The sequence below is a fragment of the Mus caroli genome, unplaced genomic scaffold (assembly GCF_978045245.1).
Source record: "Mus caroli unplaced genomic scaffold, Mus_caroli_1 scaffold_3, whole genome shotgun sequence".
In the NCBI taxonomy this organism is placed as follows: domain Eukaryota; kingdom Metazoa; phylum Chordata; class Mammalia; order Rodentia; family Muridae; genus Mus; species Mus caroli.
In genome coordinates this window covers 129,723,203-129,778,168 of record NW_028227258.1, presented here as the reverse complement: position 1 = coordinate 129,778,168, position 54,966 = coordinate 129,723,203, and the positions used below count along the sequence as shown (strand labels likewise).

General features: G+C 44.9%; 2 protein-coding genes across 4 annotated transcripts; one reads left to right on the top strand and one right to left on the bottom strand.

The window, feature by feature from the left end:
• Nucleotides 1-1,241: 1,241 nt before the first annotated feature.
• Kcnmb3 (potassium calcium-activated channel subfamily M regulatory beta subunit 3) lies at nucleotides 1,242-23,917 on the bottom strand. The gene is made up of 4 exons (XM_021159165.2): nucleotides 23,573-23,917; nucleotides 14,021-14,194; nucleotides 5,335-5,533; nucleotides 1,242-4,276 (listed from the first exon to the last, which is right to left on the bottom strand). Exons 1-4 carry the CDS (start codon nucleotides 23,632-23,634, stop codon nucleotides 3,992-3,994), a joined length of 720 nt encoding a protein of 239 aa, XP_021014824.1. The 5' UTR covers nucleotides 23,635-23,917; the 3' UTR covers nucleotides 1,242-3,991.
• Nucleotides 23,918-41,187: 17,270 nt separating this feature from the next.
• Nucleotides 41,188-54,549, top strand: Znf639 (zinc finger protein 639). Of its 3 annotated transcripts, none has more exons than XM_021158104.3 (7): nucleotides 41,188-41,229; nucleotides 43,667-43,857; nucleotides 45,086-45,156; nucleotides 46,013-46,081; nucleotides 47,842-47,952; nucleotides 49,905-50,039; nucleotides 50,355-54,549. In XM_021158104.3, exons 4-7 carry the CDS (start codon nucleotides 46,024-46,026, stop codon nucleotides 51,506-51,508), a joined length of 1,458 nt encoding a protein of 485 aa, XP_021013763.1. In that variant the 5' UTR covers nucleotides 41,188-41,229; nucleotides 43,667-43,857; nucleotides 45,086-45,156; nucleotides 46,013-46,023; the 3' UTR covers nucleotides 51,509-54,549. The 3 variants fall into 3 exon arrangements, with proteins under 3 accessions (XP_021013763.1, XP_021013765.1, XP_029331321.1); XM_021158106.2 differs by lacking the exon at nucleotides 41,188-41,229 and adding an exon at nucleotides 41,248-41,372; XM_029475461.2 differs by lacking the exon at nucleotides 41,188-41,229 and adding an exon at nucleotides 41,253-41,372 and having other exon boundaries at nucleotides 43,675-43,857.
• The last annotated feature ends 417 nt before the right edge of the window (nucleotides 54,550-54,966 follow it).

The following is a 54,966-nucleotide window of genomic DNA, read 5'->3' as shown; positions in this document are numbered from 1 at the left end:
CCAAACAAATTTGTTGTGGTGATGATGGTGGATTTCTTAGGGTTTTGTCATTTTATTGTTGGTACAAGGTCTCAGTGTAGCCCAGGCTGGCCTCAAATTCAAGATCCTCTGGACTTAGCTTCGTGGTGCTGAGTTTACAATACCCTCACTCCAGGCTCTAAGAATCCGTGCTTCAAATGCAGCTGATGGTTCTATTGTCATTTGGTCTTAGCTGAATAAAATCTAAAAAAAGTACATTGCTTTTGAACACGACACTTTAATATGTTGGCAAATGCAGAACTCTGAAAAGACAGTGAGCTCACCCCTCCTTTCAGCCAGACTGCTGCTCTCCGTTCGTTTACTCAGCAGGGTGAGGGGCTGTGTCAGAGGCTTTAGTTAGAACCATTCTTAGTGTTCTGTTCACCCTGGTCCCAGAAGTACTCAGCCCAGCACTTCATGTGCAGTTTTCAGCCTGGGAGTCAAATGACCCTTTCACAGGGATTTCAGCCCATTGGGAAACACAAATATTTACATGAGGGTTCATAACAGTAGCAAAGTTATAAACTAGTTTTATGGTTACTATAACCTGAGGAACTGTGCTGAAGGGTGGCATCATTAGGAAGGTTGAGAACCGCTGACTTAGAAATATAGATAACTATAGCCCACAACGTTGGGATACCTCTTCTGTCATACTGTTCCCAGCAAGGAGTTCAGCCAGAGACTACTCTGCTCACTGTCAGTGTCTGCTGTCCCCAACTGCACAGCCTCTGCCATTGTCTGTTCATTACAAAAGAAAGAAAACTTACCTTGTGTCTAAACCGTCCTTACTGTGTGGTATAAGCCAAGAGCTCTGAGAATCCCTTTTGCTGTTTCTCTTGAAAAGCAAACTCTAGATTGTTTTGTAATTACTGAGAATACTTAATTGAGGGGATGGAGAGATGGCTCAGTGGTTAAGAGCACTGACTGTTCTTCCACAGGTCCTGAGTTCAATTCCAAGCAACCACGTGGTGGCTCACAACCATCTGTAATGGAATCTGACGCCCTCTTCTGGTGTGCCTGATCACAGCTACAGTGTGCTCATATACACAAAATAAATAATCCGTTAAAAATAAAAAGAATACTTGATTGAAAAACTGAATCAAGCCAGGTGTGGTCACACACAGCTTAAGTCAGAGCATGCAGGAGGCAGAGGCAGATGGACCTCTGAGTTCCAGGAGAGCCAGGCCTACACAGATAAGCCTTGTCTCAAAAAACCAAAAAAAGAAAGACAAGAAAAACTAAACCATTTTTTTTCCTGCCCTGGAAGTGAGTAATAGAGAGATGCATGCTAATTTCTCTAAAGCATAAGGAATTATTAGTGCATTCCTTGGCTAGTATGTTTGCATTCACAGTATCCATCAGTGGTAGTGTGCCTACCACAATACATAAGACTTTAGGATCAATTTCCAGTAGTAAAAACAAAAGAAAAATTAGAGGCCTGAATACTATAAACAGATTTAGACACTTGTCTTCTAAGCACACATGCATACATACCTGTGGTGTGAGTGTGTGCGTAAAAGTGGATAGGAAATGGGCTGTTTTGTGTATTGAAAACTAGAATGTACATGGCACCAGTTTGGAAGCAAGCTGCTTTCCCTCCATTGTAAGCAGTGCAGGTGAGTCTGGGATGTGTTTGCTTTAAGATCTGAATGAGTATCAGTGCTGCTTCCTACTTTCACAACTCAGCCTGCTGCACTTACATTTTACTGGACTGCCAAGTGCTTTGAGCTTCAAATTGTCTTTGTTCTCCAACTTGATGTCTGTCTCCCCTGGTGTGAACCACTAGTCTCCTGTCTGCTTGGAAACCCTTTGTGATGTGGACCCCACCTGGGGCGTCAGTGCTGAGGATGTTAAGTTGGAACTCGGATTCACTAGGAAACGATTCAACACTTATCTTTCATTTGAGAAAATGACAGAATCTCTGTTTGCAGGATTTTGGTGGGCTTTTTTTTTTTTTTTGAGTACATTTTGGCACATGTGTATTTTATTACATTTATTTTAGGATTTTATTATTTTATTACAGGAAGGTCTGTACAAAGCAATGTTCACAACCTTTACAGAGCAGATCAGTTGGCCCGGGGACTAGATAGAAGGAGGGTGGGGTAGCAGAGAGACACCGTCAGAGCTTACCTGCGCCCTACTGCCACCGAAGATGACCAAGTGGGCTGCTGCAGCTCACTGTTAAGGGCTTCACGGCCACTGTCTGCATCACTAATTCAAGTTATCAAAAACTAAACTCACTGTTCCACACGTCACATTTTTATGCCGAAAGATCATCAAAGGAGACATTCCCAAGGACTGACACTGGGAAATTGTGAATGGATCTAAAGCCTGCTCGTCCCACCCACAGAAGGTGATATGCCAAGACCCCATTGCCTAGAGTTGCTACCCTGCTGAGCCACTCACTTTACAAATTCGTGACTTGAACTTAATTGCTCACAGTCTTAGAATGTTAAATGGCTGAGACTTGAGTGTGGCTTGATTACAACAGCATGTCAAAAGTTGTTTCAAAAGTCTCATCCCATTGTCTCCAGTGAAGGGTCTTCATTTTTGTGTATGGAACTGTAAATGTACATTGAGGTACTTTGGGAAAACAGCAAGCCCCTCCGCTCATACATTCATCTTGATCTGGAAGGCTGTGTTGGCAGTCTTGTGACAACTAGTAGTCACCTTTGTTGACTTTATTTAAAAAAAAAAAAACATGAGCACTGCATGCATGTAGTGGCTGCAAGGCCAGAGAGGGGCTTGGATGTCCTGGAACTGGAGTTACAAATGATTGTGAACTGACATGCGGGTGCCAGAAACCAAACTCAAACCCTTGGCAAGAGAAACGAGTACTCTTAAGTACTGAGCCATCTCCAGGCCCTGGCAGGCTGTTAGCAGGAAGATGACTGCATCCTGGGACCAACCAATCTAGAGCGTGGGTTATCTGAGGAGAGTGTTAGATCCTGGTGCAGCTTGCTTCACACTTCATCTCTCGTGTTCCCACACACAGCAGAGACTGGAAGGAGCCCAGGGAAAGGAGCATTAACTAGGAAATGCCACAAAATAAAAAGAACTGGTACAGGACAAGGTCATATAGGAGTGACTATAAACAGTGGGCCCTGGAATGAAGCCTGGAGAACAAGCAACAGTACCTGTGGCAGACCTCATTATTTTTTTATGGCTTTTATCTACTTATAAACGAATTACTAGATGTGTGTGTGTGTATCCATGTGTAGGTCTTTGTTGTTCATTTGTTTTGTCAAACTCAGGTGCCCATGCTTGCACAGCAAACATTTTACCAACTGAGCCTTCTCCCAGCTCCTAATATTTTTTTTGTATGAAAAATGCTTTCATATGAACTGCATAAGCTGGCTGCTGAGTGTTGGACAGACAGACCCAGCAGTGGCATGTTACATGCCAGCAAGTCTACCAGAGAGCTGTAGTTACATTAAGGACTGACTGCCTTGAGTTCCTTTTGCCTGTGAGGAGAAGACTGTTCCCATGGCTTGTGTGAAGGAGACTGGGGAAAGCAAAACTGTTGAAATGGTACACGTTGTTTAGACTTAATAGAAAGTAGTCAACATTTAAAGATGTTCTCTTATGGAAAGCTGTGCCTTTGCCCCTCACACAGCAGGACTGTAAGCAGATAGGATTGTTTCTAGTACTGGGCTCAAGCCCAGGGCCTTGTGCAGGTGAGGCAGGTACTCTACAATAAGCTATGGTTTTTGGTGTTTGGGTTTTTTAAGACAAGATCTGTATATAGCCCAAGCTGCCTTTGAACCTGATCCTCCTGCCTCTGCCTCCCAAGGGCTGGCTGGGGTCACAAGTCTTCTCCACTATGTCGGGCAGTGGTCAAGTCTTCATCTGGAGCATCTTGGGGCTGGAGAGCTGGGGCCCCCCTCTTCAGCTCTCTCTGTTCCTTCCCTGACTCTGCCACACTGTACAGTGTAGACCTGCACTGGCCCACAGAATGTGTTCTGCCTCCTGCTTAGGCTCTTACCACTGTGCTGTACTGTTCACACTGAAAGGACAGATGTTGTGTTAGCCTAACCAAGCCAACAATCAGGGCGCCTCCCAGCAAAGTCAATAAAGGCCAAAATAAGCAGTGAAAGACAACCTTGTGGCCAGACTTCCTCAGAACAACTCCCAAGGGGCCATTGGGACTGTAGAAGCAGGGGAAAGTTCCATTGTTGTGATCGAAGAATCCCTTGATGTCCAGGACGCTGTTGAGCAGATCATCCCGGTCTCCGTGACACTTGGGTGTGTAAAAGCACTAGGAATGTGGAGGAGGGAAAAGCTCTGTTAATAGTGGCCAGCATTAAGGCTCCAGGCTAAAGCTGCGGTGGGGAGGCCGGATAGAGACACGCTCACTCTGTAGCATGGGGGAAGGGAAGAGTCGGCAGAATGAAATGACCGTGTCTGATAGCCTCTCGTGTGAGACATGGAGGCAGGGAGATGGCTCAGCAGGCGAAGGTGCTTCCTGCTAACTAAGCCTTACCACCTCAGTTCTAGCCCCAGGACCACGTGGTGGAAGAGAACGAAATGCCTCTGATCTCCACACACTATGGCCAGCATGCTCACATACACACAAAGAGGTACCACGACATGCTTACCTGCACACAGAGACACACCATGATGTGTGTGCCTGCAAACACACATTTTTCTAATGTGTGATGAAATGGCCGCATCCAGAATTGAAAACCAGAAACCATTAGATTAAGTAATGACCAGCAACACTAAGTTAGAGCATGTCCTCTAATGAAAACCTTTAGAGTTAAGTTTAACCATGAGCTGTAAGTCACATGTACTAGTGGTGTAAGTTATTTATAAGTACTTTAAATGTCTTAAGAATTACCAGTGTGGCTGAATGGAGACTGAATTCATTCTAACCAGTGCTACCGTATGAAGACATTGTCCCCTTAGGACTTCACACCAAGCGAGGAAACTAGAATGTGCCTCTCCCTTCTTCATGCCCCATGTCTTCTCCCAGACGGCTCTCGGCTTCATCTGCCCTGATGGGAATACTGTGAACATATTCAGAGGCATTTAATAGAGCTGAACACACACAAGTCCCTGGTTCAGGCCTCATTCGGCTCCTCATAACAAAGCATGGAAATTCCCAGCACTTGGGAGGTAGAGAGAGATGATCCCACAGTTCGAGGCCATCCCTGCCTACATGGTAAGTTTGGAAGCATTCACGGTTACATGATACCCTCCAAAAAAGGAAATGTTCACTGGAAGAAAACTAACTTCACAGATGGCATGTGCCCTGCTCAGGCCAGCACTATGGATGGGGCAGCAGAGAACTTTTACTTGTCAAAGTCACATTACCTTGGGGTTGGTCCTGATGGCCTCGTCGTCGTAGTGGAGAAGCACTTTCTGTCCCGAGTGGCTCAGGTTTACGAACACCTGCAGGCATGGGTATCTCCCATGGTCCTGGCAGCTACCCTCACAGGTGAAGGAAAAGTCCAGCCCATCATCCACAATGTGTGTGTGGACAGTGGTGCAGTTTGATTCTTCTCTGGGAGATCTTTGAAATTAAAAAAAAAAGAAAGAAAGAAAAAGAAAAATGTTTTTCCTAAGTAGGGATGGGAGGTACTGAAGGCAGCTACTGGAAAACCAGTTTCTGCATTCTGAGGCATGCTAAGCCACTGACCTGTCACATACACTAGCACAAACATCACATCCTGATCAGGGAAAGTGGGGGACACAGATGGGAAAAGAGCTGGGTGGTAACTGCCTCAGTTCTAATCCTAGGGATGTATTTCCTCTCAGCCAGCCCTGACACAAAACTGTCAGAACCTAGAGTTGTGTGTTCGCATCAAGACTGGCTACTGTGGATTCCAGGTGTTCCAGAGATTCTAGCTCAGGAGGTCTGAGCTGAGGCCTGAGAGTCTCTAAGTAATAGTTAAGATGCACGTATTAGGAGAAGTGAACTAAGTATCATTGCCCTAAATACTGAGCCACCAAGAGTCACATTGGTTAACCCACCATCTCTCATGCGGTCACTTTTAGCTTCCTGGTGAAGGTAGGCCTTTGGAAGGAGTACTTGGCTAGGAGTGCTGTTTAGGGGAGATTTCATAGGTGTGGCCTTGCTGGAAAAAAGTATGTCACTGGAGTGAGCTTTGAGAATTTAAGAATCAAAACTTCCAGTCTGATCTCTGCTCTGTCCTTGCAGTTTAGGCTGTGATCTCTCATTCCTAGTCTTGCCACAACACCAAATTACCACCATGCCTACCTGCTACGATAGATTTATCCTCGTGAAACCATAAGCCAAAATCTTCCACACATTGCTTTTGGTCATGGTGTTTTATCATAGCAATAGGAAAGTAACTACAGTACCCAAGCTATTATCTGTACATGACACAGGGCAAGCTCTTAAGTCCACCATGATAGTGTTTCTGGCACGTGTGATCTGGCTGCACTCCTTGGAGCATAGAGATGAACAGGATATAGCTTGGCACCCTGAGGAATTCACAGACAAAATCATGCCTCATCACCATGTGCCTCCCAACATGCTTGCCTCTGATGCTGGAAGCAGGGCGGGGATGTTGAATCACAGCAACAGGAAGAAAACTAGAACATACATTATGGACACCTTGGAAACAGACACCAGACATGTCTGTAGGGAAGATTCTAGACTGGATTGAGAGGGAAGACACGCTGAGTGGTGCCATCCCATGGAATGAAATCGTAGACTGAATAAAAAGAGAAAGGCACTGAATCAAATCCAGGCCATGCAGCACAGCTCCAGGGGAGGAACACAGAGACCTGCTGACCACCATGCCACCCACAGATCTGCACCCTCCAGCTGGATGGCCAGGGCCAGCATGCAGCAGGAGCCACCACAATATGTGAATATATGGTGGTCAAATGGGAGAGAAGAAAAGTGGAGCAGTTTGAACATTAAGAAGATGGATGGAAGGCAATAGTGTGGCTTGTGCCATTAATCCCAGCACTTGGGAGGCAGAGGCAGGTAGATATCCGAGTTCAAGGTCAGCCTGGTCTACAGCACAAGTTCCAGGACAACCAGGGCTACATAGAGAAACTCTGTCTTGAAAAACAAACAAAACAGATGGCTGGAACTGCAGAGAATAGTAATCTGTTGTTCTGTTGTGAGTAGACAGCCTAGCCATCTAGGGCCATGGTGAGGGCCCAGCCCAAGCTGCCACTGAGGGCATGTCTGAGTCCATGGCTATGCAGTGGCAGGGGTCTATAGCTCATATTACCATTAGAGAGCATGGAGATCCTTCCAGTCTGGGCCAGAGTCCCGAGCAGACCTTGGGTGAGAACTCTGCAGCCAGTCCCACAACACCCTGAGGAAGCTCCACTCCCAGGCTCTCTAATGTACCCAGAATCACAGGTGAGGAGGGCACAATATCTCTCCCAACACCACTGGGAGTAACTGGGACAAGTGGGATCCAGGGACACAGGAACCCCATCTGACCAGTGGCATGGGTTCCTTCCATTCTGAGCTGGTGCCTTGAGCAGACCTTGGGCCTGAACTCTGCAGCCAGTCCTACAACACCCAGAGGAAACTCCACTCCCAGGTGCTCTAACATGCCCAGGATCACAGAATTCCAGGAGTTTGGTTACACAAGAATCTCAGGGTGCCAGAGGCAGCTTTACTCCCAGGATCTCAGGATCACAGGATCCCAGAGCCACAGGATCACAGAGACAGCTAGACTCTGAGGAGTTTTGACAAAACCAGGATCACAGGAAGGACGGCCTCCAGTCAGATATATCAAGGACAGGTAGCACTAGCAATAACCAGATGACGGGAGGCAAGCATAAGAACATAAGCAACAGAAACCAAGGCTACTTGACATCTTCAGAACCCAATTCTCCCAACATAGAAAGTCCTAGATAAACCATCACACCTGAAAAGCCAGATTCAGATCTAAAATCACTTCTCATGATTATGATTATGAGGACTTTAAGAAGGACATAAATAACTCCCTTAAAGAAATACAGGAGAACACAGGTAAACAGATAGAAGCCCTTAAAGACAAAACACAAAAATCCCTTAAAGAATTATAGGAAAACACAATCAAACAGGCGAAGGAAATGAACAAAACCATCCAAGATCTAAAAATAGAAGAGAAACAATAAGGAAATCACAAAGAGAGACATCCCTGGAGTTAGAAAACCTAGGAAAGAGATCAGGAGTCATAGATGCAAGCATCACCAACAGAATACAAGAGATACAAGAGAGAATCTCAGATGCAGAAGATACTATAGAAACCATTGACACAAAAGTCAAAAAAAAAAGTGCAAAATGCAAAAAGTTTCTAACACAAAACATCCAGGAAATCCAGAACACAATGAGAAGACCAACCTAAGGATAATAGGTATAGAAGAGAGCTAAGATTTCCAACTTGAAAGAGCCAGTAAATATCTTCAACAAAGTATAGAAAAAAACTTTACTAACCTAAAGAAAGAGATGCCCATGAACATACAAGAAGCCTACAGAACTCCAAATAGACTGGACCAGAAAAGAAATTCCTCCCATCACATAATAATTAAAACACCAAATACACTAAACAAAGGAAGAATATTAAAAGCAGTAAGGGAAAAAGGTCAAGTAACATATAAAGGCAGACCTATCAGAATTACACCAGACTTCTCACCAGAGACTATGAAAGCCAGAAGATCCTGGGAAGATGTCCATACAGACCCTAAGAGAACACAAATGCCAGCCCAGGCTACTATACCCAGCGAAACTCTCAATTACCATAGATGGAGACACCAAGATATTTCATAACAAAACCAAATTTACACAATATATTTCCACAAATCCAGTCCTACAAAGGATAATAGATGGAAAACACCAACCCAAGGAGAGAAACTACACCCTAGAAAAAGCAAGAAAGTAATCTTTCAACAAACCCAAAAGAAGATAGCCACACAAACATAATTCCACCTCTAACAACAAAAATAACAGGAAGTAACAATCACTTTTCCTTAACAGCTCTTAAAATCAATGGACTCAACTCCCCAATAAAAAGACATAGACTAAGAGACTGGATTTGTAATCAGGATCCAGCATTTTGTTGCATACAGGAAACGCACCTCAGTGACAAAGGCAGACACTACCTCAGAGTGAAAGGTTGGAAAACTATTCTCCAAGCAAATCGTCCCAAGAAACAAGCTGGAGTAGCCATTCTAATATCAAACAAAATTGACTTAATAAAAACAGATGTATAAAAGTTGGGGGTCTTAGACAGATGCACTTAGCAGAATGCATAGAAACAAACACTTATCTAGGACTAACTGGCTATTCTATGTTTTTTGTTGTTCCATATCAAATAGAGGATTTTCTTTCTATTTATGTGAAGAATGAGATGAGGATATTTATTGTGAGTTCACTGAATCAGTAAATTGTTTTGGTAGGAAGGCCTTTTTTCACAATGTTAATTCTACCAAGATATATGCTTGGGAGTTCTTCAAATTCTGGTATGTTTCTTAGTCTCTTTCTTCACACATTTAAAGTTTTCATTGTAGAGGATTTTTACCCCTTTTGTTATCTATATCCTAAATATTTTATTTTATTTGAGAAACTGGGAAGAGGAGCGTGTCCATGATTTCTCTCTCTCAGCATGCTTGTTACTCATACATATTAAGACTGGTAAATTTTATAAGTCAATTATGCATAATAACACTTTGCTGAAATTATTGATAATTTCTACAAATTTTCTAGTCAAATTTTGGGAACATTGGGTATAGGATAATATAATCTTCAATTGAAAATAATTTGACTTAATATTCTCCTGTTTGTATCCCTTCTCTTGCCTTACTGTTCCAGCTAATGCTTCAATCACATTATAGATGAGCAGTAGGGAGAGTGGGCACTCTTCTCCCATTCCTGACTTTAGTGGGGCTTATTAATGGTTTTATTCATTTAGGATGATATTGGCCATGGGTTTGTCATACATAACCTTTATTATGCAGGAAGATGTTTCCTACAGTCCTACTTGTTCTAGGGCTTTTTTCCCCAATTTTTATTAGATATTTTCTTCATTTACATTTCAAATGCTATACTGAAAGTCCCCTATACCCTCCCCCCACCCTGGTCCCCTACCCACTCTCACTTCTTGGCCCTGGCATTCCCCTGTATTGGGGCATATAAAGTTTGCAAGACCAAGGGGCCTCTCTTCCCAATGATGGCCAACTAGGCCATCTTCTGCTGCATATGCAGCTAGAGACACGAGCTTTGGGGGTACTGGTTAGTTCATATTGTTGTTCCTCCTATAGGGTTGCAGACCCCTTCAGCTCCTTGGGTGCTTTCTCTAGCTCCTCCATTGGGGGTCCTGTGTTCCATCCAATAAATGACTGTGAGCATCCACCTTCTGTATTTGCCAGGCACTGGCATGCCCTCAGGCGAGACAGCTATATCAGGGTCCTTTCAGCAAAATCTTGCTGGCATATGCAATAGTGTCTGGGTTTGGTGGCTGATTATGGGATAGATCCCCAGGTGGAGTAGTCTCTGGATGGTCCATCCTTTTGTCTTAGCTTCAAACTTTGTCTCTGTAATTCCTTCCATGGGTATTTTGTTCCATATTCTAAGGAGGAATGAAGTATCCACATATTGGTCTTCCTTCTTCTTGATTTTCTTGTGTTTTGCAAATTTTATCTTGGGTATTCTAAGTTTCTGGGCTAATATCCACTTATCAATGAGTGCATATCAAATGACTTCTTTTGTGATTGGGTTACCTCACTCAGGATGATCCAAATACATCCATTTGCCCAAAAAATTTCATAAATTCATTGTTTTTAATAGCTGAGTAGTACTCCATTGTGTAAATGTACCACATTTTCTGTATCCATTCCTCTGTTGAGAGACATCTGGGTTTTTCCCAGCTTCTGGCTATTATAAATAAGGCTGCTATGAACATAGTGGAGCATGTGTCCTTATTACCAGTTGGAACATCTTCTGGGTATATGCCCAGGAGAGGTATTGCTGGATCTTCCGGTAATATTATGTCCAATTTTCTGAGGAACCGCCAGACTGATTTCCAGAGTGGTTGTACAAGCTTGCAATCCCACCAGCAATGGCAGAGTGTTTCTCTTTCTCCACATCCTCACCAGCATCTGCTGTCACCTGAATTTTTGATCTTAGCCATTCTGACTGGTGTGAGGTGGAATCTCAGGGTTGTTTTGATTTGCATTTCCCTGATGATTAAGAATGTTGAACATTTTTTCAGGTGCTTCTCAGCCCTTCGGTATTCCTCAGTTGAGAATTCTTTGTTTAGCTCTGTACCTCATTTTTTAATGGGGTTATTTGAATTTCTGGAGTCCAGCTTCTTGAGCTCTTTGTATATATTGGATATTAGTCTCTGGGGCTTTTATTAAGAAGGCACATTGAATCTTATCAAAGACTTTTTCTTTTTTTTCTTTTTTCTTTCTTTCTTTTTTTTTTTCTTTCATTGAGATGATCATATGATTCTTGTATTTTTCTTGTCCATGTATTTGGTTTATTACATTTATTTCTTATATGTGTAAAAAACAAAAACAGTGAAAAGAAGAGAGAGAGCGCACATGGCACATGGGGCTACCTCTGGCCAGGGACACTGCCAGGGTCCACGTGGATGTCCTGGAGCTGTACATAACTGCCCCTGTCCCTCACTGGATGCTGTGCTCTGGAGAGCTGGCCCCATCTTTTACCAGTGGGAACACTAGGGAGAACATATCCAGTGCCTTACCCAGGTGGCACAGTGGAGCTGGTCCTGGCAGCTGAGGATGCGGGTGAGCCAGCGCCTAGGGAGTAACTATGGGAGAGCCAACCCTGCCACTCATCTGCCATGGGATAGCAGAGATGCAGAGGTGATCCCCACCACCACTGCCACTTGCTTCTTGCCACTTCCAGCAGTCAGGAAAGCTGTCTACAGGGTTATGAGCCAAAGAGCTACTGGGCAGCACAGCAAAGCTGGCCCTGGTGAGCCGACCCTGAGGGCGAGAGTACAGAACTACCCCTCTACTGGAGTGGAGCGAAGTGGTTTTGTTGCAGGGTTGATGCCCTCCTCCTGCCGCCCTTGCTACCTGAGGTAGCCAGCAGAGCGACCCTGAGTTCATGAGAGCTGGGGATAGCTAGTCCTGTCCCTGCCCTCACCGGCTACAGCACTTGTGAGGCAGGGCACTGAGCAATACAGTGGCACTTGCCCTGATGGCAAAGGCATGGGTGAGCCAGCCAGAGGATGTGAGAGCCAGAGTGTTGACTCTCACAGGCTGCAGCACTTGGGAGAGTGGGCCCCCAAACCTTGACTGAGCAGCACAGTGGAAATGGCTCTGGAGGTGTGGGTGTGGATGAGCCAAACCTGTAGGCGATGAGCAGAAGAGCTGACCCTGCCACCTGCCAATGTTGCCATTTGGTGGCCTAGCCAGAGCAGTACTGGAGAGCTTACCCTGAAGGAGTGGATAAGGGAGAGCCGGTGGGCCAATCAGCTCAGCTACCACCCAGGCCCAGATCTAAGACTCTGAATTGGCCCACCCCAAAATATGTATCATCTGTAAACTTTTGAGATGCGTGAAATGACAGGTCCTGCTGATCCAAAGCAGCAGGCTCTCCATGACACAGGGTGACAACAGAAAAACCAGGAGTCCTGATGAGGATCCAGTATTGATGGTGTCACAGAAGCCAGAGATCTCAAACCAGACCGTGACTCATCGACATGAACATTTGCAAGTGAAGATGTGCGGAGAGGGGGACATACAGTGGAACACACTGACACACTACAGCTTCCATGATGAGACGTCTATGCTTTGATTTTTGTTTGGTGTGTGTGTGTGTGCGTGTGTGTGTGCGCGCGCACGCACGTGCGTGTTATCTTGAGTGTAGGTTGCAAAGATGAAGGATGGATATAAGGGGATTTGGAGATGAATGCAACTGAGGTGCATGATGTGAAACTCAGAATCAAAAGTTTTAAAAATAAAAGTTTGAAAAAAATAAAGTGAAACTCCTCACTGTCTCCCTGTTCATGCTGGGGTTTTGCTGGCTTGATCTCCAGCAATTCTCTGTCCCCTTGACTGAAAGATGAGATGAAGGGTGGAAAGAAAGGCTGTGTCCCCTTGAAACCTTAACTGCTCCCTGAGATTGCAAAGAATGCTGAGGCAGAAATGAGCACTCACCACTCACATTAAGCAATTTCCAGAAATATGTAGAAAGTTAAAAAGAAAAAAAAAAATAGAGGGTCAGAGATTGATCAGCTTACAACAGAGATCCTGCACCCATATCCCTGACACATCACATGTTTAAGCAGGCAGTCTGGGTGCTGGAGAGATGGCTCAGCAGTTCAGATCACACACTGCTTTGTGCAGAAGATCCATGTTTGAATCCCAGTACTCATTAGTCAGCCCCAAACCTCCTGTAACTCCAGCTACTGGGGAGCTGAAACCTCTGGCCTCCAATAGTAAGCATGTGCGCACCCCCCCCCCACACACACACACACATACACACAGGATTCAAAACAAAAGTCTAACATCATTTTTAAGAATCTCAAAATGAGTGGGGCATGGTGGTGCACGCCTTTAATCCCAGCACTCGGGAGGCAAAGGCAGGCAGATTTCTGAGTTCAAGGCCAGCCTGGTCTACAAAGTGAGTTCCAGGACAGCCAGGGCTACACAGAGAAACCCTGTCTTGAAAAACCAAAAAAAGAGTGACCCACCCATCCACCAAATGACAAATTTTGTCAAAGCCAAACAAAATAACCATAGTCGGAGTCTCTTTTATTTGTAAACTGGTCAGGGATAAGCATAAATTGGTTGTACTACAAAAGCCAGCTGGCATTTCCTAGCAGCAGTGCTTTTCTGCTACCAACCATGCCCATCTCAACTGGCACGGCAGCCGTGTGCAGAAGCACGTGTGGAGTGTGACCATCTGGGAGCAGAGGGACTATTTCACACCTCCTCTGTCACTGTCTCCAGCACCAACAGGCAAGCTCTCCAGGGTGTGCTCAGGGGAATGGACTTCAGTGCAGGGCTGAGCTCGTCTGGGAGCTCTGGGTCTTAGCCCGTGTCTCACCTGAGCATGAAGGGCTTCAACACAGTGGTCCCCAACAGGAAGAACATCAGCACGGAGGAGGCCATCATGGCCACGCCCAGCAGCATGGCCCGGTCCTCACCAGCGCTTGATGGAAGCTTTGGGTGCACCTTCAGGGGATCTCCATTGCTTTTGCCCGAGGCCGGAAGTGCTGTCCTTTGGGGGAAGCCAGAAAGGATGTTGTGTGAGCTCAAGAGAGCTCTAGTATTTAGCTCGTGGCAAACCTGAGTCTGGTTCACTGAGAGACATACACAGGTTCCCAGAAGTGCCCCAAATACCACGCTCAGAGCCAAGAATGGACGCTACTAAAATAAACTAAAATGATACGTTGTCGAATATTTTTTAAGATATAAAAAGCTGTGTAGCATAATTTATATTATATTGTCTAATCATCGTGTGTTTTTTTAAGATATGAAAATGGACTCTGAGAGCAAGGACCATTCCCTTCTCCCAGACTCCAGGTTTTTGTTGTTGTTTTGGTTTGGTTTGGTTTTTTATCAAATACACTCCAAGACTCCGTATTCTGGGTCAGGCTGGTCCCTAAGTCTGTGCCAGAGAGAAAGGCGAGTGGTAGACAGCTAAGACTATAAAAACCAGCCGAGCAGTGGTGGCGCACACCTTTGATCCCAGCACTCGGGAGGCAGAGGTAGGCGAATTTCTGAGTTCGAAGCCAGCCTGGTCTACAAAGTGAGTTCCAGGACAGTCAGGGCTATACAGAGAAACCCTGTCTCTAACTGCCTCCCTCCAAAAAAAAATGTCTATAAAAAACAGAGCACAGCTTGGGTCTGGGGAAATGTAGTAAATAAAGAGTTAAAGAACTCAAGTTCCCATCATGGCAGTTGCCTATAATTTCAGGCTGGGACAGGTGTGGTGGTGGTGGTGGTGGTGGTGGTGGTGGTGGTGGTGGTGGTGGTGGACTATGCGCTGTCCATAGGAGTAGCCGTATTAGTAAGCTCGGGGTTTGGTTGAGTGACCCTGCCTCAATGAATACTATGGAAGAACACACGCAGAATGATTCAGAACATCCCTCTAGTGCCTCTACATACATATGCACCCATATATGTGCAAACACACACACACTTATACCACACATACACAGGAAGATAAAAACAAACAAAAAGCCCATTGTATCCCTGAGCAGTTGAAAGGTAAAATCTTCCCAAGGTTACTGTCGTTTGTCCATGACATTAAAATGCTTGATGGGAACCAGACGCTGGAAGGCTCGTCCATGGGGAGAATACTGCTCTACCTGGAACCTCTCAGGCTCAACGTCCAGCATGAGCAGGCTTCCTCTGTCCCCTCTCCTGGATACCACAAGAGGATGGTGTTTTCAGTCTACCTGTTGCTTAGTGTCGTTCTTTTACCTTTGCCTACTTCATGCGTATTAAACTCACTTGTTTAAAACGGAAAGAGTAGCTAGCTTATTCTCCTTTCAGAACACATGATGGTGTGTGTCTGTGATCCCAGCACTCAAGAAATAGAGGCAGGGGGATTAGAAGTTCAAGGCCAGCCTGGGCTTCAGAGTGAGTTTTGAGGCCAACCTGGGCTACATGAGACGCTGTAACAAAAAAAAAGGAGGGATGGGGGACTGGTCAGCTGTTAAGAGATCTCATTGAGCCGGGCGGTGGTGGCGCACGCCTTTAATCCCAGCACTTGGGAGGCAGAGGCAGGCGGATTTCTGAGTTTGAGGCCAGCCTGGTCTACAAAGTGAGTTCCAGGACAGCCAGGGCTATACAGAGAAACCCTGTCTCGAAAAACCAAAAAAAAAAAAAAAAAAAAAAAAAAAGAGATCTCATTGCTCTTGTAGGAGGCAGTGTCAGCTCCTGGCACTCCTATCAGGAGGCTCACAACTGCCTAAAACTCTAGAGTCAGAGAACCCAACACCCTCTTCTAGACTCCACAGACAACTGCATGCATAGGTGCACATACAGACAAACCAGACAAACAGGTACTCATACACACAAACATTCTTCTTTTTTTTTTTTTTTTTTTTTTTTTTTTGGTTTTTCGAGACAGGGTTTCTCTGTGTAGCCCTGGCTGTCCTGGAACTCACTTTGTAGACCAGGCTGGCCTCAAATTCAGAAATCTGCCTGCCTCTGCCTCCCGAGTGCTGGGATTAAAGGTGACACACAAACATTCTTAATTTCTCTTTTAAAAGAAGAAACGTGGGCAGTGGCAGCGCATGCCTTTAACCCCATCACTTAGGAGACAGAGGTAGGGAAATCGCTGAGTTCGTGGCTAGCCTGGTCTAGAGAAAGAGTTTCAGGGTGGCCCTGAACCTACGCAGAGAAATCCTGTCTCAAAAAACCAAAACCAACAAGAAAAGAAAGGGAGGGAGAAAGGGAGAGACTGTACCAAGTCAGGACTGCTGTTCCTGGTGACATCTCAGGATGCCTGTCCATGGCTAGGACAGATTGCCTGGGTATGGCTCTCATTTGTCAGATGTAGTTCGTATTCTGGGCCTGTTCACCTTTCAGTGGTTCCTACGGCCTTTCTGAACGTGATTTCTCCATATGCTCATGAATTGTGTATGGAAAGCACAACTGGAGAAGCCACAATTAGAATGAGTGGTGACGTCCTGGGACAGGAGGTTGCTCCTTGTTGTCATCCCCTCCCCCACCTCCCTATCACCTGAGTAGACCCTTGGCCTGGCCTACTGCTCATAGGTTTAAGGTCCCTCTCCTTCCTCCCACATCCGTCCATCTGCAAACAAACCAGTGTCTCCCATCTAGCTACCCTGCTTCCTGTCATCTCTCTTCTCCCAGGAGCTCTGAGGAGTTCATTCACTGGGGTGTCTATCTACTCAGTGGTGAAGGCCGTCACGGCCACACACCATGGCAGCGGTGGGCAGCATCCAGCCACACAGCTCTCCGTGGTTTTTCTAAGGTGGTATCCTTTGCTAGCACTTTAAAATCATGACAGTTTTCATTTAAATGCTCATTTCTGCCCTTTGAAACCATCACAAGACCCACGTTCCCGCTTGTGTACAAGCTGCCCAAGTCATGCTGGCTTCCCATTGGTCAGGTCTGTGTTCTCCGATTGCCTCCGTTCCTCTGCCTCCCGAGGTCGGCAGCTATTTATTTCCAGCAACCCTTTCATTTTAAGAGGCTTAGAAACTCAGGTCCAGGTGTGGAAACTCAGGTCAATCTGCTGAGCACGCTTATGAAATTCTGAGCCGAGCGGAGCACAAGCCCAGACACAGAAATGGCCAGTTGCATTTTGTTTTGCTTTGCTTTCCAAAAGCATCCACCATACTTGATCTCATCTTCTGCCTTCTGTCCTCTGGCATCTCAGGCTGTGGTGGTGGAGGATCTTCCCTGTCCATGAAGGCAATACTGAGAAGGGAAACTACATCTCTATGGCTGATGGGAACCCAGCAAGACTTGCTTGAAAAGAATACTTGGGGGCGGGGCCATGCATTTATTTATTCTGGGTAATGAGGATCGGTTTGCATACACATTATGGCTCCTGTATGGAAGTCAGAAGACACCTTGCAAGAATCAGTTCTTTCCTTCCCCCATGTGGCTTCTGGGAACTGAACTCAAGTTATTGGATGTGGTGCTAAGCTTCCTTTCCCATTGAGCAATTTTGCCAGTCCTTCACAGGAGTTTTTCTTTTTTTTTCCTTTTTTGGGGGGTGGTGGTGTTCAAGACAGGGTTTCTCTGTGTAGCCCTGGCGGTCCTGGAACTCACTCTGTAGGCCAGGCTGGCCTCAAACTCAGAAATCTGCCTGCCTCTGCCTCCCAAGTGCTAGGATTAAAGGCATGCACCACCACTGCCCAGTGAATTTTTAATTTCTTGAACTGGGGTGTGTGTGTATGTGTGTGTCTGTGTGTCTGTGTGTGTCTCTGTGTGTGTCTGCATGTGTCTGTGTGTATACAAGCATGTGCGTATGTGTGTGCACACACCATTTTCGTGCACACTTCCATATGGAATCAGAAGATCAGAAGACAGTGTCTCTCTTTTTTGACCACTCCATATGCCAGACTAGGAGACTCTGGAGACTCACCCGGCTCTGCACCCATTTCACTATTAAAGCATTAGGGTAACAGGCACTGACCACTGAACCTAGCTTTGTTTTTTTTGTTTTTTGTTTTTTTTCCTGTGGGTTCTTAGGGGTTGACCTCCTGTCCTCACAGTTACACAGCAAGTTCTTCATCCACTGAACTCTCTCTTCAGCCCGCTCCACTTTATGCTTTGACACATGGCCTCTCAATGGGCTATGCTGGGGATTCTCAGTTAAGCTAGGCCAGCTAACTAGCAAGCCCAGAGAGAGAGACCTTCCTAGCTCAGCCTCCTCCAGCGTCTGGCTTTGTGTATGTGTTCTGAAGGATCAAGCATGCTTCAGCTGTGTGGCACACTACCTACTACTCATTCCAACTGAGCACATTGTCCATGCTGACTAGAGCTTAAAAATAAGAGGGGGAGGAAAAAGCCGCAAAGGACTAAAGGAACCCGAACTCTAGCCTGGGCATGGGGCCAGAAGCAAAGACAGAAACACAATGAGTTTGAGGCTGGGTAAAACTGTGGTTTATTAAAAGAAAAAAGAAAAAAAAAAGCGCAAAGAGCAAAAGGCAAAGTTTCACCTTCTGGGTCTCAAGTTTGTACAGTGACAGGAATAGAGGTCACACCAAGGTCTAGCAAAGTATAGAGCTTTGGGGTTTTTTGTTTGTTTGTTTGTTTGTTTGTGTTTTTTTGGTTTTGTTGTTGTTGTTGTTGTTTTTCGAGACAGGGTCTCTCTGTGAAGCCCTGGCTGTCCTGGAACTCACTCTGTAGACCAGGCTGGCCTCGAACTCAGAAATCTGCCTGCCTCTGCCTCCCAAGCACTGGGATTAAAGGCGTGCACCACCATGCCCGGCCCAAGTATAGAGTTTAATATGCCATTCAGGGGGAGCCTAGACCCCAAAGGACATGCGATTCAGGGTCAGGGAAATGTAGACATGCTGCACACACCCTTCTTTGGTGCGTAACCACAAGAAGAATCCTTTCTGTACCAGGAAGCTGGGAAGAGGAAGGAAATTCCAACTGTCCCTGGAATTGTATAACCTTGTGGCCGTCCTCAGGGAGTTGGCACTTGGTGTTCTGGTTCTATGTGGTTGTGTGGTTGAGACAGCATCTTCCTCTGTAGCAGGGTTGGCCTTGAACTTATGATCCTACTGCCTCAGCCTCCTAAGTGCTGGGGCCATAAATACGAGCCAGCACATTGCTGGAGTTCATACGTAGCTGGATGCCACACTCCCCCAAATCCAAGGACCTCAAACTAAGAAGTCAGTTTAACACTGTCTCCTCTGACACCCAGAAAAGTCACCTCCTCAGCAGAGGAGTCTGCTCAAGCCTTGTTCTGGAAAACACCGCAGAGTTCTGAGGAGTGCGTGTACACACCAAGACATCACAGAACACAGTACAAAGAAATAAGGACCTCTTGTTGTAAACACAAACAAGCAAAATAACAGAATCAGATCCACACCAAATTTTTTTATGTTTCTTAAAAAAGCATAAAATACTACATTTACACTATTTAAGGAAATAGAGGATTCATATGTCACAAAGAGTAAGACCATCTAAGATATGACCAAACTGATATGGTTTTAAAAAAATCCAGATAGTGTGCTCGAGAGATGGCTCAGAGGTCAGTAGCAAGGACTGCTCTTCCAGGGCCTATGTTCAGCCCCCAGCACATACACTAGTCACTCACAAAGACCTCCAGCACTAGGGGGTCTGATATCCTTTTCTGGCTTCTGCTGAGCACTTTTACACACGCACACACACACACACACACACACACACACATATACATACACACATAAACTCACACACACAAACATAAACATACAGAGAGAGAGAGAGAGCACAATAAAATAAAATGAGCCTTTACAAAAAGATTCAGGGAGGATTTCTAGTCTAGCAACAAGAAAGTTACAGAAAGCAAAAGCTGCCAGGTATGGTGTCCTGTGGTGCCTGTGCACCAACTCTCAAGAGGCAGGAGGGTTGCCCTGATCTTATAAAACGTCATTGTGAGGCCAGCATGAGACATATGGTGTCCTGCTCCATCAGTGTGCACCTTACTTATTTGAGATGGGTGGTCATTGCACCTGGAACCGCACCGTGGCAGCCAGCATGTCCAGTACCCCTCCCCTCCAGTCTCTTCCAGTTCCAACACTAGGGGCACAGGCAGATGTTTGACCACACCTAGCTTCTTACATGGGTTCTTGGGATTTGAACTTAGGTCTTCATGCTTGTATAATAAGAGCTCATACATAGAGATCCATATCCTCAGCCCAGTTTCTATGATTTTGATACCAACCTGACCTATCTAGTGAACCCAGTTCAGCCAGAGCTACAAAGCAAGACACTGTCTCAAAAAAGAAAAAGAGAGATGAAGCAGGAGAACAAGCTTAGTGACCAGACTAAATTATCAATGAAATATACATGAAATGATCATTATTAACCAAGCATCTGGGTCTACAAAATATCAAAAGTGTAACGCATTTGGCTTTCAAAATTGAGGTTAAAGATGTTTAAATCAGAGGCTAAAGGAAATAGAAGAAGGCAAGCAGAGACCCAGGCCTGAAATTCCTGCAGTTAGGGCTGGAGACAGGAAGGGTTCATCCTTGGCGACACAATGAGCTAGAGGCAAACCTTAATTACATGAGACCTTGCATAAGAGATAGGAAGAGAAGGAGTTGGGTGTAAGAAGATAATATTGTTATAAATTTCTAATAAATCTAAAACACAGACATAAAGAAAGGTATCAATCAAATGTCACAAAAGCAAGCTGAAGGGCTGGAGAGCTGGCTCAGTAGTTAAGAGTGGGTATGTGTCACTTGCAGAGGACCCATGTTAGACCAGAATTTACAACTGCCTGAAATTCCAGTTCTGAGGCATATGACACCCTCTTCTAGGCTCCAAGGGCATATGCATGCACACACAGAGAGAGAGAGAGAGAGAGAGAGAGAGACAGAGAGACAGAGAGAGACAGAGAGAGAGACAGAGAGAGAGACAGAGAGACAGAGACAGAGAGAGACAGAAACAGAGAGAGACAGAGACAGAGAGACGGACAGAGACAGAGACACAGAGACAGACAGACAGAGACACAGAGACAGAGAGAGACAGAAAGACAGAGAGACAGAGAGAGACAATGCTCTTAACCACCCCACCATCTCTCCAGCTCCTCAAGTTTGTCATATTAAGTACAGTTCCCACCCTGGATTATTCCTGTCTTAATGTTATTTTAAACAAGTGTGGTCACATTAGGCAGAGTTTTTTATTAGATAGGGTTTTTTTTTCCATCTTGTATTTTTCACTTAATTTCCATGCCATTAACAATGATTTGTAAGCTCCCTATGATTTCACAGTCCATCAATCAGATAAGGCGTATATGGTTCTTGCCTGCATCCTCGGAGTTGAATGTTACTGGCTGGTCTTTAGTTTTTGAGACTGCAGCAGCACTGTCTGGGGTGAACTCAGTGGTGTTTATAAGCACTTTTTATCCCAGGGTCTCAGAATGATTAAGAATGATCTCATTTGCTCTCTAGTCAGTGAGATGAACCAGTAGCACTTTAATTTTTTTTCACCAGGAATATTGATGTCCTGAAGACAGTATCCTCTGTGCCCTGTCTTCCTTGCTTGATCCTCCCTGCCCAATCCTCCCTGCTCAGTCCTCCCTGCGCAGTCCTCCCTGCCCAGTCTTCCCTGCGGAGTTCTCCCTGCAGAGGATGACTTTCCAATCAGATCAGAGCACAGCTGAGGCTCCCATGCCACCTTCTCAGGCTGAGGCAAACTGAGTTGCTAACAGCGTGAACAGGCTAGCTCTAGCTCCATAGCTTGCCTGGGTGTGATCGGGACAGAAACCAGCAGCCTTGCCTTTGACATCTGAACTGAGCAAGAACTCGAGGTAGCTTAGCCACACGTCACAATTCACCTAATGAGGATCCCCATGTGTTTGTGACGCTGGGCATGCACATTCAACTACTACCTCCCTGAAGTTTGTTTCAGCTGAAAGGTTTTTGTCATTGCTCGAATCTTTCTGGGTATTTGCTTTAAAAAAAAAAAACACACACACACACACAAAATTGCTTAGCAACTTTTTGTGAAACAGCAAGTGAGGCTGATAAAAAGCCACCACCAAGTTCAGGGTGAGAGCAATAAGAAGCTATCCACCTCTGCATGTCAGGAAGGGAAGTGAGCATAGGGGTGCGTTGGGGGCAGACTGGACTGTCTTCCACCTTGCTTGTGTCATGAGGAGCATCTTCACGTTCACTCACTGGCTTGGTTGTTATTCTGTCTCCTGCCACAAAGCGACTTGCTGTAATTGCCTGCTCATAAAGGCATTAGCTCATAGCTGGGCGAGCCTCTCTACTTTGTGGTCTGACCCTTCTACCAGCCTGGAACCCACGCCCAACCCATCCAATGCCTCTCCTTCTCCTTCATGCCCTAAACCAAATACCCAGTAGAGTAGTTAAAGCTGGAGGTTAATGGATACCCAGCTCCCAGTTCTGCTTATATTGCTAACAGCCACCCAAGTTTTCTATAGTGGGAGAGCTTGGCTTCAAGGTATCCTCTTCCCAAGAATGTGCCAGAACATTTCTAATATCGTATTTCAAAAGCCTGGTATGGCTCTCCTCTCCTCTGCCCATTTCTGACTGCCCTGCTGCCCCAACCCTCTCACAGGAGTTCAAGGCCCCACTCCTCTGAACTTCAAAATTCTTCTGCTTTGCATACCCTTGGGGAGAAGGGTCCTAAAATAATCTTTTTCACTTCCCACTTACTCAGTATAGTTGGGTGGTTAACACCAGTAATCTCTACACTTGAGAGGTAGAGGCAGAAAGATCAGTTCAAAGTCAGCATCAGGTACAGAGCAAATTTGCAGTCAGCCCAGGCTATGTGAGATGGTGTCTCAATAATAATAATAATAATAATAATAATAATAATAATAATAATAAAGCTAGAATGTACATAAAATATGCAGACCTGTCTAGTTTAGAGAGTTCCAGGAAGGCACCACCGTGCTAGAGCACACAAAGACAAGCATCTCTATTTCAAGATAAGATGAGGGGCAAAGACCCAGAGTCATGCAGCTGCCTAGGTACGGAGCTGGAACCTGAATCTTGGTCTGGACCAGTAAGGCTTCACCAATAAGACCAAAGGCTGGTGTCATTTCTTTGTTCTTTTGTACAAGAGATATATTGCTGAGCACTGCTTTCAGTGCTGGGATCCATAGCCCACACCACCTGTGTCACCTGTGAGTCCAGGTACAGTGGTCCACACCTGGAATCCCAGCACTGGAGAACAGGAGGCAGGAGGATCATTCTTAACAGTATAGAGAACTTGAGGCCAGTCTGGGCTACATGACAGCCTGTCTCAAAACAGCAACCAAAGGTGGGGTAGAGGTGGGTAGTAGGGGTACCTGGGAGGCATTGCAAGCTGGCCTCCTCAAAGCACCTACCAAACTCAGCTTTCAGCATGCCATATTGTAGCCACACTGGCCTTGTTTAGCAGGAGGCACACTGATGGGAGATTCAGGTGGGGAACTTACCTCCCTTGGCGCCTCCGGCCACCCTGTAGTGTGATTTGGACAGGGATGCTGAAGGGCTGCATGAGGCCAGGAGATGTCTGGATCGGATGCTCCTCGCCTGAGTTGTGCCCTTTTAGAGCGCAGGAAGCTTAAGCATCATCGGAAGTGGAGTCCCAGAGGGAATTCCCAATTCCCTGCCTAGCCACAGACACCAGGACCCCTGCTGCATCCAGAGCTGCGGGGGTGGGGGTGGGGGTGTCCTCTAGAAGTTTCCTAGAGAGGTGGGAACTCAGGCAGCCTGGCTGCAAAGCAGAGTTCAGGCATAGTTGCTCATGGAGTACCTAGGTGGTTCTGTAGCCAACAACACTCCCCCAGCATTGCCTGGCGCCTGCTCCACCTGACACCTGTGTTTCCTCCGAATTCACCAGGTGCATTGTCATAGAGACCAATAGGACTGTGGAAAGTTCTGAGGCCCCAGGGACTCTGTGTAATTGGGGACAGACATACCCAATACACAACGTGTAAGAAGAGGAAATGTTCTGTCCCAAACACATTCCCTTTTTTTTTTTTTTTTTCAAAAAATTATGTTTGGGTACAGGCTTAATATAGTAGCCTTTTCTGAATAAAATTGTTCTGAATAAAAGAATAGCTTTACAAACCTGTGAGGTGATTCAGTGGGTAAAAGGTCATCTGGCCAAGCCTGGTGACCTGAGTTCCATGCCCAGACACCAGTGAAGGTGGAAGGTGAAAGAGCCAAGTCTACCAAACTGTCCTTCGAATTCCGCACAAGCGCACAAACAGGTCATGCACGCACACACACCTGGCAATCATAATATTAATTTGTTTAATTTTTAAAATTAGATTTACAGCTGGCACAATAGTTTCCACTCAGAAGGCAAAGGAAAGGGGATCAGAGCTCAGGGAGGTTGCACTAGGTGCTTAAAAAAAAGCAGGTCGGCTACGCCATGGAGGCGAACAAGTAAGCAACACTCCGCCAAGGCCCCTTCCTGTGTCCAGGTCCCTGCCCTGTTTGAGTTCCTGCCCTGGCTTCCCTCGGTGATGAACTGTGGTGTCCAAGTGTATACAGTACAAATAAACCCTTTCTCCCCAGGTTGTTTTTGGTTATCTTGATTTATCACAGTATATTTGTTAGATTTCTGAAGCAGATTTAAGACACAGGAGGCAGCAAATGTCCAGACTGACCTCAACAGAAAATGGATACTACTTCTTTCAAAACATCGAAGGGTGAACCCTCTCCTGTGGGGAAGAGGTGTTTGCAAGGACGGGAGGAACCTACGGACTTTCTATAGGGAGTGTGGCAGTTGGAGACTAGGACAGAAGTGAGGGGCTATGTGTGAACCTTTCGGTTTGCCCTTTCCTAGTTTTGCCTGCTACATCCAGACAGGCTACACAAAGCAGCTTGAGCAGGGCCAGCTGTATAACCTCATATGAATTCTATTCTTACAACTGAAGAATTCTAACTGTATGCATTTCTTTTCCGCTGCCATGATAAAGCACCATGACCAAGGCAACTTCTACAAGGAAGTGTTGAACTGGGCTTGCAGCTTCAGAGAGTTAGAGTCCATGACATGATAACACAGTGAAGGAACAATTGAGCACTTGCATCTTGACCCATATCCACCAGGCAGAAAGAGAGAGAGAGAGAGAGAGAGAGAGAGAGAGAGAGAGAGAGAGAGAGAGAGAGAGAGAGAACATATCCCATCATTTTTAATGAATTAATTTGTTCATTTAATGTGTATGACTGTTTTGCCTACATGCATGTCTGCGTACTACATGCATGAATAGTGCCCGCAGAGGCCAGAAGAGAGAATCAGACCCAGAACTAACTGGAGTGTCAGATGGTCTGGTTATGGGTAGTGGGAAGTGAACCTTGGTCCTCTTAAACACGGAGCCATTTCTCCAGCCCCTCTCATACTTCTGTCTCGGGCAGCCTTTTTCTCCTGTCTCCTGTTCTTGCAGCTCCACTCTGTCTTGCTCCTCCTCAGTTATTAACTAGTTTGTAGTCAACCTCCCCATCTTTACCATGGTAGCCATGGCTACCAGTGGTGAGTCTGAAATCACTGATCCTTGTCTTCTGTTGGCCTGCAGAGTCGTGTCGCTTCAAAGATAAAGACATTTCTCTTATTCATCCTTCTCAGCTCCTACAGGATGCACGGAGTTCAGGACACAGGAAAAATGATAATTGGCTCCATGGCTGATTTTCTTTCCCAATTAAAATAGAATCCTAGGGATGGTGTTACATCAGATCACCGAGTGACCTGCATCCTGCACTCTCACGTGTCTGGCATCATAGCTAGTAAAGTGATGTGTAGAGGAGAGGTGACAAGATGTGACGAGAATGAGGCCGTGTCACTAAGTCACACATAGACAGAAAGAGGTAGATGCCCTCCCTAGCAACCAAGCTCAGGACTGGAGCTGAAACTAGGTGAGTATAGAGATGATCAGGAGCTGAGACCACAACTCTCCACTCACCCCAAGTGGCACAGGACACCACACTCTTTCCATTTTTCAAGTAAATGTGGGCTTAGGTAGGATGACACAGATAAACTTAAGGAAAGGGCCCATAAGAATGCTGGGAGTCCCTGTGCACATGACCAACTGTGGTGACGAATCTTGGTTGTCAACTTGATTGAATCTGGAATTAATGAGAACATGACATGCTGGGCTCCCTTGTAAGGGGTTACTTGAAGGAGGAAGACACACCCTTAATGTTGGTAGCGCCTTCTGGTGGTGGCCCAAATGAAAGGACACCGAAGAAGGAAACTTTGCTTTTAGCCTGATTGCCTTCACTCATGATGGCAAGTTCACCAGCCTACCGCTGTGGCATTCCTTTGCCGATATGAGAACCAACTTCTTTAAGCTTCCAGTGTAGACTGAAAAACAGCTAGCGCCAGACTGGGACTGCTGATACTTCCAGCCCTGTGGATCGAGCAACTACTGGATTTTCAACCTTGCCGGTGTGAGATAGTCTTTGTTAGACCTCTTAGGTGGCATGAAAATCCTTGTGCTCACAGATAAACACCAGCAGAACCAGGAATGTTAAACATGCCGGGTTCTCTCTTCAAAGGGAGCCATGTAACCTGTTTTCTGACCAGAAGACTGGGAGCAGATGTGGTTAATAGCCTTGTGACCTTTTCATTCCCTGTGCGACAGAGACCACACCAGATCCTCCCCAGGGCCCTTAACTTGAGTTTATTTCCTCAGTTAATCTATAGGATCCATTTTTATGGAAGCCGTCACTTGTCCTTTACAGAAAGTTTTGACGTAGTCATGTCTTAAGCTTTTGTGGTACACATGGGATTGAGTTAATTATCACCAAGAAACTCTTCGCCAAATTGTGCTGTGTTTAAATGTGCCTAAAACAAACTCTTCCAGGCTGGACTTTCGAAGTTTGAAGCATCACTGGCTACTGAGTCAGGCTGAACTAAATTGCCTTTTTGCCTCCCTTAGATCATGACATCTGCTGGACAAGGTGTTCGCAGATACCCTTCAGACACCCTGAAGTCAACCTAACAAAGCCCACGTTTTCTACCAGCTCTGTTCCTTTCAAGAACCGTGACTAACAAGTGTACCAACCACAATCGCAAAGGCTCTATTCTTCAGTCACTTGCATTTTTTAAATTTAGTTTTTAGCATATGAATGGCTTTGAAATCCACGAGTTTGGCCATAGTCAACAAGCCTGAGCTTTGATGCCTGTATGTCGGTCACATATTCAGATTCCTGATGAACTCAACTGGCACAGCCCCACGCAAGTAAATTTAGAACAGAGCTGGGGAAGTGACTCAGGTGGCAGTGTGCTTGCCTAGCATGCAGAAATCCTGTGCTCAACCTCCAGTCCCACATATATCAGGTGTGATAACGTACGCCTGTAATCCCAGGGGTGGTGGGGTGGTGTATGCCTGTAATCCCAGGGTTTAGAAGGAGGAAGTCGGGGGGGGGGGAAGGACAAGGAAGGCGGGGTTCAAGGCCAGCCTTGGCTATTTAGTAAATTGGAGGCCAGTCTGGGATACATAAAGTCTTAAAATACACACAAATCAAAGGCTCACTAGCAAAACACTATAGCTCTGTCTCAGAGACTCACAGACAGACTCACCAAATTCCTGCTAACTAAAGCTCCTGGTGCAGGATGGGAGGAAGCAGGCAAGCAGAAAGTGCACAGTGTTTTGTGACGAGAGGAAAATTAAAAGCTTAAAAGTGTTAGGAGAGCACTGGATGTTGTAGCACGTGCCTTTTATCCCAGCACTTTGCAGGAGCGGGGGGGGGGGGGGCACTTCTGAATTCAAGGCCAGAGTAGTCTACATAACAAGTTCCAGGACGTTCAGGGCTATGTAGAGAACTCGCCCCTGCCCCCCACCCCCCAAAAAAAGATGTCAGGATAGCAAGAAGAGAGGTCTGGACAGAAGTCTGCCCCACAGACAAAGCAGAGAGCGCTAAAGAAGGAGCCTCCAGTTCAGTCAACATAACTAATTCATTACATTCCCTAGGGATGTGGTCAGCTCAGCATGCTGTGGCCCCAGCAACACAGACCAAACAGTAACATTCTAGAAAGGATTTAGTAAATACACACTTTGGCCAGCATTTTTCAGGCCCTCAGCGTAACTGTGAGCATAAGCAGAGAAGTTCCTGCCCACCAGGAACTTCCATTCTGGTGTGGAGACATAAAGAAATCGAGACCCAAGCACAGTTAATCCAGATGTTTGGGCGGGGTGAAGAAAGGAAAGCAAACAAGCTTGTGGAAAGTTATGGGAAGCCGTAGGCCCTGCATAGTGAGCTGAGAGCCTCACAGCAAGGAGCAGCCAATGGAACAGATATCAAGACACCACAACCAGGCAGACGCAAGAGCTTGGTGGGCAAGAAGACATAACACCATGGCTTCTGGATTCCCAGCACTGGGGAGGCAGAGGAAGGAGGCTCAGGAGTCCAAGGCGCACCTGGGCAACAGCTAATGAGTGCCCCATCACTAGAAGGGAGTGACATTTAGCTGGGCTCAGTCCTACTGCACTCTGTCTTAATGAGTTGCTTCAGTGTTTCACCGCATTCAGCTGAAGGCTGAGTCACACATTTCTTTATTCACTGCCCCAGACCCACAGTTGTGAATCACCATAGCCACCTGGTAACCCTTTAGATATGCCAACCTTTCTCCCACAGGGCCAGGACAGGGGCAAGACAGTCATCAGTTAGCTTTCTTTGGCTGATCACAGGTTTAGGGGCTGTGTGGAGTGTGCAGAAGGTTCTCTGCATTAGAAGCTCTTGTGAGTAAGCCAAGCAACTGCCATCTTGGGACATTTGCCTGTGACCCCTTGCAAAACATTGTCCCAACTTGACTTGTGTCTGTCTACACCCTCTCATGGAGGGGTGGGAAGGGTGACTAGACTGTCATCTGAGTTCCTCTCTAGCACCTGCTGTCTACAACTCCGCTTTCATTGTACATGGTCTCAGAGAGAGGCTAAGTATATTGGCCAGGGAAGACTGGGGGAGGGGAGGACTCCGTCTATGGCTGTGGGGACCCTCAGCCCTGCTGGGTAAGGTTTATCAGGTGCCTTCTGGGAAAGCAGCACCCATACCCCTGTAGATGACCCCTCATCTGGGCTCTGTAAGGAAGCCAAATAAACTCATTGGTTCTGTAGCATGGACTTCAGTTTGTCTTTGGGACCTTAGGAGAAGGGTAAACAGTACTTATGTCTCCCCCTGGGAAGGAATTTTAGCAACAAAAGTTCACAATCTCACCAATGTTAGACATGAGCCTAACAAGAGGCTTTGCAAGGAACTTAGATAGTAGCTCCTTACAATTCAGTAAAAAATAGTGTGGACTATATATTTAACTTAATATTTGTTGGTAGCCACTATCTTAGTTTACAATATTTTGAGACAGGGTTTCACATAGCTCACCCAGCCTTATCTCAAACTGTGTGCAAGAATAGCCTGACCTGTTGATCTTTCACCTCCACCTTTGAAGTAATGAGATTACAGGTGTGCACATGTCTTCAAAACATTGAAAAGAGAAGGAGGAGGAAGAGGAGGAGGAAGAAGAGGAGGAGGAGCTGAATTGGGCTGTTGTGGTGGTACACACCTTTCCAACACTTAGGAAAGAGATATCATAAGTTCAAGGTCATTCTTGGCTACACAATTAGTTTGAGTTTGAGACCAGTGTGGGCAACTTAAGTCTCTCTCTCTCTCTCTCTCTCTCTCTCTCTCTCTCTCTCTCTCTCTCTCTCTCTCTCCAAATACATATGTGTGTATATGTATGTATATGTATACACACACACACATAATATATATATGACTACACAAGTCAAAGGTAAGATTTTATATAATACTCTCATTAATACAAAACTTAGTGTTACACACCAATAACTTTAAATTTAACTCCATTCTTCAATAGAAAGGACACAGCTAATTTCCTTTTAAAAATTGATAGTATAGGTCAAACATTGACATGCTAAGAAATTAGATGCTATGATTGCAAAAGGGTTCAGTATCACACTCAAAGTGAGAACACTTTCTATTCGGGGTCTTTCTCTGCCAGCCAATAGCTCTTTGCTTCAATTATTTCATTTGTTAGATGGCAGAAAGTCTGGATTTAAGGTAGAAAAGAGTGGTGTGTAGGACTAGCTTAATAGTTGAGACTGTCATCATTTACGCAAAGCCAACATCAAATGGATTTCAACTAGATTAAAATAGATGTACCCATCCCCTTCTCTGCTTCCTGAGTGTAGATGCATTGTGACCAGAGCCTCTGCTGAAGCACCTTCCTTGTTCACGGCGTTGTCTTCCCTGTCCTGAGAGACTGAATTCCTCTTGAAATCCAAGCTAAACAAATTCTATCCTTAAAAAAAAAAAAAAACAAAATCCAAAGCGAGATGGCTCAGCAGTTAAGAGCACTGACTGCTCTTCCAGAGGTCCTGAGTTCAATTCCCAGCAACCACATGGTAGCTCAAAACCATCTGTAATGAGATTTGATGCCCTCTTCTGGTGTGTCTGAAGGCAGCTACATTGTACTCATATACATTAAATAAATAATCATAATAATAAATCCAAGGTAACATGTATATTAATAATGGCAACTCACACGTCCCTGCATTTAGACATTGAGGTTTCACACAGGTTTGTGGGTCATCCCAGGCACTGACACCCACTAGAAGCAGCACTAGGGGTCTTAGGTATACCCCAAATTTGTGTCTTCAAATGCCTCAACTCCTTTTTTATGGGTAAAAGAGAATCGTGTGTTACCCTTGAATGGCTACCACCATGACACCCAAACCTTGAAATGTAAATATAATGATCAGGGAGAAACCTCATTCTTGAGACTCTAGATGGAGCTGGCATGCCACCCTCTCCACCTCCACCCTCACTCCACCCCCACCAATGCCCTCTGAACATTGAACAATGTCCTCATACAGTGAACCCTGAGTGAAGAGAGATGAGGCGCCCATAAGATGCCTTGGAAACCATTAGCAGGCTCTTCACCTTCAATCAGTGTTTAGGTCAAGTCTTCGCTGCTGAAATACCCGTGGTGCCCTCCTTCTGCTCACCTCCTGCCAGTTTCATGCTACAGGTACCAGAGAGCAATCTGTGTGCTTTCCAAAGATGTCCCTGTCTTTAGTTCAATCCCGTTGGGTTGGTTCACACAGTCAGTGGATATGACCCAGGTCTATGCATCACTTGCAGCATAATGGGCTATGCAGGTATGGCACATTGGATAACTGTTTGGATCTCAACTGGTAGAATGTTTAGGAAGGGAGACATGGCCTTGCTGGAGTAGACATGGCTTCAATGGATGTCAACCCACCCCTTGACTAGCAAAGTTAAGTCTCACGGACCAAAATATATGTTCTAAATTTCTGAGTGGGGACAAACTGGGGTTTGCCAGGTTTTTTTTGTTTGTTTGTTTGTTTTTGTTTTTTTTAGCTCAAGGAATATGTGATGGTTCATATATGCTCAGTCCAGGGAGTGGCACTATTAGAAAATGTGGCCCTGTTGAAGTAGTTGTGTCACTGTGGGTGGGAACTCTAAGACCCTCATCCTAGCTGCCTGGAAGTCAGTATTCTGCTTGCAGCCTTCCCATGAAGATGTAGAACTCTCAGCTCCTCCTGCACCATGTCTGTCTGGATGTTGCCATGCTTCCTGCCTTGATGATAATGGACTGAACCTATGAACCTGTAAGCCAGCCCCAATTATATGTTGTGCTTTATAAGACTTGCCTTGGTCATGGTGTCTGCTCACAGCAGTAAAACCCTAACTAAGATATAGTACATAGCCAATCACTTCTCATTTTTATTATAAAGCAGGCAAAATGTGAGTTGAAATTTACTGTAAGCTTGGGTAAATGCAAGAGCTAGAGGAATGCTCTTGGTGTGCCACATCTTATCATCTTTGGTCATGTGAACAAGCCAAGAATATTCTTCCTGGGCCTCTCTTTGCCTTTGCAACACAGATAATGTGGACGTGCCAGGCATCCCTTCATGACCTTGCTCTCAAGCGCATTAATTTATCACAGTTTATGTAATTCTTTCTAGAAGGCCACACTATGGGAAGAACATTCTATACTTTGTCCCAGCTTTCTTACTCAGACTGCCACACTTGAAGGAGGTGTGTCACTGAGGGTGGGCTTTGAGGTTTCAAAAGTTGACATCCAACCCAATCTCCCTCTCTCTGCCTGCAGATCTGAATGTAAAGCCCTCTGCTGCTACCCCATCCCCGTGCCTGCTTGTCTGCCTACCTGCCTGTGCACTCCCTGTTATGATGGTGGTCATGGCCACACCCTCTGAAACTGTAAGCAAAGCCACGATTAAATGTTTTCTTCTCTAAATGGCCTTGGTCATGGTGTTTCGTCATAGCAGTAGAACAGTGACTAAGAGCAGTAGGAGTACATAGAGCTGAATAGAGTAAACCATCTCCTCCCTACCTACTTCTGCTTACGGATTATTTCCAATAGGCAAATCCCAATGCTGCCTCTGGGCTGATTTGCAGCAGGCTGGAATTAGAATTCAGAAAACTGTTCAAAGACAGTGCACATCCTCTGGGTACTTTTCAGGACCTTGCATGTACATGATCTGTTTTGACATTTGTAAATGAAAAGATTTTTTTTTCAAGAGATAGAACATTTGAGGACTAGAGAGATTATTCAGTGGCAATGAGCACATGCTTCTCTTGCAGAGGACCTGGGTTCAGGTTCCAGCACCCACATGGGTCTATGTTATCTGATGCTGTAGGCACTGTACACATGTGGTACATACACACCCAAACAGTCAAAACACATGTACATACATAAAATAAATCTTTTTTTTTTAAAGTAGAGTATTGGTACTGGAGAGGTAGCCTCTGTTGGGAGAATGTTTACCAAGCACCCATGAAACCCTGGGTTCCATCTCCAACAGCACATAAACTAACAACATTGTGCACACTTGAAATGCCAGGAAGATAACTAAGTTTAAGGCAAGACTTAGCGTCTTAGTTAGGGTGTTAATAGCTACTACAGAACACTATAACCAAAGAGCAAGTTGGAGGGTGTAGGGTTTACTTGGCTTATTCTCCGACATTGCTGTGGTTGTGGTGTCTCCTCACAGCAATAGAACGCTGACCAAGACAAACGGCTTCATTCACAGTGGGCTAGTTCATCCCACATCCTACATGCTGTGGGCTCTGCTCATTCTGCTCTTGGTTTCCTAAAAATCCATTTGTCAGATCTTGGAACAATTTCCTATGTTACTGGAGTTCTTTTCAAGAAGACATTGCCCATGCCTATGTCTTGTAGTAGTTTCCTGATTCCTAATATTAATATTCTACTGTAATATCAAGGCAGCTGAGAGCTACCCCACATGCTTTCATCAAGAGACTCTGAAATAGGGCCAGGACACGCACACTAAGAACTAGGTTTAGCAGTGCATGCCTATAATTCTAGCACTAAGGAGGCAGAAGCAGAAGGCTCTTTACAAATTCAAGGCCAGCCTGCTTTACATAGTGAGTTCCAGAATAACCAAAGGCACACAAAGAGATTCTGAGGAGAAAAAAAATATACAAGTTAACAGACACTTATTTCTGAGAAGCCAAATGGAGGACGCCTATTTAGTCTCTCATGTGCTGTGAGCATCCTGTAGACTCATCTTTTTAGTATTAAAGTAGATTTAAGATTTGGGTCCATTAGTTCACAAAGGTCAGATGAGACTTCTTCATGCTTCCCTGAGGGTGGAAATGCTAATTACCCAATATGTTCCATCTACTCTCAGTCGGCTGAGGTGTTCCCTTGTAATTAGTCTCCTGCTTCTGAACTGAGAGGGAGTGTCCCCACGGACAAATCTTCCTCTTTGCCTGAACTTCCAAATTAAACTTGGTTGTCTCATCAGATCAATTTCCATGACCAGGTCCCAGGTTGAGAGTCCCTGAAAGAGCAGAGAGATGCAGTCCAGAGAACCTCACCAGCTACATTAAAGCTGTGTTCTATAGGGAGAGTGCAGGCTCAGGGCTGGCCTGTTGGTTTGTGCCACATGCTCAGTGTGTCAAAGGCCACAGTGCTTAAAAACCAACAACAAAGACGATGAGACTCACACATAGTCAGACCACTCCCTTTCTCTGTCTATCCGGAGTCCCACATAGACCAGGTTAACCCCAACTGACTTTGTAGCTGAGAATGATCTTGGACTCCTGACCCCCTTGCTTCTGCTCACAGGCATACACCGCCATGCCTGCCTGAACTACTAAAATGTAGGAGCCAATGCTGGCTCACTCTGCTCAGGGTATCCACACCTCTCTAAGCAGTTCTGCTGGTCTACTATTTTTCCTGAGAGCGTAGTGAGCTAGATCACATCAATGCATAACCACAGGTTCTAGAAAGCTCCTCCTGCCTTTGTCTTCCCTTTTCGTTCTAATGTAGGAGCTGGCAGCACAGTCACCTACCCTTTGGCTACCCTGGCCTAAGCTCCTGCCTCTGAGGCCACCTGTCCCCTCTGCTGCTTCTGTTGTCAGGTCTGCACTTCTGCAGCAGCACTGACCCCTTCCGTTTCTAACCAACCATCTTTATTGTGTACTTGTGTCCCGTTAAAATGAAGTGGAACTCCCTGATGAGTTTAAAGGTTTAAAGTTTAAGCTGGATGTGGTGGCACATGCCTTTAATCCCAGTACCCAAGCACCCAGGATGCACAGGGAGGTGGATCTTTGTGAGTTTGAGGCCAGCCTGGCCTACAGAGCTAATTCCAGAACATCCAAGGCTGTACAGTGAACCCAATAAGCTACAATAAACTTGGATGTGAACTAACCACCCAGCAGCACTTCCTGTAATAAGCTGACCCTGGGATGCACCTTGACATAAGAGAGACACCTGGACCAATATAAGAAGCTATTTGGAATAAGACTTCCATTTTGAGTAGAGGGTTGAGTAAAGTTTAAGCTTCCAAGACCTCCCTGGGAGCCTACATCCTACTTGGCAGAAACATGTACGTGGGCAACTGACATCCGGGTTGGCAAGTTAAGACATGAATGTTGCCAGGTGCGGTGGTGCACACCTTTAATCCTAGCACTCAGGAGGCAGAGGCAGGTGGATTTCTGAGTTCGAGGCCAGCCTGGTCTACAAAGTGAGTTCCAGGACAGCCAGCGCTATACAGAGAAACCCTGTCTTGAAAAACCAAAAAAAAAAAAAAAAAAAAAAAAAAAGACATGAATGTTAGGTAAGGCAAATGCCCTGTCACAGTTGAATACTCCAACCAATGGGAACAGGATAAGTGTACAAAAAAGACCTATTCCTTAGGAAACTCTTATCCCTAAATCTTGATTGGCACAGATTTTTGTGTGTTTTAGGTTTAAAAGTACAATAGGATCTTAACTCAATGTCACATTTGGCTCCCAGTCAGCTACTGAGTCTGTGTATGGCCATGATTGATCAGTCTTGGAGTGTGGCATTCAATAAACCATCCTTGTTTGCCTGAGAATGGTGGTGTCTGAGTGGTTTGTGCGGTGATTCCCGGACCCCAACAACATGTGCACCGTGGACACACACACACACACTAAATATAATTCTAAAAAGTTCAATTAATCTTATGCTACTTCACACAATATGTAAAAATTAACTTACAATGATCGAAGACCTAATAATAAGTAAAACCTATAAATTCTTAGAAGAACATACAGTATTAGCTGAGCATGGTGAAGTAGGTGTGTAATTCTAGTACTTTGGGACACTGAGGGAGGAGAATCGTGAGTTCAAGGACAGCCTGGGATACACTACACTCTGTCTTAACAAAATTGATTAATTAAGATGTACAAAGAGGAGACGTAGCCGAGAGGCCTGGGTTCAAGTCACTGGGTGTTTGGAGCCTGAGGACTAAGCCTTCTTTCCCCCGGCATTGTCCTATTACCTGTGGATTTTCAGGTGACCAATTCGAATCATGTTAGATATGCTCGGGAAGCTTCCCACGCAAGGTCCGTCTCCTGCCTGGGTCTTGGAGGGGATTTCTCTTTCTCTGATGTAATGGAGACTCAGAACAGCATAAGCATGTCACTCCTCAACTTTCTCAGTACCTGTCATTTCATTTAGGAGAGCCCTCTCTTCTGCTGCTTCATGTGCACAAAATCCACTGTATAAAGGGATCTCTGGGATTTCGTGTCTTCTCAAAGGAGGCATTTCCCAGATAAGAACTGATACCCCAGGCTAGCATGGTGACTGGGAGACACAAGTTTTTGACCTGGATCTTGGCATGCAGATCTTGAGGAATAAGTAGCTATGAATCCCAGAAGACAGGGAGAACTCTGAGTCCAAGGTCATCTGGGACAAAGCAAGTCCCAGATCCAGGCATGGTGGCACAAACCTTTAACCTGGCCCACACCTTTTGCTAGAGACCTACCTATGGACATTGGAAGAAAGAAGATTCTCTCTTCTTTGCCTGCTTGCCTTGTGGAACTGAGCAACTGGTAGATTCTTGGACTTCCATTCACAGCCGCTGCTGACCATTGTTGGGTATTGGACTACAGACTGGAAGTCATCAACAAATTCCCTTACTATATAGAGACTGCCTATAAGTTCTGTGACTCTAGAGAACCCTGACCAATACACCCTGTAATGCCAGCATTCAGAAGGACAGGACAGGAAGGTTTCTGTGGGTGCTAGCCCAGCATGGTAACCGATTGGGCCTTGGCTAGGCATGGTGATGCATGCCTGTTATCTTAGGCATATATCTCTTAGGAGGTGGAGACAGGAGGGTCAAAAGGTCAAGCTTCTTTGGCTACATAGTGAGTTTCAGGCCTGCCTTGGTTACATAGGACCCTGTCTCTAGATAGCAAAGATAGGCCCAAGGAAATGGCTCACTCATGAAAATGCTTGCTGGAGAAGCACCAGAACCTGAGTTTGATTCCCAGCACCTATCTAAAAAGGTGAGGGGGCTTGTGTTTGTGTCCCCAGGGCTGGGGAGCCAGACACGGCAGGATCCCTGGGCTCCCTGGCCAGCTAGCCCTGCTCACTTGGCCAATGAGTAACCTGCTTCAAAAATGGAGGTGGAGGGACGTCCTAAAGAAGGACACACACACACACACAGAGAGAGAGAGAGAGAGACTTACTTTAAGATAAAGTTATGAAAAAAAATGGAATAGTAGTAGTAGTGAAAATTTAAAACTTCAGAAGACATGATTAATACAGTTAGAGGCCTGGGGAGGTTCACTGTGAGCTAAATTCTAGTTCATCTCAGCAGCAGGAATGAATCTAGGCCACTGGTGAAGCACAGCTGCCTTTGTCGCTGCCTTCCTTCCTCTTTGTCCTTTGGCTAATTCCTAATAATTCTCCAAGAAGCCTGTAGTGGTTTAAATATGCTTAGCCCAGGAAGTGGCACTACTAGGAGGCAGGGCTCGTTGGACGAAGTGTGGTCTTGTTGGGAGGAAGTGTGTCACTGTGGGGGTGGACTTTGAGACCCTCCTAGCTGTCTGGAAGCCAGTCTTTCCTGGTTGCCTTCCCATCAAGATGTAGAACTCTCAGCTCCTTTCTTTTCCAGCACCAGGTCTACCTGGAAGCTCCCATGCTTTCTGCCATGATGTATTAACATCCATTAGGACTGAACCTCTGAAAGTGTAAGCTAGTCCCAGTTAAATATTTTCCCTTATAAGAGTTGCCTTGGTCATGGTGTCTCTTCGCAGCAATGGAAACTCTAATTAAGCTACTTGTTAACCTGCACCCCCACCCCCACCCCAGTGCCAGTAACACTTGTTTAATTCTGAATGTTCTTGTAGGTAGAGACTGTCATCGACTGTAGTCACATAAACATAGGCATGCAACAAGTATTCTGCAAGTGATGTTCTGCCCCACCCTCCAGGGACAGAGCTTACAGGCTTATGTCACCAGACCTAGCTAATCTTGATAGTTTGTAATATGGCTCACAGTCAGCTGGCTGGGAGACCCTTTGCCCTCCCTACCTAGGTGGGCTGTGAGAAAGCTCTTCCAGTGCCAGCCTTTTTGGTATCATTTGTTTCTCTCAGCTTTTAGCAGCAGTGATTGACAACAGCAGGCAGGTGGGGGCAGCAAAAGTGTTCTTACAGCTTTCCTGCAGGACTCTTTATTACAGCTGTTGTGCCGGCTAAGAAGTAGAGATTCCTTGGTCTGGTAACACTAGCTAATGTTACAGCTCTTGGTCTGGGGTCTGGAATCTTGAAGACAGTTCTCTGGAACCCTGCTGGTGACCAGAGCCTGTGATCTGGTCTCTGGCTCCTTAGAAACATCTCTGTTTCTCTAGCTTCAGTTCCCTGCCCTCTCTACTCCTGTTATCCTTTTTCCTGCCCTGGACACTTTTGAACTAATTCATGTTTGCTATCCTGACACTACTGAACTGGACTGCTGGTATATTTGGGAAGTGTTTGTGAGTGGATTGAGCTGCCGATGCTGACACCGGTGAACTGAGCTGCTGATTTCCTGAAAACACAGATTGGATGTGCATCAAGAACAATTTCTAAACAGGACACACACCTTTAATCCAGATCTTGAGGCACACCTTTAATTTGGGCCATTCCTTCTGCTGGAGGCCTATATACTAGAAGAAGGAAGTCACCTTCTTCTTTACCTGCTTGCACTCACTTTGCCAGCACATCCATTGGAGCCTCCTTCTTCAGGATTCCAGCTTATACAGAAGGCCAGCTGAGACACCCAGACTCATGAGGCCGAGCCACTACTAGGTTCTAGAACTTCCCATTCATAGCTGGCCATTGTTGGATTGCAGCCTGTAAGTCATTTCAATAAATTACACACACGTTTGTGTGTGTGTGTGTGTATATATGTGTGTGTGTGTATTCATATTCTACAAATTCTGTTATTCTAGAGAACACTAATACAGCCTCTACCTCTTAAGTGCTGGGATTACAGTAATTTACCACTATGCCTGGCTTGGCAAGGTCTTTGAAAAAGGTGCAAATAACTTAAACGTCACTATTTAACTTTTATATGACCACTCGCAGTAATTGTAAGGCACCATTAACATTTTAATTGCATCAGGAATGTTTATATCCCGAAAAAATATATAACTGAAAAAACTGCCACTTAACATAATGATAATCTGATTTTGAGAAAAATCTATGTGCATGCAAGTATAAAAGTCACGGAAAGACAGATCCAAGGAGTCAGTTCAGGGCTGTGGGAGTTGGTAGTTTTCTTTCTTCATTCTGTTCTACTATCTATTGTGTAACACACATTTCTGTGATCAGGAAAAATTTAAGCTATGACATACCTGTATCAAAAACTTGGGAGGATGGTGGTTAAATATTCCTGTAAAATGTTATCCTAGGACTTTCAAGATTTTACATAGCTGCACATCTTGCCAGGGAGGGGGAAAGGGGAGCCCTGAAAACAATGATGCATGCTGTCTAAATACCATGACATAGTCTCTCCCTGCTCCCCCTCTAGTGAGGCAGGCAAGAGGAGAATTAAGTCAAACCCAAGGGCAAGCGTGAGAAACCCTATAACTGACAGTGATCGTATGGCTCCCCCTTGTGACCTCTACTAGATTCACAATGAGAAACCCGTAGCCGCCGGCAGCATCTTTATAAATTCAACAGTCTTATATCAATCAGGCCTCAATTCCCTATTTTGTACCAGACGTTAGGTATTCTAGGAAGAGAGAAGGTCTGCGAACCCTCTCTTACTCCTTTTGGGTTACAGTGGTGTGCCTGAATATTCATGTCTAACTAAGAGGAGAACGCCTACAGGTTATGAGGTCACCAAACTGAATCTCACAAACAAGCTCTGTCTCTCCAAAGCGCACAGCTGGACTTCCCCAGGCGTGGTGATGGGGTTGGGGGGTGGGGAGGTGTCAGTGACAACCCGCTGAATACCAGGTGATTGACAGCAAGAACAGGGCGCTGGGTTGGTGAGACACGAACTATAGCGGGGACTTTGCAAGTGACTAGATATAAGTTACTCCACTCGATTTAGCTATTCACTTACAATTAGTTGAACCTTAAGGGATTTAATTACAAAACCGAGAAACACTCACAAATTGTCCTGAAACCTCTTCAACTCTCACCCAGGTTAGGCGGTTGGGGTTGGGCAGCTCAGTGGATGAGACCTAGGATTACATGTAAAAATGTTTTAAAATATTTCTTTTTATTTTTATCTGAGTGTTTTGCCTGAATATATGTCTGGGCACTACTTGTGTTCCTGGCGCCCATGAAAGCCAGAAGGCTTCAGGTGACCTAGAACTGGATTTACACGTGAGCTCATTGTGGGTGTTGGGAATGAAATCTGGATCCCCTAGTGGAAGAGCCAGTTTTCTTAACAGCTGAGCCAGCTCTCCAGCCCCTGGACTCCATTCTTAACACTGAAGGAGGAGCGAGAAAGAAAACACACAGCCGAACTCTGGACTGTTGCTTGTAACGCGGAGGGGGTCACACCTCAGCACTCACCCCGCCAAGCACAGACCACCACCGAACTCTACTGCCAGCCCGAGGGATAATTCAAAAACAATGTTCACAGTTATTTATGCTCATCTAATTTAATACTTTGCTTATTGACGGTCAAGGTATGAAAAGGATTTAAATGACAGAATGTAATCCTTTGTGATAACCTCCGTTCACTCCATCAGGACTTCTTTTTAGGATTTATTTTTGTATTGGGGGGGGAGGGACGGGGAGGTGTGTGCCTGCGGAGGCTTCACATCCCTTGCTGTTGAGTTACAGTAGAGGCGTTTGTGAACTATCATGTGCATGCTTTCTCTGGAAGAGAAATAAAACTCTCTTAACTGGGGGGAGCCATTTCTTCAGCTCTCCCTTCTCTAACTCTACCTCCAAGCTCCCAAGACTTCAAGAACCCAGGGTGTGGTCTGAGGACCCATCTCGAGTCACATCGCGTTTTTTCTCGGCCCTGGACTTATCTAGCCCGGATGTTGGGATTTGAGGACAACCACCATGCGTGAAACACTAATGATCCAGAAGACCCTGAGGATCACTGCGGCCTTCCAGGGAACCGATGAGTGGGACAGCGCTGACCTCAGAGGGGAGAGTGGCACGGCGGGGATGTGCCCGCAGGGGACGCTAGACAGCACTGCTAGCCTCTCCTTGTCTGGCTGTCAGGCCCCGCCCTTAGCACGAAGCCACGCCCTCTTCGTACTCAGGCCACGCCCTCATCCTTAGGGTTCCCGCCCCCCGTCCCCCATCTTTACTCTCGCGGCCCACTGTGGCGCATGCGCTGGGTGACGGGGTGAGTGCTGCTGGGCCTGGCGGGCAGGGAAGGGCAGGGCCGGGGAGGGCGCGGGCGGCTGGGCAGGGCGCGGGCGGTGGCCCGGCAGCCCCCTCCGTCCCATCATCCGGGCGTGTCTCGCCGGAGCTGCACTGCTACGTGAGGTGAGGGCCGGCCTCCGGGGCCTGCGTGCCAAGCGAGGGCCGCGGGGCGAGCGGGGCCTGCCCGGCCCGGTGCGTGTCGGCCGCTCGGGTGGACTCGGCGGCGGGGGGGGGCCTATGCCGGCCTGCAGGAGGCTGCTCCCGCCGGAGACGCTGGAGTCCAGCGAGGACCCGGCCCTGTGTCCTCATGGACAGAGGCTCCCAGGAGAGGCCAATCAGACCAGCGCTCTTCAAATTCCTTAATCTGTGACAGGGTCTTGTGTAGCCTAGGCTAGCCGTAAAGGCGTGTGCCACCACGCCGGGCTTCAATTAGAACGGGAAAATTCTCTTTCTGTTTGAAAATGTACGTGCTTATTGCGTGTATGCATGCGCACGTGTGCCATGGCGCAAGTGTAGAGGTCAGAGGACAACTTTCCAAGAGGCTGTTCTTCCCACCTTGCGGGTTCCAGGGACGACACCCAGGTCGTCTGGCTTAGCTGTAAGCGCCTTGTGAGCCCTGGAAATATTTTTTGTTTGTTTTAATGGAGGTGAAAAAATAAAGTGTTATAAACGTCTTTAAAACGCAACGACCCAGTCTCAAGAAATTCGGTGCTGGGTGCTGGAGAGAACACCCAGTTGGAGTAGGTTCATGATTGCCTCCAGATCAGACACCATCTCGGACTACACACGCGCGCGAAAACAGCCTTTTAAAAATGTGTCTTGGTGCAGGGCGGTGGTGGCGCACGCCTTTAAACCCAGCACTTGGGAGGCAGAGGCAGGCGGATTTCAGAGTTCGAGGCCAGCCTGATCTACAGAGTGAGTTCCAGGACAGCTAGGGCTACACAGAGAAACCCTGTCTCGAAAAAAGCAGAAAGTGTCTTGGCATTGTGTGAAGATATCGGAAGTTTCATGAGAAACCTTTGAAAAGGTTTGTCTATGGGAAGCACTATTAAGTGTTGTGAAGATTCCAGGGGCCAAGATGCCTATGTGTGGGTGATGTGTTTGTTTTGGTTTTAGGACACAAGAGACTTTATGTGTAATCTTGCCTCAGCCTCCTGAGTGCTGGGATGTCAGCTGTGAGCCACTGAGCTCTGCTGTTAATGTGGAAGATGACTGCCCTTTGCCTTAGAGTGCAGTTGGGCCTTTTTAAAATGGAATTTCTTTTTTCTCTCTGCAATGTTATCTCAAAAAATGGAGAGCAAGCCAGTAGTGTTGTATGCCTTTAACAACAAATTGCCTTAACACCAAACATAAATTCAGAATTAGCACATGACTACATCCCATCTATTCTTTTTTTTTTTTCAAACACTATGCACTTCTGGCTGGCCAGGAACTCACTGTGTAGACCAGACTGGTCAAGAACTCAGAGACATCCTCCGTCTCTGCCTCCTGAGGACTGGGGATAAAGGTGTGGGTCTCAATACTCAGTTTTTCGAGACAGGGTTTCTCTGTGTATCCCTGGCTGTCCTGAGACTCGATCTGTAGACCAGGCTGGCCTCAAACTCAGAAATCCGCCTGCCTCTGCCTCCCAAGTGCTGGCACTGAAGACATGTGCCACCACTTTAGGCTTAATTTTTTTTTAAATGATAAATTATAAACTATAGATATATCACCACGATATTATCTCTTTTTTTTTCCTGAGTGATGGATTTTAGGTGATTAAATTTCAAATGTCCTGGTTTTCTACAGTGACACCTGTGTATAATTGGGGAAGGATACGTTTCAGATGGTTCACAGTCTTTTTAAAAGGATAACTAGTGAGCATGAGTTTTTATGGTTCACATTTCATTAAGAAGCCAACTTTCTCAAGCTGGCAAGATGGCCAGCTCATTTCCCAGTGAGTAAGGTCCCTGCTGCCAAGCCCAAGGACCTGAGTCCAGTCCTCAGGACTCTCGACATACCTGTGTGTCCTGTGGACACTCCCGATGTCTTTATGAAGGCACTTGTGCATACACAAATCCAATTCTATTTGCCTGTGTGAAGGCCGGTTGACAGCTCTTGGTTGTGAGTGGTCTTAGGGACCCTTTGGTGATGTTCGATCCTGAGGAGTCACACTCTCCTCCACCTTCCTCACGTGACAAGCCAAATCCATATGGCAATGTTAGGTACTTGTAATCCCGTGCTTGGTTTCCTTTTCTTACTTTTTTGTTCATGTTCTGAACAACCTGAGATACTCTTTTGACAGTTGTGTTCTCCCTATTAGAATATGATAGAATATGGACTATAAGAAACTTTGACTCGAAAGAAAGCTGATTATGGCGATGGGTGAGGCATTTTTGTCTGTGTATCTAACATTTCTGTAAGAGTATGGCTGTCAGTTTTTCAGATTATCCCTCCCCTCCTGCTTGTGGTTAAGAACTTGAAGCAAGATGAGCTTGCTGCTGGCAGCATGGAAGGAGGGTTCACACATGCACAGTTAGTTACCTGATGTCAGAACTCCGAAGACAAGTGTGCCATCTATGTCGTAATGGACTTTAATGGCGTTGGTTTCTTCCTTGCTTAGAATGAGGTGAGTTTGATAAGGGAGCCCTTTTGTCTTCCTCCAGGGATTGTTGGGAAGGTGGCATAAGCAATAAGAATGCACTTAATAAATGTGTGATCACATGACATACAGAAGTAGCAAGTGCCCCTTGGGGAGGCTTCCACTAGAAACAAAAGATTCATCTTATATTTGCCTGGGGTACCCCAAAACTCAGGAGGCCAGGACAGTATCACAATAGGGTTCAGGGCTAGACTGGACTATGTAAGTAGACCCTGTGTCAAGAAACTAAAAAGGAAGGATTGAGGTAAAGGCAGTGGTGAGGTGCTCCCTCCCTGCTCTCTGCAGCAGCAGACAGATGTTCAGCCGAGAGGAGAGGGGGAGCTTTAATTTCAGGTTAATGGGTCACTTTATTTCTGTGCTTATTTCTAAAACTAAAATGAATTGAAAACCATGGACTTTAAAAATGGTTAGACTTCTGGTCAAATCTAACCCTACCACATGTACTTAATCCAGCTGACTTGACTGTTAATGTCTCAGTTTACTAATCAATAACAAGATATAACCAACAGTTCTGGCAAGGTATAGATATATAACCTGTGTGAATGAAGACATACTATCTGGTATGTAGCTGATATTCAGTAAATTAGCACTGAAGTGTAAAAACTTGGACACTTTTAGGTGTATGGTTCTATATTTGACTTTCTACTTTTTTAAAAATATAATGTATGTGTGTAAATATGTAATATTTATCTGAATTAGACAATGTCTCCCTTTGTAGCCCTGGCCTGAAGCTTACTGTGTAGACCAGGCTGGCCTCAACCTCACAGAGATCTGCCTGCATCAACCTCCTAGGTGCTGGGATTAAACGTGTGCTACTTTGACCAGCCATTTGTGATTTTTTTTTCTAATGATTGCATAAATTAATACAGACTTATTCTGTGATTTTGGTATCAAGATATAGCTATGACTATAAATAAAGGTTAATTTGTTTCAGAGATATAGGAACTTTCATATATGATTGGATATTTACATATGTATATATATATATATATATATATATATATATATACTATGTGTGTGTATATATATATTTTTTATATAAACTTTATATATATATAAAGTTTAAAAAGCATAAGGAAGATGCCTGAGTTCATTCCGTCTGTTGTAAGTTAAGATGTGGCAGGATTTCCCTATGAGCTATGGCTTACTTGGTGGTACTATTGCTTACGTGAATGCTGGTCTCTTTTACTTGTAGGCACTTTCTGTCATTTGTGGAAACTTGCCTGTAATTCATTTTCCTCACTGCAGTATTGAGAGTTATACCAAGTAAGTGGAGTACAGCCAAACTAATTAGTAAATTTTCTAATGTCTCATGGGACTTTAGTTGTTGGGGTGCTTGCTACACTTAGTAGAATGTTGAACGTGACCTCGTAAGATTCTTCTGTCTGGAAAATTACTTACGTCCTAAGATTTTGTGCAACACTTTTTTTTTTTTCTTCTGGAAGCCATTACATTGATAGAGACAAGTATTTTTTTTTTTTTTTTAAGGAAAAATATCCATCATTAGGTTGAAATCTGTAGAAAGTGTATGCCTAGAGGCATAATGGCTTGTTTGTATGTGTCTGACAGGGTCTCACTTTGTAACCATGGCTGGCCTGGAACTCTTTATGTAGACCAGGCTAGCCTTGAACTCTGCCTGTCTCAGCCTCTGAGTTCTGGGACTAAAAGGTGTATGTTTACTTTGTCTTATGAGATAGGGTCTGATAGTCTAGGCTTGTCTGGAAGGCATAATGCTTTCAGTCGAGGCCTTGTGCAATGTTGTTCTTCTGACATCTGTTTTCATGGTCCACACAGACTCCTTTATAAAATAGTTTGGATGGATGGATGTCTTGCACCACATGCATATCTGGTGTACTTGGAGACCATAGAAGGGGGTCAGATCCCCTAGAAGTCAAACTATAGGGTAGTTCAAACTATAGGGTAGTGAGCTGTCTTGTGGGTGCTAGGAATTGAACCCAGGACTTTTGGAAGAGCTATCTGTCTTCTTAGAAACTGCTGAGCCGTTTCTCCAGCACCCCTCCGCCAAGATTTCTTATTGCTAATAAATTCTATGGCTCAAAAGAATTTTTATAGTAATACCAGTTATTGCACCATGTTTGTTAAAATGTTCTTCATTTTTTAGATTGAAAAGATATGAATGAATATCCTAAAAAAAGAAAAAGGAAGACTTTACACCCTTCTCGCTATTCAGGTTAGTCTACAATTAAATTATTTTTGAGAGAGTAATGGATTGTTGTTATTCCCATCAACTTTTGCATAAGTAAGAATATCTGGACCATTTACTGATGTGAGAACACAAACTACATCTTGTATATGCTGTTATGTGGATGGAGTGCTACAGAGATGCTTTACAACTTTGCATTCTACTCGTCTCCTCTCTGTGAGCTAGAAATACTTCTAACTAGATTTCCAAGCTTCCTCTTCATGTGGAATAATTGGGTTTTGCCTGTCAGAGTCATAAGTTGTGCTTAAGGTGCAGCAATAACTTCAACAGAAAGTAGTTTTCATTGAGGAAAAGAAGCTGTATCTTATACACTATTTTTGGAACTGTGTATCTTATGTGTGTGCTTATTTGCATGTGTATGTGCATGCCTGGTGTCTAGGGAGGTCAAAAGTGGGTATTGGATCCCCTGGAACTATAGTCACATATGGCTGTGAACCATCAGTTGGGTGTTAAAACTGAATCCAGGTTCTCTGCAAAGAGTCACAAGTACTCTTAGTCACTGAGACATCTCTCTACCTCAATTTTCATTTGGATTTTTATAATCTGTGATTGAGGTGGCTCGCCTGTGTCAATATAAGAGGAGGTCTGGACTAGGGAGGTAGCTCCATGGATAGAATGCTTGCCTAGCATACATGAAGCCTTGGGTTCACATCTAATCTCATCACTTGAGAAGTGGAGGCAGGCAAGATCGAGTGAGGCCAGTTTAAGCTATAAGAAACTCAACCTCAAAAAGAAAGGGGGTCAGGGGAGAGGCTAGGTGGTAGTGGTGCACACCTTTAATCTCAGCAATCAGGAGGCAGGCTGCTCTCTGGAGGCCAGCCTGGTCTACAGAGCAAGTTTCAGGACATCTAGGACCATTTCACACATACCCATTAGCTTGCTCCATGCCCATGTACCCTCTGAGTATAGTGAGCCTTGTCTGCTGCTTATTCGTAGCATTTGGGATGGCTGCTATTCAGAAGCCATCTCTGCTCTTGAGACAATTTCTCCTCATGTATTATGCTTTCTTGGCACTATGTGGCATGCCTTGGTAGTTCACAGAATACTCTGTGTAGTTAATTCACTGTTTCATATGTTAACACTTTATTACATATGTATACTTTATAAGATTTATATTATAAGGCATTGTTTCCTTGTGTATTTTAAAAGCTTTTGAAGGTATATTTTTATGTGTGTACCACAAGCCTGTGCCTGTTGGTGTCAGACAGATCCCTGGAATTGGAGAGAGGTAACAGTTGTGAGCTACCTACCCTGTGGGTGTCGTGAACTGAACTAGGTCCTCTACCACAGAGTATCTGAGCCGTCTGGCCAGACAGTTTCTGTTTCTAAAAATAGATAAAGTTTTTATTCTTATATTATTTAAATCCATTTTAGAATTAAGGCTTGTTTGGCCCAGGCTGACTCTGTGCTGACCCACCTTAGCCTCTGCAGTCCGACACTGTAGGCATGCAGCAGCCTTGACTTCTCCTACAGTCTAGTCAGCGGCCCACTTAAAGCTGAATGGTAATGTTTGATCCGAGGTATAAAGCAGGAGAACATGCTACTGAAACTCATGGAACTATGGGTTAGGGGTGTAGGTCAGTGTAGAGGGTTTGCCTGGCATGTGCAAGGCACTGGGTCCAATCTTTAACACTGGGAGAAAAAGGAAACAAAAGATGCAAGCTTGTGCATCATTAGCTTCATGTCTGCACTGTGCTGGGAATTGTCTTCATTGTGTTTCCATTCAGATTCTTCTGGAATAAGCAGAATTGCAGATGGAGTCAGTGGGATTTTTTCTGATCACTGTTACAGTGTCTGCTCGATGAGACAGCCAGACTTAAAATACTTTGACAGCAAAGGTATGCGTCCTGTTCTCCAGAACACTCTGAGTAACTTGCTTTTACAGAACCTAGGGTGGCTCCGTGTGGGTAAGTGCCTGCTTACCATGCAAGACCAGACTCCTTTCTACTTGTACAGAAAAATAAACAAATGCTGCCTTTGTGGGTTTTCTCTTGGGAACTCTCCGAAAAGGTAGTTTGAATGTGAGTTTATGGTTTCAAGACAGCAAAACATTTTTAATTGTTATAATTAAAAAAATAAGCTTTTAAAATCAAATTAGTAATTTCCATTTTTAAGCAAACTCTTTAAGTCCTTTTTAGTTGGCTAAGAGTTGATACAAATGGGACGTGATGTACAGGTGGAGTGTTGGTAGTCAAGTGTTAGAAAGCACCTTGCCCACTTGTCTCAGCCTGGAGTGCTGATGGAGGGGAAGGAAAGATGGAGAGCGGCTGCTTGGTGTCCCTCAGTCTCACATTCTCAGTCGCCTGCTCTTTTCTAGAGCACTGGTAAGTAGTGGTAAGATGCACCCGCTGCTGCTTCCCATCTGTGACTAAGTGAGAGCCCATGTCTGACACAGAACTGTCTCGCATGCTCACACATAGACATGCTCACAGACCTGCATCTTACACCTGTGAGAATTATTCACAAAATGGTTTTGCTTTTGTCGTTGCGAGGCCTAAAGGAAGTACCGTAGTAGTGAGCACATTTTATGTCAGATCTTGGTTTATAATACCAAGGAACTCAGGCCCCTACAGACATGGCTGGTTCTAGATCTGGGAAGGAAAGAGACAAGATGTGTTTGAATTATCTTGTGGTGCTGGAAAATAGAGAAATATTAAAAAGCAAAATGACAGGCAGCATGGGTGAACTAAAGGAGCACAAGAGCCAGTTGGAGGTGCTCTTGAGGGCTCTTTGGAGCTCAGCTGACAGATTGCTTGTCTACCACACATGAAGTCCTGGCTTCCACTTCAGCACTGAAGACAAAAGGAAAGCTCCCAATAGCCAAAACTGAAGTAATTTGAGAAAACATGAATCTATACTGTTATAAATGATTTTGTGAATATATAGGGATAGAAGAGAAAAATTGTCTGCACAAAAGAATTCCATTTGTATCAGTGTTCTTCCTTAGGGAGATGGGAACAACGCTCCACTTCTTAGTGTGGGCTTCACAGTTACTTCCAGAGAGTAGGGTAGGAGAAAGACAGTACAGAAACCAAAATGCCAGGTTGGGATGGGCAGTTCAGCAGTGTATACCCTCCAGTAACTCACAATCTAGTCATGAAAAAAAAAGTAGGTAAATTTCATTAATGGGACATTACAAAATGTCTATAAAGTAGTCCTTAGAACAGTCAGTTTCCAGTTACCTAGAGAGACATGGCTAAATCTAATATGGGATCCAAAATGACACTGGGTAAAAACCAATTAAGTCTGAATGAAGTATGGGCTTCCATTACTAACAATGTATTGGCACCAGTAGTCATGTGTCAGTTATTAATTGTAACAAATGCCTCATATTCATGTAAATAATTAATAGTAGGGAAATGCTTATGATGTATTAGGAACACCTTATACTATTTTCACAATTTTTTCCCCTAAAACTCTTCTTTTAAAAACAAAGTCTTACTAAAACACACATGTTGCGGTCCAGTTTCTCTGTTGACCCTTATTTCAGTTTCTGTGCTAAGTTGGAGAGAATGAGACCAGAGTAAAGGAATAATGATTCAATCTCACTCAATACCTTAAGCTCCTTAGGATGTTCAGAGTGTGTTCTAGTATAAGGAACATATAAACAAAGGCAGTGGAGGGGGGGGGGGTTATTCTGGCATATTCTCAATGTCTTTAGGAATGTATAATAAGTAATATGTCCTTTCAAGGCTAAGTCTAAGTTGTTAGTTTCTATTGCTGTTAAAAAAGAATATTTAATGATTCTTAATGCTTTGATATAAAATGTTTTTCCAAATTCTTCTTACAGATGATGATTCTGATCCTGAGACAGCAAATGACTTGCCCAAATTTGCAGATGGAACCAAGGCCAGAAACAGGAATCAGAGCTACCTGGTTCCCAGCCCTGTGCTTAGGATTCTAGACCACACTGTCTTTTCCACAGGTTAGGGGAACTCATTAATAGCATTTAGCATATCTGGTTCAGATCAGCTAAAAGCAGCGCATACTGTAACTTCCTTTCACAGGATTGTTTCTAACAAGGCTTCTGAAGTGCAGTGCTGCAACAGTGAGGACGACTGCTTCTAACGGGGCTTTATTAGTACAGTGACAGCAGTGGGGCTCCCGATTAGTACATTGACAGCAGTGGGGCTACCGTCTCTAATGAGCGTACTGAGCACAGGACTTCAGCAATGGAATGATTGTTTCTAATGGGGCTTACTTAGTACAGTACTACAACTGTGGGTTTTCTTTGTTTCAGAAAAATCTACTGAAGTTGAGATCTGTGATGAAGAATGTGCCTCACCTGAGTCAGTGCATCAGCATACTCAAGAGGAGAGCCCTATAGAAGTTCATACCTCAGAAGACGTCCCAATTGCTGTAGAAGTCCATGCGATTTCTGAAGATTATGATATAGAGGCCGAGAACAATTCCTCTGAGAGCCTCCAAGACCAGACTGATGAAGAGCCACCAGCTAAACTCTGTAAAGTCCTTGACAAGAGCCAAGCTTTGAATGTGACTGCCCAACAGAAGTGGCCTTTACTGAGAGCCAACAGCAGTGGCCTCTACAAGTGTGAACTTTGTGAATTTAACAGTAAATACTTTTCTGACCTAAAGCAACATGTGATCCTGAAACACAAGCGCACTGACTCGAATGTGTGTCGGGTGTGTAAGGAAAGCTTCTCTACCAACATGCTTCTCATTGAACATGCCAAACTTCACGAAGAAGATCCCTACATCTGTAAGTACTGTGATTACAAGACGGTGATCTTTGAGAACCTCAGCCAGCACATTGCAGACACCCACTTCAGCGACCACCTTTACTGGTGTGAGCAGTGTGATGTGCAGTTCTCCTCAAGCAGTGAGCTCTACCTGCACTTCCAGGAGCACAGCCGTGATGAGCAGTACCTGTGCCAGTTCTGTGAGCACGAGACAGGTGACCCTGAGGACTTGCACAGCCACGTCGTCAACGAGCACGCTCGCAGACTGATTGAGCTGAGTGACAAGTGTGGCAGTGGTGGCCATGGGCAGTGCAGCCTTTTAAGCAAGATCACCTTTGACAAATGTAAAAATTTCTTCGTGTGTCAAGTATGTGGCTTTCGGAGCAGACTTCACACAAATGTCAACAGACACGTGGCTATCGAGCATACTAAAATATTCCCTCATGTTTGTGATGACTGTGGGAAGGGCTTTTCCAGCATGTTGGAATATTGCAAGCATCTAAATTCACATCTATCTGAAGGGATTTACTTATGCCAATATTGTGAATATTCAACAGGACAAATTGAAGATCTTAAAATTCATCTAGATTTCAAGCATTCAGCTGACTTGCCTCATAAGTGTAGTGAGTGCTTGATGAGGTTTGGGAACGAAAGGGACTTACTCAGTCACCTTCAAGTCCACGAGACTACCTGACAGTGATCTTTATGTAATGTTTAAAGGAATAAATTCTTTTTTTAACGTTAAAAATGGGCAAGCTGAAATACTTTTGACAAGTTTTCTGGCATCACTGCATTTTTCAGAATATAATATACTTAATGGTGGTGTTTTCAATGGCATGACAGTCAGAGTCACCGCTTTTGGTGACTATACTCAGTTTCTTTCCTGTGCTCCGAGTGCCTGAGTGGAAACAAGGGACTTAAGAAACTGACTACAAGAATGGCTGTCTTGTCTTTTTAAACCCACGACAGCCTCGTATGAAGTAGGCTACAGGAGTAGGGTACGCCTGTGTGCTGGTGGAGGTGGAGTAGTTTTTCATAACTTATTTTATGTGAGGTGTTTGCCTGATGCTAAGCACTCCCAGTGTGTGCAGTGCCCATGGAGGCCTAAGGAGAGGGTATCAGATCCCCTGGAACTGGGATTACTAACAGCTAGAACTGCACTGAGACATGTTTCACCCTACAGTTCAAGCTGGTTCCAAACTGTCATCAGTCTGCCCCAGCCCCTCAGGTGCTGGGATAGCAGGCATAAAACACCACACCTGGTGAATTCTTTTTAAAGGTTCTACTTGAGTTGAAGGATATAATGGAATGTAAGGGGAGAGTGCCAGGAAGATGTGAGACAGTACAGATGTAAGCACCTTATATTCCTTATAACCAATTGGCATTTTATCTTCATCTAAGTACCTGTTACCAGAGCTCTTGGTATTTCCTCGTTAGTTCTAGAACTACAATGGCATGCCCCAACTTCTCACAAACATGTACCTAGGATTTGAGAACCACTAAAGTATTATCATGGAGCTGGGAATGGGGATGACGTCTTCTGCTGTGGTAGTTGTCTGCATTCCAGTGGCTGCTGTGACAGCTACACAACAAGTCTCTTAAATAGTAGAAATGTAACCAATTCTCCGTTCTGAAACGACTGGCAGAGGTTGCTCCTCAGGGCCACTAGGCAAGGATCCAACCCTAGCTTCTCAGCTTGTCCGTGACAGTCTTTGTGCCACATGGTGTTCTCCTGATTTGATGCTGTCCTAAATCTCTGAGTCCTTATTGAATCACTAATCATGGTCATTTTAACTCACTACAAATCTGGGGCAGGATGCAATGGCACAGCACACCCTGGGAATCGAAGCACTCTGGAGATAGAGATTTGAAGAGCAGAAGCTCAAGGTCTTCAGATACAGAACGTTGGAGACCCTGTCGCAACAACAACAACAAAAAAATCTCGGGTTGGAGGCACGACTCAGTGGTTAGGAGCACTTGTTGCCCTGAGTTTGGTTCCCAGCACCCATCTTAGATGGTTTACAACCACCTTAAATCCCAGCTCTATCTGAGATTATCTGGTATCCTCTTTTTTTTTTTTTTTTTTTGGTTTTTCGAGACAGGGTTTCTCTGTGTAGCCCTGGCTGTCCTGGAACTCACTTTGTAGACCAGGCTGGCCTCGAACTCAGAAATCTGCCTGCCTCTGCCTCCCGAGTGCTGGGATTAAAGGCGTGCGCCACCACACCCAGCTATCTGGTATCCTCTTATGGTGTCTGCAGGCTCCTGCACATGTGGCATTCACTCAAACACATAGGTAAATTTCATTTTTTAAATTAAAGTCTTCAAAAGAGTTACATCCTGAGGTACCTGAAGTAACAACTTCAGAATTTGAATTAGAGGGAACATAATGCAATAAATAGCCTCTAAAATAGTAGTATCAAGGGAACAACAGTGTATATCATTGTATTATACTAACAATATACCAGTATGGTTCAGGAGTAGTAATACAACATCAAGAACCATGGGAACCTTTGCCTGGTGGATAACAGTGCACAGTCCTGTAATCCCAGCACTTGGGAAGTGGAAGCAGGAAGATTAGCAGTTGAGATCATCCTTACCTAAGTGAGGATGAGTGTCAGACAAGAAGTGGAACAGAGATCACCTGAGCTCTTGCCTCAAAACAAATGGACAGGGGAGCAGACCTGGAACCTTACCTTTTAGGAGGCTGATGTAGATAGCTCAAGACCACCCTATCGAGTAAAATCCTGTCCCAAGTAAAACCAGAACACTGAGAATGGGTCACTCAACGAACAGTTCACAATTCAGTATTTCTATTTTGATTGCCTGTATTCCTAGAAGCTCACTTCATCTAATTATAACCAGTTAAATATCCCATAAAGCTTAGGATCTTAGCAGTTTGAGTAGTTTCTTGTAAGACAGCAGCAAGGTACCAATAAGCCAAGGTTGAATTACCCAGGTTTAGACTACAGCCTAAAGCTCTGTTACACCACTGCACACAATGAGCCTTTGTCCTTGAAGTGTTTTTCAGAGCTTCACTCTAAGCTTCTTGGTAATTCTGTTTATGCTTGTTGGGAAACATCTAATTCAAGGAATTTGACGTTCAGGAAGCAGACTTAATTTTTTTTTTTTTAAGATTTATTTATTTATTATATGTAAGTACACTGTAGTTGTCTTTAGACACACCAGAAGAGGGCGTCAGATCTTGTTTACAGATGGTTGTGAGCCACCATATGGTTGCTAGGAATTGAACTCAGGACTTTTGGAAGAGCAGTCAGTGCTCTTAACTGCTGAGCCATCTCACCAGCCCCAACTTAATTTTTTTTAAGGTGTATTTTAACTGATAGAAATCAAAGACTGAAGAGAACAAGTTAATGCCATTCAGTTTTGTTCTTGTTGATGAATTTAGCATGAGACCAGATCCCATTGAGTTAATAGGCCTTAAATTGCTGCTTTAGTGGATCCTAAACAGTTAAGCTTAATGGCTTTTGGAAAAGCAGACCTAGGTAAAGAGAAAATTTTTTCAGAACTGGCAAGATGGTAAAGACACCTGCTAAATCTAACAACTGAATTTGATGCCTGGAAGGAAGAGGAACAACAAATTGTCCTCTGACCAACATATTTGTCCACACACAAATGTAATTAAAAAAAAAAAAAGGTGGAGAACATTATTTTGTTTTCTTTTGGTTTTTCTATCCGACCTATAAAAGCTTGCTCCCTTGGGTACATGTGCCACAACACAGCTTGTATGTATCTATTTTGGATTTTAAGTAGCAGAACAAAACTTCAACTTTGTGTGTGTGTGTGTGTGTATGTATCAGTGAAGTTTATTGGGATTATTTACAAGGTGAAGAGTTACAGACCAAAAATGACTTTGAGTCGTTTCACCAAAAGCCTGTCCTTGTACTGTAACAACTCATGAAAGCTGGAAACCTAGAGCTGTCAACGCTCTCTGTAGGAAACTTGTCTGTATCTCGTTTATTTAACCCAGTTGGTTTGAGCCTCTTTCAGGAAGCTTGGCTGGTCTGAGAGTGTCTCTCAGAAGTCCTTACTGTTTATATACATTTATAGAGTGAGGAGCTTGGTGCATCTGGTCAGTTTCAGGGACTTCCTGAAACTTTTGAGTTGTTTTCTTCCTGAAAAACTCAGGAAGAG

Coding starts and splice junctions, on each gene's coding strand:
- Kcnmb3 (XM_021159165.2), bottom strand. CDS start 23,634: ATGCAGCCCTTCAGCATCCCTGTCCAAATCACACTACAGGGTGGCCGG. Junction 5,534..14,020: donor TTGAAGCCCTTCATGCTCAG/GTGAGACACGGG, acceptor TTAATTTCAAAG/ATCTCCCAGAGAAGAATCAA. Junction 4,277..5,334: donor CCATCAGGACCAACCCCAAG/GTAATGTGACTT, acceptor CCACATTCCTAG/TGCTTTTACACACCCAAGTG.
- Znf639 (XM_021158104.3), top strand. CDS start 46,024: ATGAATGAATATCCTAAAAAAAGAAAAAGGAAGACTTTACACCCTTCT. Junction 46,082..47,841: donor ACACCCTTCTCGCTATTCAG/GTTAGTCTACAA, acceptor GTTTCCATTCAG/ATTCTTCTGGAATAAGCAGA. Junction 50,040..50,354: donor CCACACTGTCTTTTCCACAG/GTTAGGGGAACT, acceptor TCTTTGTTTCAG/AAAAATCTACTGAAGTTGAG.